Source organism: Dipodomys merriami, unplaced genomic scaffold (genome assembly GCF_024711535.1).
Source record: "Dipodomys merriami isolate MVZ:Mamm:240054 unplaced genomic scaffold, mDipMer1.0.p SCAF_11, whole genome shotgun sequence".
In the NCBI taxonomy this organism is placed as follows: Eukaryota; Metazoa; Chordata; class Mammalia; order Rodentia; family Heteromyidae; genus Dipodomys; species Dipodomys merriami.
In genome coordinates this window covers 17,405,059-17,477,147 of record NW_027202382.1, presented here as the reverse complement: position 1 = coordinate 17,477,147, position 72,089 = coordinate 17,405,059, and the positions used below count along the sequence as shown (strand labels likewise).

Sequence of the window (72,089 nt, the reverse complement as noted above, 5' to 3'; positions counted from 1 at the left end):
GAATACAATGCATTTTGTTCAAGGTGTCCCCTTTCCACCTTTCTTATCTACTTTTGGGTGTATTATTTAGTCTTCTTTTGCTTCACTTTCTTTTTTCCTTCACTGTCTCAATTCATTTTTGAGAATTTTATATATCCCCAGTCCTTAATAGTCTAATCATTATGTATTTGATTTTGCTATGATAGATATATATTTTACTATTTGAAAATCTTGTTGGCTTTAAATGTCTTATTTGTAGATTTTATATATATCTTATTTACTGGTAATTTTTTGTTCTCTTACAAGCTTCCTCCATTTATTTTTTACCCTTTCTCTCTCATAAATCATTGAAAATTAGATGTAGGTAAGCTCCAGGCACACAGCTCAACTTTATGTGGAAGTTGTTGAATTCATAATATAATACTGAAAGGAAGTTGGTTGGTGGACAATAGGTTTTACATCCATGATCAATTATCTCCTTCTAGACAGAATTTTTTAATCACCACTTACTAACAAGAATGCGGAGAAGGAATTCTTTTACACTGTTGATGAGTATATAACCAACTGCTTCCAATATAGAAGGCAGTTTGGAGATTCCTCAAGAAAGTTAAGCCAGAACTCCCTTGTTATTTAGCAATACAACTTTTTGGCAGTGTTACACAATATGCACATGTAGATAGAGTAAGGCACAACAGTGTCTGTTGCTGTACTATTTCCCCATAGACACATCATGGAAACAGAGCAGAAAAACATATTGGAGTTTTACACATCTATGCAAAAAGTTAATTATGTTATTTGTAGAGAAATGAATGGCTCTTGAAAAATTTTCCATAAGTAAGTCCAGGTCAGAGATTACAAAGATGATGTTTTCTCTGATATGTGGAAGTTAGATCCTAATTATAAATACATTAGTTCTATACATGCTAGTTTACATATACATATAAACATGTGAATGAAATCATGGTGTACACAGGAGTGGCATAATTCCTACAAAAACTAAGTTAAAGTTTAACAAACATAAGGCTAAAGCATTTGAATTTGGGTTCCAACTAGCTAGGATTACAAAAGTAAGCCACTGGCTCCCAGTTGAGATGTATGAAATTTAGACAGAGTCATACTGTGTATGTGTGTGTGGGTATATATTTATGTATATATATAATTGTTTTATGCTTCTGTCTTTTTTACAAAAATATACAAATTTAGGTATTGTTTTATGCTTCTTCTTTCTTACAAAAACATACAAATTTAGGAAGTGTGAATGTGTTACAATAGCATGTTGCTTTGTATTTTCATTGTGCTGATTTTATTTACTTTGGTTATATGCCAATGTAAATAGAAGGGAAATTTTCTTTTGCTCTTTTAGCATCCCATGCTGTGATCTACAGGGGAACTCTAATTTGCATTTACCACAATGGCATTTACACTGACCTAGACTTTGCATATTCACAAACACATTTTTGTGAGACTCCCTTTATTAATAGATTAAATTCCATTGTGATAAACAAGTTGTGTCAAACTTGTGAGTTCATAAAATCTTCAAATAATTTCATTGTTGACCTTTAAGGCCTTCCTCCTGCCCATTGATAAACACCAGAAATTGTCAATATTCTAATGTATTCTTCTATATTTTTATTCAAGGCTTTATAGTTTTCTTTTTAGAGGTCTTATAGATCTTGATTCCGCTTATCCCACAGTGATCTACATAATTTATATAATAGTAATAAACCAATTGTAACAATTCTAGCACATTAATGCAATATGTTAGTACTAGGAAAACTGTCAGGCACATAATGGTTCATGTGATTGTTGGGATCAGACATTTATATTTAGAAAGATAACAGAGGAATAGATACAATAAGATTTTTTTTTTTTTTTGTTGATCGTGGGGTCTGAACTCTGGGCCTGGGTGCTATCCCTCAGCCCTTCAGATCAAGAGTAGTACTCTACCACTTGAGCCACAGCACCACTTCCGGCTTTTTCTGCTTTCCTTGGACTCAGTCCGTCTTTCGTGGGACGGACAAAGACCCAACATCTGTCCAACGTGGGGCATGAAAGGAAAATATACCAGCCGAGGCTAAACGGTCTCTCAGGGTAAGTGAAACCCTTAGTACGGGTAATTCTATCTCACAGAAGGAGGACTTGGGAAGTGAGGAGGAAAAGGAATGGGCCAAATTTGACTGAGAACACACTGATCAGATAGAAGCATGCACAGTGGAAGTCAAAACTAGGTGAAGGTTACCCCCCCACTCGGGTGCCCCTGATGGTCCCCACCCTATTCCCCCGAAAGGGGGGAAGGTATGGCGCCCTACGCAGCCCTACAGAGGGACCTGTGAGATCTGGATCCCTATGACCGACCTTCCATGGAGGGGCTGAGTGCTGGGGAAGTAACCTACACAGAAGCTTACCCTATAAAGGAAGGGCCACCCAGAAGCCCGGACCCTGGGCCACAGGATTCACTTCCCCAAGCGTATCCGGTCAATCTGGCACCAGGAGCTAACAGACCCTTGGAATGGTATCCATGGGAAGCTAAGGATCTTAAAGAGCTCTGCAAGGTGGTGGCGGAGGATGGACTGAACTCTCCTTGGGCCCAGACCCTATTACAGGACATTGCTTATCACCTGTGTGTCCCTATGGACTGGCTGGATGTGGCCAAAGCCATCCTCACCAGTTCTCAGTTTATCAAGTGGTGTGCTTTCTTTAAGGAGGAATGCAGAGTTCGGGCACAGAATAACCAGCAGGCACAACCCACGATACCTATTACTTACACCATGTTAACAGGGATGGGGGGGAAGGGTACTCCACTGGCATCCAACAGGCTACAAATACCTGGTCCGTACTGTGATCAGGTGAGGCAGGCAGGACTTGCAGCGTGGTACAAACTGGATGAAGGGCCTACTGAGTCCCCCATAGCAGGAGTGAGACAAAAACCAGGTGAACCTCTACCTGGTTTTATAGACCGAGTCCAACAGAGTGTTTATCATAAGCTGCCAGCAGGGGACCTCCGAGATCAGTTTGTAAAGCTGCTGGTCTGGGAAGGGATGAATGCAGACCATCGCACGGCTTGTGCGAGATTGAGAGATAGTTCCCTGAGCAGATGGGTTGTGGCCTCGCAGGATGTGGGAACGCAACAGTACCAGTCCCAATCATTAGCTTTAGCTTTACAAGCTCGGACGTCTGCAATGACTGAGGCTATCACCCAGGCACTGGCAGGCCAGGGCCAAGGGACCCCAAGGCCATCAGGGAGAGGGACTTGTTTTAAATGCGGACAGGAGGAGCACGTTAAGGGGGACTGTCCACAACAATTACCCTCCCCCCCCCCCCCCCGCTAACCGGCCTGGGGGTCCAAACCGCCCCCTACACCCTGCCCCAGGTGCAAGAAGGGATACCATTGGAAAAAGGATTGTCGATTCAAATTTGATTTAGAGGGGAAGGCTTTAAACTAGGGAGGGGCGTCCTCCAGCCCCGTTAACTCAAGGAGGAACCCCCTCTGCTGTAAGGCCCAGGCAGCCTCATGGCAGGATGACCCAGGCCCATTGGACTGTCCCCTGGCAGAAGGACTCTGCCCTAAAATGAGTATTTTTATAGGCAGGAATCGGTTTCACTGCCTAATTGACATGAGGGGCTGATCGAACTGTACTCAGGGAGGAGAAAGTGCCCTCGGACTAGAAGCTTGCACACAGGCCCCCGATATTGGGGTAGGGGGCAACTCCCAGTCGAAAGAGATGGTCGCCCTTATGAAAAAGGATAAACTAACTAACAAGGAAAGAAAACGGCTATGGTGGTTGTGGCTTGTGTTTAAAAGAGGGAAAGCTAAAAGGATAACTATTAACCATCCCCAAGGCAACCAGCCCTTGAGAAGCTCTTATGTTCCCTAACAATTGCAGGTGGTGATACTCCATCTGTTGGCTGTCCTGACCCTCCCAGTCCCAGCAATGGCCCTACGGAATCCACATCAAGCTCAACGGGTAACCTGGGCAGTGATCAGCGCTGGCAATGGAGAAATCATCAATAGCACCACAAGAGAAGCTGTCTCTTTGACCTGGTGGCCTGACCTTCATTTTGACCTCTGTGACCTGGCTAGAGGATCCTGGGATGTTAAAGATTGAAACCCCCCCCCCAGTGTGGGGGCCCATGAGGATGTACCGTGCCTCATGTGTGGGACCCCCAATACCCAGGCTGCTCCCTGTTTTAAAGAACGCAACCTTATGAGATACTAACTTTTATATATGCTCCGGAAGTAATCGAACTGCTTTGGACATTTCTAACTGTGGTGGGGCTGATGTCTAGTACTGTGCTAAGTGGGGATGTGAGGTAATGAGGACGGGGTCTTGGATCACGCACAAAGGCCCTATCCTTGTCCAGCGAATCTAGCCCTCCAGACTTGCCTCGAACCCCCTGCGTGGCCCATCCTCTTCTTACCAATGTAATCCTGTTAAAATAACCTTTACAGAGGAGGGAAAAAGGATAACTAACTGGGAGGTGGGCAGGATGTGGGGGTTGCAGTTATATCATAAAGGATAGAGCCCAAGAGTTCCATCTCATGGCTCTCCGCATCCATTATGATAAGCTCAGTGCTGAAAATTACCCCCATCTTAGGTGAACCTTGGAAAGAGGAAGTGCCAATTGGGCAAACCTCATAAGAGGTACCCTAACCTGAACCTCAGCAAAGAGGTGGGTCTGCCACTAAAACAAAAAGGGGGAATCTATGGGGCACATGGGCAGCAAAGATGGGGCTGAGAGGAAGTTGAGTGGGCAGAGCCTGAGATGTTTACATTAAAATCTGATTGGATACCATGATCAGGTGAAGTGACATCAGTGCATGAACAACTCATGGACAGCAGGGAAAGTATAGAAAGCTTAGGTGCATGACAGGGTGACCTTTACAGTGATTGGTTGGTTTCTTTTCCTCCCCTTTTATGCTGTGCGGTTTTTTGGTTTAAAAAGAGCTTGCTGTGTGGTAATAAACGAGTTCCTGCTTGACTTGACTCCCTGCTGCCTCTGACTGTCTCCGAGGCTAAGGTAGGCTGGGGAATGGGTGAGCAGCGCACTTACCTTTCCTCAGACCCCGTGTCTTCTGCGGGATTGATGAAGACCCAACAATAGGTGGACTATAGGTTTCACCTCCATGATCTGTTATGTCTTTATACAATTGTTAATCACCACTCACTAATGTGAGTGTGGAAAAAAATGTCTTTACTCTATTGGTGGTTTAACCACTGTAGAAGGCAACTTGGAGATTGCTCAAAAAACTAAACATAGAATTTCCCTATTATTTAGCAATAGAACTCTTGGACATTTCCCCAAAGAATAGAAATCAGAATACATTGTCTCTTTGAGGATTTATCAGGGATTCATTTTTTTTTATTTCTAAGTATATTTTAGATATGAGGTCCTTGTCTGTTGTATGGCTAGTGAAGATCTCCAAGTCTGTGGGCTTTCTATTGATCTTGCTAGCTATGTCCTTTGGCATGCAGAAACTCTGCAGCTTTATGTGATCCCTTTTGTCCAACCTTTCTTTGATTTGTTGTGTGTCTGGGTCTTTCTTAAGAAAATTTCTTCCTGTGCCAAGGAGCTCTAGAGTTTCTCCTATTCCTTCCTGTAATGTATTCATGGTTTCTGCTTTGACTTTGAGTTATTTGATCCATTTGGAGTTGATTCTGGTCCAGGGTGATATATAAGGATTTAGCTTTAGTGTTCTACAGGGGTTTAACCAATTTTGCCAGAACCATTTACTGAAGAGGTTGTCTTTCTTCCATTGTATTGTTTTAGCTCCCTTATTGGAGTTTAGGTGACTATAGTTCTGTGGGTTCATTTCTGGGTCTTCACTTCTATTCCATTGTCCTCAGGTATAATTTTGTACCAGTAGCAAACAACTGCCCTATTAATAAGTGTGCTGAAGGCTTAAAGAGAGAGTTCTCTGAAGAGCAAATTAGAATGGCCAATAGACACATGAAGAAATACTCAGGTTTTCTAGCCATAAAGAAATGCAAATCAAACCAACATTGAGATTCCACCTCACCCCAGGCAGAATGGCAATAATCAAGAAATCTAACAGATGCAGGAGGGGATGTGACCAAAAGGGAATGATACTGCATTGTTGGTGGGAGTGTAAACATGTTCAACCCCTTTGGATGCAGTAAGGAGGTTCCTCAAAAGACTCAACATAGAATTCCCCAATGACCCAGCAATCCCACTTCTGGGCATTTACCCAAATGATCACAAACAAGGCCATTCTAAAGATACCAGCATTATTCATCATATGTTCATGGCAGCATTATTCATCATCACTAACATATAAAAAAAATTCAGATGCCCCTCACTAGATGAATGGATCAAGAGAATGTGATACACCCACACACCCACACCCACATACACCCACCCACCCACCCACACACACACACACACACACACATATAGGAATTTTATGCCTCCATCAGAAAGAATGTACCTACCATTTGTTAGGAAAGTTCCCAACAGAACAGCATTACGTAAAAGTGCTTCACTGCTTTGAAAAGTTTCTATGCCTCCATCAGAAAGAATGACATTGCCCCATTTGTTGGGAAATGGAAAGACTTGGGGAAAATTATATTAAGTGAATTAAGCCAGGCCCAAAGAAACATAGGTCCCATGGTTTCCCTTATTTGCAATAACTAGTATTTGTCTCACACAAGCAGAAACGGTCAGATAAGTAGATGGTAGGCAAAATGAACCCCAAGATAAGGACTCAAATGCTTTTTCTTTCTTGCTATTGTTTCTAACATATTTATAAGCTATTTCTTTGTTGCTTTGTATGTCCATCTCCCAGGGTATAACCCTGTTTTGGTATAATTAATGGAGGGGAAGGGAAAAAAAACAAATTGTTTAAATAGGGATACAAGTGGACCCATTGCTACAATGAGATGTACAAGTCGCTATGTCGAAAAAAGAACTTTACAACTTTGGCACAGAGAGGGGGGGACAGGTGAGGTGGGGGCCAGATGGGAAGGGATGGGAAGGGGAAACAAAGGAGGAGGAAACAATGTTTGATAAGAAATGTACTCATTACGTTGCTCATATAATTGGAAACCCTCTGTACGGTATTTTCACACACACAAAAAATCTCTATGTTCGTTGTGCAGAGAGTCTTCTGATGGCTCATGTGTGTGCAAACTATTTAGAGTGGTAAGAACTAGAGTTTCTTTTGTACTATTTTCTTTGTTTGGGGCACAGAGAAGGATTATTACACAAACTCATATTCAAATGGGTATGGATACCTGTATGGCTCATACCAGCAATGTTCTCTCACTGGCTTTAGCCATGGGTGTGGCAGGTTCCCCACCTTTGATTGTGGAGAGTGATGGTCAATGACTTGGATAGGGCCTTTATTTGAATAACACTTTCTGTCCACTTTCTCTTGCACCTCACATTACAACTTTGATTCAGAACTTTTACATGATCCCATGAGGCTTTATTTGCAAAGTTTCTCACTACTACCTCAGAGCCAATTCCAACAAATTTCCATCCATCTCTGGAGTCTTACACCCTTCGGTCTTGATGAAATTATAACACCTGGGAGTGGAGAAGGGAACCATCAAAATATTTTGCATCTCATGTTGACTTGGAGATAGGACCTCAGATGCAGAGCCCCAGGGGTGAAAGAACACAGCATTTGTCTGGGGAAAGAGAGCAGGTTATCGTGAAAGAAATGGGGGTGGGCCAGAGCAGAAATCCTAGGCAATAAAATCATATTCAAACATATTCTTATACATTCTTATATTCATGGCATATTTACTTACTTGCTGGTTATCATAAGATCCACATATGTTCATAAACAGGTCTTACATGCCATTCTATGATGTTTCCTTTGCTTTTTACATCAGTTATACTACAACTTCCATTTCTTGTCAGTTCCCTCAGTGAAGAGGAATGCTTACTCAACAAGAAGGAGACTGCATATATGAGTGGAGATGTGTCCATTACTGGGTTTTTCCCCCTCTCCTATGTAACAGCAAAACGTCGTCCTCCCAAAGCAGAGAGGTATACTGAGGAGGCGAGGTAAGTGACTTTTGAATTTTATACTTATTCTCTATTTGATTTTCAGTCTGAGTAGGCCATTGGTCAATTAATGCACTCTATAATTTCTACCATTTGCTACTATGCAACTTTTAACTAGAAATAGCCTTATATTTCTTTTTTGAAGTACTATTGAAAAGATGATATACAGAGGGCTTACCATTTCCTACTAAGTCAGGTAATGTGTACATTTCTTGTTATACATATTAGCTCTAATTTTCTTGGACTTAGCATTCCTTTCCAGGATTGAAAACTCTCCTCACTGTAATGCCTCTACCTTGTTTCTCATTGTGTCATTGCAAATCAAGCAATGGTACTTGAAAAAGCCATTGGCATGAGTTTTGAACTAAAAAGGTACAGGAACATCTATTTCACCATAATCAAGAAGCAGATACCTTCTTACATAATTATGATTTCTAATATCTGTTGATCAGCATATTGGTGCTCATCTGTATGAGAAATAATTCTTATTGGAAAGATACAGTTACTATTTCAAGGTCAGAACTTCACATCAGCGGTGATTCAGGTAGCAGAGTACATTCTGTCAATCCTGAAGAGAGGCATTGCCTAGAGTTTACCCTTAACACTTTGAATCTGGTTTAATTGTATACATATTCTCAGCATTTATATATCTCCACGAATTGTACCCCAGGAGATTACCTTTACAAGTCCACATGGCAGAATTTAGCAGAAATTAGCAGTCTAATTTCAGGCCTATTAGAATGAAAAATATGACTTGGAACATCTATTGTTTGCTTCCTTTTCTCAGTGTGGGAAGTCAAGCTTTCCCTGTGGTATCTGCTCATACTCCAGAACAGAGATGATCTCTTATCTGATTTACAGCATGTCTGAACTTTTCTGATGTGTTACACATAACTTGTTTGATATATTTCTTTGGACCAACAGAACTGTGTTTACCCATTTCCCAATGAATTAATAGTAAATATTTATATGCCTGTTTTACATTTATATTTGTGTAATGTCATTGATGTTGTGTCTTCTGCTGATGGATGTTTCATCTCTACTTTGAGATGTACAAGTTCTCTGTGTGGATGTCATTGGAGTCTGGTCTGACAACCAGGTATCCTAGAGTGAAATCTTTTGTCTGGAAGTGGCTAAAAATTATCTTTTCTACATGAAGGATTTCCCTTAACTATTTAGATGAATGTGATGAGGGTTAGCGTGAATAAAATGCATGTTCCTAAATTTTTAGCACAGCATGGCAAAAGGAACTTATATTAAGAATTCAGAATACCAGTTAATGGGTAGAAAGTTACTGGAAGAAAATGATGTCTGTCAGATAATGGCTGAAACATTTAATAGAGTTCTTATTCCAGGTACATGCTGTCATCTAATGTCACTTTACATCAGTACAGAATGAGCACTGTAGGATATCAAACATTATTATTTATTCAGTGTATCACAGCCCAGAGATGGTCTTCTAATAGACCAACAGAGAGATGCAGAATTGACAGGATCTTCCAGGGGAATCAGGTGAGCTATGGCAGCATTCTTTTCTAGACAAGGAGGTAGCTTCCTCTCATATGTGATGGCAGCCTATGAAATCCTCCATTCTGAGGGCTTAGAAGAAGCCAGGTGAGGCTGCTGGCCTTGGCTTTGTGCTGTCTTTTCTAAATTGCTCTATTCAGAGGGAATACTGGTGGCCTGAGAGGTGGCTCTGTACATAGTTTGGCTTGGGAAATCCTACTTGTACCTGATACAATACAGTTGTCGTACCTCAGATTTTCTCCTCTTTGCTAATTCATCCATTAGACAATGTTAGGAACTCGTCCAAACATTTATGTGCACAAATCAAATCAACAGCTGCAACAAACAACTTCATGACTTGGGAATATGCTTCCCCAAACACTTAGAATATTTTTTCTCTAGAAAACCTTCTGAACATTTTCCATATTAATGGTCCATTGAACATGGGACTTCATAGACACCTCAGGCCACAAATGTATGTCACAAATGTATGTAGAAATGTTTTTTAGAAGAAATTATTTGAGCCTTTCTTTTGTAAATATAATTTATTATCAGATATTCATAAAATATTTATCTTAACTGGCTTTATGTTTTATTATATGACTTCTCTTTAATAACCGCTCAATTTCTTCTCAGGTTCCCTACAATATCTGAAATATATCTGTTGATCTTACCTTTTTGTTTTTTCAGAAATTATTTGGCTTGCATTTTTCCTCCAAACAGTTCATTTTCTATTTGTCAATGCATCTAATTTTCCTTTGTTTCAGTAAGTAAGAATTTAGTTCTCCTGCCTACAACTTTTGCTACTGTTCTGGGAGGTGTTTTCTCATTAATTTGCTTTTTCTGAAAAGAGGATTATTCTCATGTGTGCTCTTGCTTTGCATAATTCTTTCTCACACAAAGTAAGACATTAATTGAGTAAGGTTATCCTCCAACAGAAGGAAAGAATATCAACTTTAGCATGATAATAGGATTTACTTTGCTTCTTGTTTTATTTACAAAAGCAACCTTCAGACATGGACTGGTTGGTTATTCATGAGAAAATGTCTCATGTTTCAAGAACAAGTACAAAAAAAACTGTGTTGACCATATTTGACAAAGGGGAAATGCAGGTTCTCTTATGAGAGTATAAATCTAATTCATGAAAAACACTTTCATGATCCACTCAAAATGAATTACCTACTTAAAACACATATTGTGCCAGGTGCTGGTGACTCACACCTGCATTCCTAGCTACTCAGGAGGCTGAGATAAGAGATTGCAATTCAAAGCCAGCCCTGGTAGGAATGTCTATGAAATTCTTATCTCCAAATAAACACCAGACAACCAGAAGTGGCTCTGTGGCTCAAGTGGTAGAGCACTTGCCTTGAGCTGAAGAGCTCATGGACAGGGCCCAGGCCAGAATACAAGCCACAAAGCTGACAAAAAAATCCCAAAACAATCATATCCTAATTCAACATGTTAGGGGTAAGTTTTCAATATATGCATGTTCTTTTCTAAACAAACATTTATTCCCTCAAGTCAATGCTTAAGATTGAAGATACTTCCTGCGCCCTCTCTACAGCTATAACTTCAACAACTACCAGTTTATTCTAGCTTTGGCTTTTGCTGTTGAAGAGATCAACAAAAATCCTCATCTTTTGCCTAACATCACTATGGGATTTTCTGCCCATTCACATGGAATAAGATACTATGTGCTGTATAGAAGTCTTGTCTTAAGCCTCTCTGGTAAAGATTTTATCCTGAATTATGACTGTAAGAGAGAAAGTCAGACTGTAGTAACACTGACTGGACCAGCAGGCCAAATCTCTTCCCAGTATGCAACAGTGTTGGACCTCTACAGATTTCCACAGGTGAGAACAGGAGGGCTGCTGAGGGATGAAAGCATGACTAGTTGATGCCATTCTCAGGTTTTTGATAAATTTGGAAAAAAGAATGCTGAATTATAAATGCTCCAAATGAACTACCTTTGGTGAGATGTCCGTATGGGCTTGCTTTAGTGTAAGAACAGCCTATAGCAGACCACAGGAATAGCTCCATCTCTTACCTGGTTCTTTCATTTTCTACATAGGCCTAAGGAATTGAAGATGCCACTAAAAGTGAGATAGAAAAGCAGTTTTATCATTTCAGGTGTTGCTTAATGCACATCATGACTGAGGATGTGGTTTATGTCAATCCAATTGCTCACTTTCACATTTTCTTTTCCTTCTAGCTGAACTTTGGGCGTTTTGATCCTGTCCTGAGTGACCATCGCCTGTTTCCTTCTGTCTATCAGATAGCCCCCAAGGACACATCTCTAGCTTTTGCCATGGTTTCCTTGATGGTTCATTTCGGATGGAAGTGGGTGGGTCTGTTGATCTCAGAAGATGAGAATGGTTTGTGGATGCTGCCCCAATTGAGAGAAGAGATGAGCAAGCAAAAAGTCTGTACAGCTTTTGAACACATACTACCACTTTCTTTCTTTCATGAAGGAACCGATTATGTATCCTTTCATCAGAAAATTAGAAATTCACTCACAAATGTGGTTCTCCTTTATGGTGACAATGAGTTCATGGTCAAGTTGTTAAATGTTCATTTCACAAGATTTTTAAGTCTAGGAACCGTCTGGGTCATAAACTCCCTTAGTACATTTCTGTATATGATGAAATATTTTTTGTTACATTCACTCCATGCACCTCTCATTTTCTCACACCACCATGGAGAGATTTCTGGTTTCAACAATTTTATCAAAACTGCTAACCCATCCAAATACCCAAAAGACTATTTCCTTGCTTTGGTGTGGATTCGCTTTTTTAAGTGCACATTTTCTGAGTCTAGCTGTGTCATTTGGAAGAACTGTCCAGCCAATGCGTCCTTGGAATGGTTGCCTAGGTACCTTTTTGACATGGGCATGATGGAAGAGAGTTACTATATATATAATGCTGTGTATGCTGTGGCTCAGGCCCTTCATGAGATGCTTATTGGTCAAGCAGAAGCACAGCCAGTGGGAAATGGAAGAAAACTTCAGTTTTCCCCTTTCCAGGTGAAGGATTTGCACTGGCAAGTAAATGCTATCAGCAAACGGACATTGTAAGAGGGATTCATTCAAACCAAACTAGGTAGTCAAGACAGATTTTTTTAACAGACAAAGTGAAGCCTGGTGCCAGTGGCTCACACCGGTAATCCTAACTACTCAGGAAACTGAGATATGAGGATGGAGATTCAAATCCACCCCTTGTAAGAAACTCCTTGAGACTCTTATCTCCAATAAACCACTCAGAAAACTGAGAGTGGAACTGTGGCTTAAGTGGTAAAGCTCTAGCCTTGAGATGAAAAGCTCAGGGAGATCACCCAGCCCAGATTTCCAGCCCGATGACCACCACCACCAACAACAAATAAAATAAAATATAATAAAATAGAATAAAATAGAGAGAGAAAGTGAAAAGCTTACTCAGCTTAGCTGTCTCTGATGGCTTTTGTTTTTTATTTTTTTGTGCCATCCCTTAGGCTTGAACTCAGGGCCTCGGCTTCTTCTGTTCAGTGTGAGTAGTTGACCATTTAAGCAAACACTCTACTCCTTGTTTTTCTTGGTAGGTAATTGGAGATAAGTGTCTCATGGTTGTTCATGTCCAGGCTGGCATCACACTGGTATCCTCAGATCTCTGCCTCCTAAGTAGTTTGCATCACAGTTGTGAGCCACCATCACCCAGTCTGCCTTTGAAATAGTTTTTAAAACATGTAGAATTTTACTTGATAAAACAGATTGGCAAGAGTGAATTTTTAATGAATTCGTTACTTATATTGTTTTCATTTGAGCTATCTGTTAACACGTCAGTACTCACACTTTCGATTTTGCACTTATTGATTTTGTATTTAAATTTGTAACAGGCATGCAATAATTCAAAATTTGTCTACTTCAAATATTTTGTGCACAATTGTTCATTTTTCATATAAGAAATACTTTATTTCTTTTTTTTGGGGGGGGGCCAGTCGTGGGGCCTGAACTCTGGGCCTGGGCGCTGTCCCTCAGCTCTTCAGCTCAAGACTAGTGCTCTACCACTTGAGCCACAGCGCTACTTCTGGCTTTTTTCTTTTTGCTTATTTGGTGCTGAGGAATTGAACCCAGGGCCTTGAGCATGCAAGGCAAGCGCTCTACAACTGAGCCACCTTCCCAGCCCGAAATACTTTATTTCTAATCGAGGTAGTTTTATAACTTTTTCATTGAATTAAACCGTTGAATTACTCATTAGAAAATCTCTGCCTGTGTAGCCAGGCAGTGGAATGTGTACGATTTGTGATTATTTCAGTGAACGTACTAGATTTTTTATCTTGAAATGTTATGTTGAACAGTTACTTGAGTCTTAGGAGTAATCAGCATTATTTTATATTATTCATCCATAGACCTTCAGTTGTTCTGCTTCATTACTCTGTTATATATGGATTCTGAAACAGAAATGAAAGTCAATGGATACATACTCTTTCTTCCCATTTTCTGTGTGAACTTTTTTTTTATATACGTATTTTTTTATTTTATTTTATTTGAGAACATACTGTACAGAGGGGTTACAATTACATGGGCAGGATAATGCATACATTTCTTACCAAGCATTGCAGCCTCCTCCTTTGTTTACCCTTCACCCCCACCCAATCATACCCCCCTCCCCCCCCACACCGACATTGTAAAGCTGGTTTTGACATGACATTTTGTACTTCTCATTGTTGCAACAGGTCCACCTGAATCCTTAAACGACTTGTTTGTCCCCATCTCCTCCACATGTTATACTGACATCAAATATAGTGAAAGCAGGGGTTACACTGTGGGGGAGGGACATACAAAGCAACAAAGAAATAATCTTATAAATGCGTTAGAAACACATGCATGAAAGAAACGAAAACATTAAAATACATATTTAAGGGTTCGTTTTCCTAACATCACATTATCTGACCTTTTCCGCTTGACTCAAACCTATACTAGATATTGCAAATAAGGGAAACCATGGGACCTATGTTTCTTTGGGCCTGGCTTACTTCACTTAATATAATTTTTCCCAAGCCTTTCCATTTCCTAACAAATGGGGAAATGTCATTCTTTCTGATGGAGGCACAGAATTCCATTGTGTATATATACCACATTTTCTTGATCCATTCATCTACTGAGGGGCATCTGGGTTGGTTCCATATCTTAGCTATGGTAAATAATGCTGCAATAAACATAGTTGTGCTGGTAGCTTTAGTGTGGTCTTGTTTGTAAACATTTGGGTAAATGCCCAAAAGTGGGATTGCTGGATCATAGGGGAGATCTATGTGAAGTCTTTTGAGGAACCTCCATACTGCTTTCCAAAGTGGTTGAACAAGTTTACATCCCCACCAACAATGAAGTAAGGTTCCTTTCTGTCCACATCCCCTCCAGCATCTGTTGTTGTTAGAGTTCTTGATTTTTGCTGTTCTAACTGGAGTGAGGTGATATCTCAATGTTGTTTTGATTTGCATTTCTTTTATGGCTAGGGATGTTGAACATTTCTTCATGTGTCTATTGGCCATCCTCCTTTCTTCTTCAGAGAAGCTTCTCTTTAAGTCTTTCGCCCACTTATTTATTGGGCAGTTGTTTCTTTGAGGATTTGTTGTTGGGGGGTTTAATTTTTTGAGTTCCAAGTATATTTTAGATATGAGACCCTTGTCCGTTGTATGGCTAGTAAAGATCTTCTCCCAATCGGTGGGCTTTCTATTGATCTTGCTAGCTATGTCATTTGCCTTGCAGAAGCTCTGCAACCTTATGCAATCCCATTTGTCCAACCTTTCTTTGATTTGTTGTGTTTCTGGGTCTCTATTCAGAAAATTTCGGCCTGAGCCAAGGAGACCTAGGGTTTCTCCTATTCCATCCTGTAATGTTTTCAGAGTGTCTGCTTTGAGTTCAAGGTCTTTGATCCATTCTGTGTGAACTTTTGATTAACTTCACCCTGGTCGATGTATATCTTCTAGCTCCACCCCTTTCTGAAGAACATCCATTTCAACAATCCTGCTGGTGACCAAGTGATTTTGGATGAGACAAAGAAATTGGTGGCAGAGTATGACATTGTGAACCTTTGCAATTTTCCAGAAGGTCTTAGGCAAGTGATGAAAGTGGGAAACTTTTCTCCATATGCACCACATGGGCATCAACTATCTCTATCCAATGATAACATAGAATGGCCCATTTCATTTACGGAGGTGTGTTGAATCAAACAATGATGATCTAAAGTAGGACTAAATGAACAAAATGTCTTGCTAGAATTTATTCCTCTTGTCTTCATCAATAATGCAAGAATGTAAATTACCAACTTCCCATATAGAAATGTTTTTATGAAGTAATTGATTAATGGGTTGATATGGAGCATATTTATTTGCCAATTTATTTCTTAATATTTTTCTCTTATGTATTCCAAATATAAATATTATCTATGTTACAAAGCTCCATATCACTGTAACACAGTAACTTTGAAAGTTAATTTATAATGTAGAATGTTTAGTTTTATTTGTTGTTCTATGTTTCAATTAATAGTCAATTGACCAGTTGTTTCTTATTTTAGAAGATTTCCCATCTTAACAAGAATGGTGGGCTGGGAAGGTGGCTCAGTGGTAGAGTGCTTGCCTTGCATGCATGAGGCCCTGGGTTCAATTCCTCAACACCACATAAGCAGAAAAAGGTGGAAATGGTGTTGTGGCTTAAGAGGGCTAGCATTGAGCTGAAGAGCTGAGGGACAGTGCCCAGGCCCATTTTTCAGCCCCCTGACCGACCAAAAAAATCAAAAAAACAAAAAAAGAAGAAAAATGGCTACTTGAAAGTTCCTGCTTTTTCCATTAAGAAGGGCATAGGAAGAATTTAAAACACTTTTCTTTGACTATGATATAATACCTGAAATAATATCATCTAATTGTTTATGTATATACATATTTATACATGCATCTTTATAGAAAATTTGATTCTGAGTGATCAAATATCTATCATGCTAGAATTTGAGGATATTAAGAATAAGTCACCTGTTTGTCACCAACACTAATCTCCTTTTTTAGACCCCGCAGTCTGTCTGCAGTGAGAGTTGTGGTCCTGGTTTCAGAAAATCCCCTCAGGAGGGAAAGTCTGTCTGTTGCTTTGATTGTATCCCTTGCCCTGAGAATGAGATTTCTAATGGTACAGGTAAGAGTGTAAGTATTGGAGACATTCTCCGTATCTCCATAGTGTTTCTCAATCAATAGTTGACAATAGGAACAATCCACAATAGATAGCATGTAGAGACAAAAGCCTTCCTATTATTAGGTAGCAATTTGCATGTTATAAAAGATAAAATCCTGCCAGAAAAGTCACAACACCTGCAGAGTGATAAAAGTTTTGGATAAGTTTTGTGGAACAGTATCCATGTACATGATATCCTTTCCACCACAAAACATGTTAAAACAATATCTGTAATATGGCAAAATGTATTATGTAGCAAAATTTAAACTCAAAAGGACCATTTGAGTGCTCGCTTCAGCAGCACATATACTAAAATTGGAAAGATACAGAGAAGATTAGCATGGTCCCTGTCCAAGGGTGACACGCAAATTCATAAAGCGCTCCATATTTTTAAACTCATGCTTTATTGTGTGATGTTAGTATAATTTGTGGAGGTGAAGGGAAAAAACAAGTGGTTTAATTAGGGATACAGCTGGACCCATTGCAACAATGAGATGTACAAGTTGTTATGTCAAAAAATGAACTTTACAAATTTAGTGGGGGGGGGTCGGTGCTGGGAGTGGGGAGGGACCGGTTGGGGTCGGGGGAGGAGTATGGGAAGGGATGGGAAGGGGAAACAAAGAGGAGGCAACAATGCTTGATAAGAAATGGACTCGTTATCTTGCCCATGTAATTGTAACTCCTCTGTAAGGCATTATCACAATAAAACTAAAAATAAAACTAAAAAAAACAATAGAGGACCACTTGAACTAAACTCTACGCTAAAGTCCAGAAAAATGCAGCATTGTGGGGGAAGCATACTGAAAGAACACATTAGTTTGTAAGAAAGGTATATGATTACAATTTTATTGTTATTAGAAAATTCTTGACATATTTGAATATATATTTCAATTTCTAGAGAATGAAGAGGAGAGTAAGGTTCAGAAATGATTTAATTCTACTTTGAAATCATAAGTCATAAGTGTATATTTTAGAAATGTGATTTAGTACCTGTTAAATGATAAAATAATAAGAGAAAATTATTGTTGATATTAGACTTTAGATGCAGTAGAACATAAGGTAAAAAATTCGGAGAGGACAGAAATAAGAGTAAATATGAAGCCTATATTGGATGAGAAGACTCACAATTAGGGTACTGAGTCAGGAAAATATCCATCAAACTCCACCATGTTTGCTTTGAAAAGTTCAACTGTAATTGAGGTGGGGAAATCTAGGGAAGATTATGAGGATTATTGATTATGTCTAATTCTCTGGAATTTACATATTCAGGTCCAAACCATAATGTGTACATTTCTCATGAATTATCTGAAGCAATAACACACATTATGACATATGGTATGTTAATTAGGTGGAGGAGATTTTTATTTCCATATTTGGATAATGGGAAATGCTTTCAAGAAATGCTGAATTGTAAGAAAACTTATGAGGATAACATGATTAGGATTCACATTGAATTGTATGCTTCTTAGAATTTGTACTTTAGTTTAGAAAGCAACAACACAGAACAATGGATTAAGCTCAACAAATTAACTTCTTGGGGCAGGGGCAGAGAAGCAAGGTAACTACTGACAAACTGATGGTAACTCCCACTCCTTGCCAGATTTGGAACAGTGTGTGAGGTGCTCAGATCATCAGTATGCCAACACAGAGAAAAACTTCTGCCTGCTGAAATCTGAGAGCTTCCTGGACTCTAGGGACCCTCTGGGGATGACTCTAGTCTGCTTAGCTCTCTGCCTCTCTGCACTAACCACTGCTGTTATTGGGATTTTTACCAAGCACAACAACACTCCCATTGTCAAGGCCAACAACAGGGCTCTCAGCTACATCTTGCTCATCTCCCTCAACTGCTGCTTTCTTTGCTCCTTGCTCTTCATTGGACATCCCAACACAGCCACGTGTGTCCTCCAGCAGACCACATTTGGAGTTGTGTTCACTGTGGCTGTTTCCACTGTCTTGGCCAAAACTGTTACTGTGGTTCTGGCCTTCTCTGTCACTTCTTCAGGGAGAAGGATGCGGTGGTTACTGGTGTCAGGAATGCCTAACTTCATCATTCCCATCTGTACGCTGATCCAGCTCATTCTGTCTGGAATCTGGTTGGGCACTTCTCCTCCATTTGTTGACACCGATGCACACTCAGAACATGGTCACATTATCATCCTGTGCAACAAAGGCTCAGCCACTGCCTTCTATTGTGTCCTGGGATACCTGGGCTCCTTGGCCCTGGTAAGCTTCACTGTGGCTTTCTTGGCTAGAAACCTTCCTGACACCTTCAATGAGGCCAAGTTCCTGACCTTCAGTATGTTGGTGTTCTGTAGTGTGTGGGTCACCTTCCTGCCTGTCTACCACAGCACGAAGGGGAAAACCATGGTGGCTGTGGAGGTCTTCTCCATCTTAGCTTCCAGTGCTGGCCTGTTAGGCTGCATCTTTGTCCCTAAGTGCTACATCATCTTGTTGAGGCCAGATAGAAATTCTCTGCATGGTATACGGGGCAAAACACATGCTAAGAGACATAATCCATTTTAATATTAAATGTATGTCTTTCTAAAAATCACAGAGCGTCTATTGCATGTCTATACTAGTTTTCTCTGTAAAATTTTGTTATATTTGTGAAAATATCTTAAAAAATAACAAGGATTTACTCATTTTCCTACTTTTATGATGATTATTGCAAGTTGACTCTGTGAGGGTCAACATTACAGAATTGTCATTAATGTACTCATTATCTTGCTCGTGTAATTGTAACCCCTCTGTACAGTATTTTCACAATAAAAAATAAAAATTAAAGAAAGAATTGTCATTATTTGATTTTCTCTGAGTGTATTCCATGTGACTCTGTAGTTATTTCTTTCCTATCTACTCTTTAATTGTTTTATTATCTTTTTAGTATATGTTTTTTATTGTAAAGATACTGTACAGATGGTTTACAGTTACATGATTTAAGTTATGGTTACATTTCCTGTCGATAATTGTTACCTCTTCCTTTGTTTTTCCTCTATTCTCCCATCCCTCCCCACCTTTCTATCTCCTCCCTCCCTCCAACCAAGTTCTAAAGTTCATTTTCAACATAGTGTCTTGTACATCCCATTGTTACAATAGGATAACCTGTATACTTATTTCAGTATTTTGTTATTTCCTTTCCCATCATCAAATTAGAAAAATGTATATACAAGATATAGGCACTGAAATCAAGTACAGTAAAAAGAGGTGTTTTACCATGAAGGAAGAACATACCAAAAAAAAAAATCACATGGTACATTGTAAATACATTGGAAACAACAGTGAGAAAGATAAAACTTTTGTGTCCCTACCTTGAGGTTGATTTTGCTTAAGATCAACTTATATGGTCATATGTACATAGTTTTTGACCTTTTCTGCTTGACCTAGACATATACTATTGCAAATAAGGGAAACCATAGGACCTATTTTTCTTTGGGCCTGGCTTACTTCATTTAATAGAAAATTTTCTAAGGCTTTCCATTTCCTGACAAATGGGGCAGTGTCATTCTTTCTGATGGAAGCATAGAATTCCATTGTGTATATATATGTATAAAAACCTCATTTTCTCTCTCTCCATATATATATATGTATATATATATGTATATGTATATATATATATATATATGTATGTATATATATATAAACGTACCACATTTTCTTGTTCCATTTATCTACTGACAGGCATCAGGTTTTCAGGTTTGGTTTCATATTTTTTTTTTTTGTCGGTCGTGGGGCTTAAACTTTGGGCCTGGGCGCTGTCCTTCAGCTCTTCAGCTCAAGGCGAGTGCTCTAACACTTGAGCTACAGCGCCACTTCCGGTTTTCTGGTGGTTTATTCGAGATAGGAGTCTCACGGTCTCTCCTGCCCGGGCTGGCTTTGAACCGCAATCCTCAGATCTCAGCCTCCTGAGTAGCTAGGATTACAGGCGTGATCCACCAGTGCCCGGCTTGGTTTCATATCTTATCTATGGTGAATGCTATGATAAACATAGGTGTGATGTTAGCTTTAGTATGGTCTTGTTTGTGATCATTTGGGTAAATGTCCAAAAGTGAGATTGCTGGGTCATAGGGGAGGTCTATGTTTATTCTTTTCAGGAACCTCCATGCTGCTTTCCAAAGTGGTTGAACAAGTTTACACTCTCACTAACATTCCCTCCAACATCTGTTGTTATTAGATTTGTTGTTTATACCTATTCTAATTTCTTTACATTTCTTTTATGACTAGAGAAGTTGAACATTTCTTCATGTGTCTATTGGCCATTCTTAGTTCCTCTTCAGAGAAGTGTCTCCTTAAGTCTTTAGCCCACTTATTAATCAGGCAGTTGTTTCTTTGAGGATTTGTTGTTGGGTAATTTAACTTTTTGAGTTCCAATATATTTTAGATATGAGACTCTTTTCTATTGTATGACTCCTGAATATTTTCTCTCAATCCCTGGGCTTTCTATTGATCTTGTTAGCTATGTCCTTTGCCATGCAGAAGCTCTGCAGCTTCATGCAATCCCATTTGTCAAGTCTTTTTTTGATTTTTGTGTTTCTGTTTTTGTGTTTGTTTTAGATGTTTTAAGCATTCCTTTTCCTCCTTGATTTGGTTTTCAGTGTTCATTCTCAAATCCCTTAGTTGATTGATTATAGTTTCATTGGACTCCTTTTCCTTCAGTTGGGCTCATTCAGCATTCCCTTTGTGGCCTCCATGGATTCCTCCAGCTTTCTGTTTGTGGATTCCATGAATGCCTCCACTATGGCTATTCCTGTATTAATTTTAGATTAGCTCCCAAGATTTCTGTATTAATTTTTGGTTAGTCGCATCACACTTGTGAAGTTCCTGTATTAATCTTTGGTTAACATCATCACGCTCACATGTTTACCTATCATGCTCACACAGAGACCTTTGCAGGTTTTCACTCTTTTAATTCAGCATGTTTAGCAGTAATGTTTGTAGAGCAGTTAGGGACTCTCCCCTGGATTATTCATTAACTGCTCTGTTGCCTGATTACCATGAGAGGAAGTTGAGATTCCTGGACTTGCCATTTTTCTTGTGTTTCTGCTTGTTCTGCCCATTTGTGTATGATAGCCAAACCAATTGCAAGCTAGAACACTATTTTGAGGCAATATCAACCAGAGTTCTGTAGTTGCACAGATTGTTTGACACAGTCAAAATGAGTACAGATGCAATCTCGTTCAACAGATACAATCAAGTTCAACAGCCAAAAAACTATGGATTATTGGACTAAGAAAATCAAAGAAGGAATCAGCAGAGCAAGAAATAATAGGCTTAGGGAGAATTATGAGTAGGAAATAAGATTAGAGGAATGTGGGGATGGAAAAGTAGAGAGGGAAGATAACTAAGACATAAATTCAGAGTTAGGTAAAGGATAAGGGAGGAAGAGAGATAAAGAAAAAAGGAAAAATGAGAAATAAAAATCTAGACACGATAAACAAAAATTATAGAAAAGGTGGGCACCAGTGGCTCATGCCAATAATCCTAACTACTCAGGAGGCTGAGATCTCAGGATTGTGGTTCAAAGCCAGCCTGGAAAGAAAGACCATGAGACACTTATCTCCCATAAACCATCAGAAAACTGGAAGGGGCGCTGTGGCTCAAGCAGTAGAGCATTCTCCTTGAACTGAAGAACTGAGGGACAGTGCCCAGGCCCAGAGTTCAAACCCCACTACTGACAAGAAAACAATTCTATAAGTATAAAGAAATAATACTACAATTAAAGGAGTTAAGGCTGAGAGTTTGTGAAATGAGTAATCGATATCTGAATTAAGTATGCACACAATGAAGGATAAAGTCTAATAATTGAAGATGAGTATATATCTGGGGTTGAACAGAACAGTAATTAGGTGACACAAAAAAAATATTAAAACTAAAGAGGGAGATGGAGGAGCAAGATGGCAATGGGACAGCAGGGAAACACCACAGTTCTCACCAACCAAAAAGAGTTCGAGTTCCAATGCTTAAATTCCCCCAAGAGACTGACAACAACAAAAAGATGAAAACCCACAGAAAACAGGAGGTGAAAAAAAACAAAAAAGAAAGAAGAAAATGAAGAATTTCAGAATAAAGAAGGGCAAAGGACCCTCCCCCAACCTTTACTGGCTGTGCAGCAACGTGCCAAGCCATGGGCAGTCCAGCTCAGAGGGGGCTGCCGCAGTCCCCAGAGACACAGGGGTTTATCTGAAGATCACCGGCGCAGAAGATGGCTGAGGTACCAGTGTCGGATGCATTGATCATGACAAACAGAACTCTCTGAGCCGGGAGCCTGCACAAAGATACCCCTCCACCCTCACTCTCTAAGCAGAGGGGCTCCGTCCCACCAAAGCCACTTGGCCCCATGATGGGAATCCCAGAACTACATGGGTCGCCCGCAGAACACCAGAGCAGAAGACCTGCAAAGTATTGGTGCTGATCCAGAGAGTGCAAACAGAGACAATCCCCAGCATTCAGAACCTGCATGGACACACCTTCCCCACACCTCCACCAGAGGCCTGTGGCTGGAAGCCCATCCCACAGCACCTACCTGAACAGCATCAACAGAAGCAGAGACAAAGGAGAAACATGCAGAGCCACCACCACCCAGCCCAGCCCACAAGCATCTCAACTGAACTTGATTGCAGTGGCAACCAACGACCTACATCACACTGAAAAAAAACTAGCTCCAGGGTGATAACCCCACAGGGGACAGCATATCCCTCAAGGGAGACCAGAGCTGGTGGGAACCCCAAGACCTTGACCCAGACCCCTGCCCCAACACCTGGACTACAAGACCCACTAAAACTGGAACTGTGAGAGCTCCACTAGCCTCTGGAGCACATCCATTCTGCCAGATAGAAAAATAGCGCCCTGGAGGGGAACTTAAACACCCAAGCCTGGAACAGCACCCATGGGTCACGACAGCCAACAGTGGGAGAAACTTGAACTGTGTACTCCAGTCTGTGTAACCCAGGCAGGATACACAGCAGCACAGGTCCAACTGGTGTGCCACAGGCTGGGGAATGGGAGCCAGGACCTGACCTGGGGATCTGGTGCCTGAACAACACAACCAACTCTTGCTGATTGAAGCCAGAAGATGATCATATGCCTCAGCAGAGGGGGGGAAACAGGGAACTGCACCCCCGGGAATCATGCCCGTGACAGCAAAAGACCTGGGTGTCCAGGACAAGAGAATCAGAAGCCCAAACCCCACCAGAACCTGACTCATGTATCCCAGGCCGGGAATTGGACAACTCAGGCCACCAGTACCTCAGGAGCTCAGGCTGGTAAGGTGGCTCAGCAATAGAGTGCTTGCCTTGTGTGCATGAGGCCCTGGATCAGATTTCTCAGCACCACATAAGCAGAAAGGGCCAGAATTGGTACTGTAGCTCAAAATGTAGGGCACCAGCCTTGAGCTGAAGAGCTGAGGACAGCACCCTGGCCCAGAGTTCAGGCACAGGACTGGCCAAAAACACAAAAAACATCAGCAGTCCATAGCAGACTTCAGCAACTGGGAGAGTACATCCAGCACATCCGAACTCACCAAGAACACCTGTTGGAGTAAACAGGAGCAGTCTAGGCTGCTCAGTCCTTCTAAAGGAGGGAACTGCCAGTGATCTACAGCAGAGAGCCAAGAGCCCTATGTGGGTCAGACTAGCAGCTGGAGGTTGGCCCCCAACAGAAATGAGACCAGGTACAGGCTCTCTCTGCCAACCTAGAAAAAGCAACTAAGTGAAGACAGACACCTATTGACCAAACAAAATTTCAGATTAGTCTCCAATAAGCCCTGAATCTCCATGAGAACATCAGAGAAAAATTACAAGGTTTATCAACAACCAGGATAGCAAGCTACCGCCAAAAGCCATCAGCCACCCAGGGGAGAGCCACAGTGGGAGCAAAGCAGGAATGGAAGACAAAAGCTACATCCAAGAGCTGCTGGAAGTAATGACTCAAGAATAAAAACAATAAATAGACCAGAAATTTAAAAAACACAGGAACAAACTATCAAAAGAGATACAGGGTCTCAAACAGGAGGTGTACACAAAAATAGAGGCAGTACACACCTCACTAAAGGTGAAATTAGTACAAAAATAAAGGCAGCAAACACCTCACTAAGAGGTGAGTTTACTACCAACATGGAATCCATAAATGAGTTCATTTCCTCCATGAAAACCACAATGGAAACCATACTTAACAGAGTGATTGAAATGGAATTAGGGTGTCACATACAGAAGACAGAATACACCAACTGGACCAAAAAGTCACAGATATGGAAAAATCACTTAAATTAGGCCAAAGGGAAATTGAAGAGCAAACAGATACTGCCAAAAATGAACGTTTGTATAATTGGAGTGGACGAAGGCAAGAAATATCAAAGTAAGGGAATGCCGCACCTATTCAACAAGATTATCAATGAAAATTTCCCACATCTTAAAAGAGAACAACTTACCTACATAACAGAAGCATATGGAACACCTAACATGCAGGAACTGGAGAAACACTTCTAGGCACATTATATAGTAAAATGATAGATCTGAATAATAAGGAAACAATCTTGTATGCAGCAAAAATGAAGAAGGAGCTATACTAAATGGGGAAAAAATAGAATCACTGCAGATCTCTCCACACAGACACTGATTGCAAGAAAGGCCTGGGAAAGTACCATCCGAGGCCTGAGAACCAATAACTGCCAACCCAGACTGATATACCCAGCAAAACTAACATTCACATTCGATGGAGAAACAAAATTTTAAATAGTAAAGAAAACCTAAATTAATTCATAAACAATAAGCTAGCATTACAAAGAATACTAGGAGGGGGAACACAACCTGAAGAAAGCAACAAGGAATGGAGTACTCAAACCAGACAGGTATTGTTAAAAGTCTAACTTAGTAAGCACAGGAGGAAAGGAAAGAAGAAAACCTTAGGAAAACAGGGGATGACAGGGACCATAATGCATCTCTCTATAATATCCTTAAATATTAAAGGTCGTAATTCACCAATCAAAAGAAAAAGAACTGCAGATTGGATCAGAAAATATGACCCATCCACCTGTTGCCTCCAGGAGATCCACCTCTCAGCCAAACATACAAACAAACTCAGGGTGAAGGGTTGGAAAAGGATCTACCAATCAAATGCCCCCAGTAAGAAAACAGGAGTAGCTATCCTGATATCTGACAAAATAAACTTCATTAAAATCAATACAAAAAGCCAAGGAAGGACACTACATAATACAGGAAATAACCCAAAAGGATGATATTACCATTATCAACTTATACTCCCCAAACATTGGAGCACCCAACTATGTTAAGCAAATACTCTCAAACTTAAAGAATAAAATAGATCCCAATACAATAATACTAGGAGACTTTAAAACCCTAATCTCACCAAAGGACAAGTCTACCAACCAGAGGATTAGCAAAGAAGCTACCAAATTAAGTGAAGCCATACTTCAAGGGGAATTAACTGATAGCTACCGAATATTTCACCCTAAAACAACACAGTACACATTCTTCTCAGCAGCTCATGGAACTTTAACCAAAATAGACAATATCATAATTCATGCAAGGAACTTAAGCAAATACAAGGGGATTGACATAATACCCTGTATCCTATCCAACCAGAGTGGAATCAAGCTAGTTCTGAATAGCAAAGCATACCACAGAAATTACTCAAATACATGGAAATCGAACAGCATACTTCTAAGCAATAGCTGTGTAACAGAAGAAATTGAAAAGTTCCTACAATTCAATGAAAATGAAGAAACATGACAAAGAAACTTGTGGGACACAGCAAATGAGTCCTGAGGGGCAAATTTATTGCCCTCAGTGCCCACATCAAGAAAATAGAGACAGACCAAGTAAATAATTTCATGTTGCAATTAAAACAGCTAAAAAAAACATGAAAAATATGGAACCTAAAGTTGCTAGACAGAGTCAGGTAATCAAATTAAGAGCAAATATTAATGAGAGAGAATAGGAAAATTATAAATAAAATTAATAAGACAAAAAGCTGGTTCTTTGAAAAAATAAATAAAATTGTAAGAATTTGGCAAGATTAATTTTGAGAAGAAGACAGGAAACCCAAATTAACAAAATCAGGGATGCCATGGGAAAAATCACAAGTATCCAAGATGGCCAAACACTTATAAAGGACTATTTGCAAAAGTTATACTCTCTAAAGAAAGGACACCTACCAGAAATGGATGCATTTTTAGAGAAATACAGTTGCCCAAACTGAGCAAAGAAGAAGTAAATTCATTAAATCAGCCAATATCTCACAATGAGATACAGGAAGCAATCAGAAGTCTTCCAACAAGGAAAGCCCAGGACCAGATGGATACACAACAGAATTCTATAAGACCTTTAAAGAAGAATTAATACCCATACTCCTCAAGCTCTTCAGAAAAGCAGAGAAGGAGGGAGCCATCCCAAACTCATTCTTCAATGCCAATATCACACTCATCCCCAAACCAGGCAAATACCCAACAAAAAGAACTACAGACCAATCTCCTTGATGAACACAGAAGCAAAGATCCTTAACATAATTCTGGCTAACAGAATCCAGAAACACATTAAAAAAAAGCATACACTATGACTAGGTAAGCTTCATCCCAGAGATGCAGGGATGGTTTAACATACGTAAATCAGTAAAGGTAATTCAACACATCAACAAAGCCAAGGTCAAAAATGACATGATTATCTCCACAGGTGCAGAAAAGGCTTTTGATAAAATACAACATTCATTCTTGTTTAAAAACTCTGGAAAAATAGGAATAGAAGGAACATTCCTTAAAACAATAAAAGCCATACACAACAGACCAATAGCCAATATTATAATTAATGGAGAAAAGCTACAACCAATTCTCCTAAAATCAGGAACAAGGCAAGGATACCCACTGTCTCCACTATTCTTCAATATAGTCCTGGAACCCTTAGCCGGGGCAATAAGGCAAGAAAAAGACATTAAAGGGATCCGCATAGGGAAAGAAGTTAAACTATCGCTTTTTGCAGATGACATGATACTATATCGTCATGATCCCAAACTCCATCCCCAAACTCTTAGAAATTATAAATCACTTCAGCAAAGTAGCAGGATATAAAATCAACCCACAAAAATCAGTTGCCTTCCTGTACACTGACAATGTACAAGCAGAGAGGGAAATAAAGGAAGCAACCCAATTCACAATAAACCACCCCAAATAAAATATTTAGGAATTAACCTAACCAATGATGGAAAAGAACTATTTAACGAAAACTATAAAAACTTAAAGAAATTTCAGAAGACACTAGGATATGGAAAGATCTTCATGTTCTTGAATAAGCAGACTTAATAAAGTGAAAATGGCAACACTGCCAAAATTAATATACAAATTCAATGCAATTCCTATTAAAATTCCAATGACATACATCTCTGAAATACAGAAAACAGTCCAAAAATTCATATGGAACAACAAAAGACCTAGAATAGCCAAAACAATTCTAGGCAAATCTCGATGCCAGACTTCAAACTCTACTATAGAGCCATAATAACAAAGACAGCATGGTCCTGGCACAAAAACAGATGCTAAGACCAATGGAATAAAAGAGAAGATCCAGAAATAAAACCACATGCCTAGAGTCAGCTGATATTTGACAAAGGAGCCAAAGACATACAGTGGAAGAAACACAGGCACTTCAACTACTGCTGCTGGGAAAACTTGGAGGCCAAGTGCAGAAGACTAAAAGTGGACCCCACCCTATCACCATGCACCAACATCAACTCAAAATGGATTAAAGACCTTAACATCAAACCTGAATCTCTAAAACTACTGCAGGACAGAGTAGGAGAGTCACAGAGTCACTTGAACTTATAGTCACAGGCAGGAACTTCCTGAACAGAGTCCCAGGGTCACAACAAATTGGAGAGAGGCCTGACAAATGGGACTACCTTGAAATAAAAAGAGTATGCACAGCTAAAGACATAGCAACCAAGATAGAAAGACAACCAACTAACTGGGAAAAAACATTTACCAACAATATATCCAGTATATACAGGGAACTCAAGAAACTAATCCCACCCAAACCTAACAAACCACTTACTAAATGGGCAAGGGAACTAAAGAGGGACTTCTCAAATGAAGAAATAAAAATGGCAAAGAAACACATGAGGAAATGTTCACCATGCCTGGTTGTGAAGGAAATGCAAATAAAGACAACCCTGAGCTACCACCTTACCCCAGTCAGAATGGCCCACATCCTCAAGTCAGCCAACGACAAATGCTGGAGGGGATGCAGAGAAAGAAGAACCCTATTACACTGCTGGTGGGAATGTACACTTATACAACCACTTTGGAAAGCAGTCTGGGGTCCTCAGAAAGCTAAATATTGGCCTCCCTTATGACCCAGTCATACCACTACTAGGCATCTATCCTGAACAAAAGGAACCAGTATACAAGGACACATGCACCTCCATGTTTATTGCAGCCCTGTTCACAATAGCCAGGAAATGGAAACAATCCAGATGTCTGACCACAGATGAATGGATCTAAAAATTGTGGTTTCTATACACAATGGAATATTATGCAGCCATTAGAAAGGACAAAATAAAGGCATTTGCAGGGAAATGGATGGAGCTAGTAAAATAATGTTGAGCAAGGTAAACCGAACGCAAAGAGACAAATGGCACATGGTCTCCCCGATAAGTCGATGTTAAATCCAAAATGTAAGGTGATACGACAAAATTAACCAGACTTAAGAAACAAAGGACTTCCACTCATCTGGTCGAATCACTACTAAATAATCCCATACTGCTGATCACATATATGGTATATATGTATACGTGGGAAGGAAACCAGGAGGACGACACAGAACTAGAGGGAATCAGGGAAAAACACACCACAGTAGGACCCATCAACTGCACTGGACATTGACCAAAATGAACTAAGCAACTCAATGGCAGCAATGGGAGGGAGGGAACAAGTGGGAAAGAGGGAACAGCTGATGTTATGCAAAAAAAAGAAGTGTATATATCACCCAATGTGGAAGAAATAACTGTATTGCAAAGCTCATAGAACTCACTAATGTTATAGACCATGATAGACAATGAATTCATGTTCAATTTTGTTAAATACTTTTTTAACAAGATGTTTAAGTCTAGGAAAAGTCTGGGTCATGAACTCCCTTGGTACATTTCTGTATGTGATGAACTATTTTTTGTTATACTCACTCCATGCACTTTTCTTTTTCTCACACCACCATGGAGAGATTTCTGGTTTCAACAATTTTATCAAAACTGCTAACCCATCCAAATACCCAGAAGACTGTATCCTTGCTTTGGTGTGGAATCGCTTTTTTAAGTGCACATTTTCTGAGTCTAGCTGTGTCACTTGGAAGAACTGTCCAGCCAATGCGTCTTTGGAATGGTTGCCTAGGTATCTTTTTGACACGGACATGTTGAAAAAGAGTTACTATATATCTATATCTATATCTATAGATATATATGTGTGTGTGTATATATATGCATATATATATTATATATACTATATGTGTATATATACATATATATATACATATATAAATATATGATATTGTGTATGCTGTGGCTCAGGCCCTTCATGAGATGCTTATTGATCAAGCAGAAGCACAGCCAGTGGGAAATGGAAGCAAACTTCAGTTTTCCCCTTCTCAGCTGAAGGATTTGCACTGGCAAGTAAATGCTATCTGCAAAGTGACATAAGAGGGATTTGTTCAAATCAATCTAGGTAGTAAAGACAGATTTTTCAAAAGACAAAGTGAAAAGTTGTAGTAAGGTTAACTGTCTGTAATGATTTTTGTTTTTTATTTTTTCATGCCAGCCCTTAGACTGGAACTCCTTTTCCTCAAAGTGAGTTGTGAACCATTTAAACAAAAACTCTACTTCTTGGTTTTTTTCAGTAGGTAATTGGTGATGTCTCATGATTCTTCATGTCCAGTCTGGCTTCAAACTGTGATCCTCCGATCTCTGCCTCCTATGTAGTTTGGATTACAGATGTGAGCTACCATCACCCAGTTTGTTTTTGAAATAGTTTTTAAACCATGTAGAATTTTACTTGAAAAAAACAGTGGCAAGAATAAATTTTAATTAATTCTGTATTTATTCTTTTCATTCTAGCTATCTGTAACACCTCAGTGCTCAAGCTTTCAATTTTGCACTTAGTGGTTTTCTGTTTGAACAGGCCAGCAGTAATGAAAAATTTGTTCACCTCAATATTTTATGCCAATTGTTCATATTTCATAAGTGAAATGATTTAATTCTAAATCAGGTAGTTTATTTAATAGCCATTTAACTGATTTACAGAGTGGAGTTACTCATAAAAGAAATCTCTCTGCCTGTGTATCCAGGCAGGCATGTGTAAGATTTGTGATTATTTCAGTGAACCTAGTTCATTTTTAATCTTGAAGTGTTATCTTAGTTACTTGAGTCTTAGGACTTAACAGCATTATTTTATATTAGTTCTCCATACACTTTCAGTTGTTCTGCTACATTATTCTGTTATAGATGGATTCTTAAACAGATTTCTTCCAGTTTTCTGTGTGAACTTTTGACTAACTTCACCCTGGTCGATGTATATCTTCTAGCTCCATCCCTTTCTGAAGAACATCCATTTCAACAATCCTGCTGGTGACCAAGTGATTTTGGATGACACAAAGAAATTGGTGGCAGAGTATGACATTGTGAACCTTTGCAATTTTCCAGAAGGTCTTGGGCAAGTGGTGAAAGTGGGAAACTTTTCTCCATATGCACCACATGGTCATCAATTATCTCTATCCAAAGATATGATAGAATGGTCCATGTCATTTACAGAGGTTCGTGGAATGAAACAATGATGATCTGAAATAGGAATAAATGAACATATGTCTTGCTAGAATTTATTCCTCTTGTCTTCATTAATAATGCAGTAAAGTAAGCAATCAACTTCCTTTTTAGAACATTTTTTTTTCGGTCGTGGGGTTGGAAGTCTGGGCCTGGGCGCTATCCCTCAGCTCTTCAGCTCAAGGCTATCGCTCTACCATTTGAGCCACTTGCACTTCCGGTTTTCTTGTGATTTATTGGAGATAAGAATCTCACAGACTTTCTTACTCGGTCAGGCTCTGAGCCATAATCCTCATATCTCTGCTTCCTGATTAGCTAGGATTACAGGAATAAGCCATAGCTGCCCGCCCCATTTAAAACATTTTTTAATGAAGTAATTGATTAATGAATTCATATGGAACAAATTTATTTGCCAATTGTTTCTTAATATTTTTTATGTCTCCCAAATATAAATATCATCTACATTGCAAAGCTATGTATCACTATAACATAATAACTTTTAAAGTCAATTTATAATGTAGAATGTTTAATTTTATTCATGTTCTATGTTTCAATCAACAGTCAATTGGCCAGTTGTTTGTTATTTTAGATGATTTCCCATCTTTAGAGAATGGTTACTTAACAGTGCCTACTTTTTCCATTAAGAAGGGCAGAACAATGATTTAAAACACTTTTCTTTGAGTATGTTATAATAACTAGAATAATATCATCCAGATAAATATATATACATATATATATTCTACATCCATGTATACAGAAATTTTGATTCTGAATGATCAAACTGCCTACAATACTCAAATTTGAGTGTATTGAATATAACTAACCTTTGTGTCATCAACACAAATCTCCTTTTTTTTAGACTCCGAAGTCTGTCTGCAGTGAGAACTGTGGTCCTTGATTCAGAAAATCCCCTCAGGAGGGAAAGTTGGCCTGTTGCTTTGATTGTATCCCTTGCCCTGAGAATGAGATTTCTAACAGTACAGGTAAGTGTGTAATTATTGGATACATTCTCCACATCTTCTTAGGGTTTCTCAATCAATAGTAGGCTTTAGGAACAATCCACAATAGATAACATACAAAGACAAAAGCCTTTCTTCTATTACATAGGAATTTACATGTTATAAAAATTAAACTGAAGAGGGCCGCTTTAACTAAACTCTATTCTACAATGCTGGAAAATGTGGTATTTTGGATTAAGCAACTTGAAAGAGCACATTAATTAGAAAGAAAGGTATATACTAATAATTTTTGTTATTAGAACATTCTACACATATTTGAATATACATTTCAATTTCTAGAGAATGAAAACTGTAAGGTTCAGAAATGATTTATTTCTACTTCAAAATCATCAGTCATTAAGGGTATTTTTTAGAAATGTTATTTAGTACCTGATAAACTATAAAATATTAAGACAATATTATTGTTGTGATAGACTTTAGATATTGTAGAAAATGAGGTAAAAATTAAAAGAGAATAGATAAAAGAGTAAATAGGAAGCCTATATTGGATGAGAAGACTCATAATTTAAAATGTCACTGTTACCAAAATTGGTTAGTGAGTCAATGAAATATCCATCAAATTCCACCATGCTTGCTTCTTTTTTTAATTGTGAAAATACCATACCGAGGGGTTACAATTACATGAGCAAGGTAATGAATACGTTTCCTATCAAGCCTTTATTGCCTCCTCCTTTGTTTCCCCTTCCCATCCCTTCCCATCTCCCCGACCCCACCTCCCCTGCCAAAGTTGTAAAGCTCGTTTTTCGACATAACCACTTGTACATCTCATTGTTGCAATGGGTCCACCTGTATCCCTATTTAAACAGCTTGTTTTTGCCCTTCCCCTCCACAAATTATACCAACATCAAATACAATGAAAGCAGGGGATATACAGTGGGGGATGGACATACATGTCTCAATGTTGAGACACAAAAATCTGCATTATTAGTATTCCTCATGGCATTTCATCCCTGCTTTAGGATCCAGATATAACACAAAAGCCTAATGAATTACAATAAGTGGAACATAACAGAGAAGTAGCATACAATGTTTGCTGCTTAATACAGATATCTAAGTCACCTTGAAATGAAAACACTGCTATCTTCAACTCAAATAAACACAAATCAAACATATTTCAATTTTGTAGACAGAGTTAACCACAAAGGTTTTTTTTGGCATGCATCTTTGACATAGGTATGCCAAAGGATTAATAACATAACTATATTGGAATAAATAATATCATTTATTTTAAGTATAAAAACAGTCTTCAGATCGTATGTTTAGCCTATGAGATATGTAATTCACATAGAAAGAATGAAGTAATAATACTGCAAGTTTATCTATAGGAATGTTGAAATCATTTGTAACGCAAACCACTGATAAGATAGTTTATGTTATAAACTGTAGGTGAGAATGTAAATTAGAACCTCACTTGTGGATAATAGCATGGAATATAAAGAGATATATTCTTCTATCCACATTGCCCTGTATTCAATATAAATGAAATCAGCACACTGAAAATAGAACAGTGCACCTTTGCTGATTAGAGGGCCGTCACAATAGCTACAAATGTAACTTATCTACCTGACTAAGCAAAAATAGGTGAAATTCCTTCACCTCATTCATGTTAGCAAGTGGTGATTAAACAATTATGTCTAGAAGGATGTGAATCCTTGGTCCACCGACCAACTTCCATTAAATATTATCTCAAGAAGTCAACAAGTTCCACATGAAGTTGAGCTGTGTGCCTGGAGCATAACTATATCTAATTTCCAATGACTTATGATAGAGAAAGGGTGAAAACTAAATGGAGGAAGCTTGTAAGAGCTAGGGGAAAATAGAAAAAACACAAGTAAATAAGATATATATATATATATATGCATATATATGTAATCTACAAATAAAACATTTAAAGCCAACAAAATTTTCAAATAGTGAAACATATATCTATTACAGGAAACTGAAATACATAATGATTAGACTATTAAGGATTGGTGATACATAAAATTCTCAAAAATGATTTGACACAGTGAAGGAAAAAAGAAACTGAAGTAAAAGAAGACTAAATAATACACTCAAAAGTGGAAAGGGGTCACATTAATCAAAATGCATTGTATTCAGAACTTCTTTGAATCTGGCAACTCCTTTGTACAATTATTTCAAGATAATAAAACAGTTAAAATAGAGAAGATAGGGAAAAATAAGTCCAGAATACTTTGGAATACATTCAGGGTAATTGGAATAACAAGAATAATTCAATATTCATAAATAATAGTCAACTTACAATGAACATCATAGAACTGGGAGAATGAGTAAAAAAATACTCTCATTATTTAAAGTATTTTCCTAAACCTAAACTAGGCTCTGATTAGAAAATTAGTAGAGACGTGCTACAGAGGCTCTATGATTTTAGAAGGACTTATATTTAACATTAGGAAGGATTTTTTCTCCAAGAACGTGTTTTGCCCCATATACCATGCAGAGAATTTTTTTTCTGGCCTCAACAAGATGATGTAGCACTTAGGGACAAAGATGCAACCTAACAGGCCAGCACTGGAAGCCAAGATAGAGAAGACCTCCACAGCTATCATGGTTTTTCTCTTGGTGCTGTGGTAGACAGGCAGGAAGGTGACCCACACACTACAGAACACCAACATACTGAAGGTCAGGAACTTGGCCTCATTGAAGGTGTCAGGCAGTTTCCTGGCGAAGAAAGCCACAGTGAAGCTTGCGAGGGCCAGGGAGCCCAGGTATCCCAGGACACAATAGAAGGCAGTGGCTGAGCCTTTGTTGCACAGGATGATAATGTGGCCATGTTCTGAGTGTGCATCACTGTCAACAAATGGAGGAGAAGTGCCCAACCAGATTCCAGGCAGAATGAGCTTGAGATGGTACAGGAAAAACCAAGGAGGAGGTAGCAATGCTTGATAGGAAATGTACTCATTACCTTACTCACGTAACTGTGAACCCTCTGTACATTATCTTTACAATAAAAAATATACTAAAAAAGCAAGAGAAAACAAAAAAACATTTAGTAATACAACAATTGGCCATACCAGATCTTAAATTCACCATTCACTCCCAGTATAATTTAGAAATAGACTAGTAGAAGTCAGGGACATGTGCATCTTCCTCAAGGCTAGACTCCTTACAATTGAAGATGCTGAGCTGTGAGAAGTGTGATTCAGATACAGCCTTGGCAGAAAATAATTGCATGACCATTTTATCTAAAGACTATGAAAATTTCAACATGTCTATTCATAGGCAGAGAAAACTGCAAAATACAAAAGAAAGCCCAATAAAAATCCATGTAGTTGTAACTATGTGACTATTGAACACAGCTTCTTTTACTGAAAAATGGCCTCTATAACCTGTGGTTGCTCTGAAAATACAGACATGAACATGTAAAACACTGAAATCTCACTGCACTCTTTCATCACATAAAGGATTTATTCAACATTGTTTACACATCTTAATAGGAGACTTGAAAATTTGTAAACAGTAGAGAAACACAGAGGAGAAATCTTTCAAGAAGTAGGAACAGAGAATGAGTTCCTGGCTAGGATTCCAATAACAGGGGAACAGTATAAAACCCTGACACTTTGGAGAGAGAGATGTGGTGCTTTTGGACTGTTACCTATCTGTTTCCAAAGCTCTGTATTAGTACACATAAAAATACACTTTTCTCAATAGCAACAATAAGAACATATATACATTTCTACAAAAGGGATTTTTATACTCATTGCAAACATTTGACAGTTTCTGGAAGCATGTCAATTTTAGGAAAATAATTCAGAATGATAAGGAAAAATATAATGATTGTGAAAAATACTTCGATGTGGTGAAATGACAGCACAATCGATAGATACATATCTATGATATCATAAAAAATGAAGAAAAACCCTTGGTTCATATCTGAAAGTTGTATCCATCAGATGGATACTTTGGAAAATTGCATAGAAATAGTGAATTATTCAATTTCCCAAATACAGTAAACAACATAATCTATTTTACAATATACAGAGCTTTATTATATTTATTTGGAGGAGAAATTGCAAGCCAAATCATTTCTGAAAAGAAATAAATGTAAGAAGCAAGTATATTTTAGATATTGTAGAGAGCCTGAGGAAAAAATCAAGTGGTTGTTAAAGAGAAGTCATATAATAAAACAAAATCAGTTAAAGTAAGTATTTCATAAATGTCTGCTAATAAAATATATTTAGAAGAGATAAGCTTGAAAAGATTTCTTTTAAAAATCATTTCTATTTCTCAGTGATAAAATAGCATACAGGATAGGAATATTGACATACATTTGTGGCCTGAGGTATCTATGAAGTCACATGTTCAATGGACCATTAAAATGGGAAAGGGTTCAGAAGGTTTTCTAGAGAAAGAAATATTCTAAGTGTGTGTGGAATCACGTTCCCAAGTCATGAAGCTGGTTATTGCAACTGTTGATTTGATTAGTGAACTGAAATGTTTGGGCCAGTTCCTAACATTGTCTAATGAATGAATTAGCAAACAGGAGAAAATCTGAGGTACTACGATTGTATTGTGTCAGGTAAAAGTATGATTTCCCAAGCCAAACTATGTACAGAGCCACCTCTCAGGCCTCCAGTGTTCCCTCTGAATAGAGCAATTTATAAAAGACAGCACAAAGCCAAGGCCAGCAGCCTCACCTGGCCTCTTCTAAGCCCTCAGAATACAGGATTTCATAGGCTGCCATCACATATGAGTGGAAGTTACTGCCTTGTCTAGAAAAGAATGCTGCCATAGCTCACCTGATTCCCCTGGAAGATCCTGTCAATTCTGCATCTCTCTGTTGGACTATTAGAAGATCATTTCTGGCTTGTGATAAATTGAATAAGTGATAATGTTTGATATCCTGCAGTCCTCATTCTGTACTGATGTAGAGTGAGATTAGATGACAGTATGTGCCTGGAATATGAACTCTATTAAATATTCCAACCAATAGCAGAGACGCATCATTTTCTTCCAGTAACTTTCCATCCATCAACTGGTATCCTGAACTTTTAATATCAGTTCCTTTTGGCCATGCTGTGCTAAAGATTTAGCTCCATGGATTTCATTCATTGCTAAGCCTCATCACATTCATCCAAATAATTAAGGGAAAGCCTTCATGGATAAAAAGTAATTGATAATTTTTAGCCACTACCAGACAAAAGGTTTTACTCTAGGATACCTGATTGTCAGACCAGTCTCCAGTGACATCCACCCACAGAACTTGCATATCTGAAAGAAGCTATGACAAACCCATCAGCAGAAAACATAACATCAATGATATTAATAAATACTTCTGTGAAACATGCAAATAAATACTTACTATTAATACATGGGAAAATGAATAAGCACAATTCCTGTTGATCCAATGAACTATAAGCAAAAGTTATGTGTTACACATGAGAATAGTTCAGAAGAGGCCATCACTGTTCCTGAATATGAACAGATACCATAGGGAAAGCTTGATTTACCACACTTGAGAAAGGATGCAAGCACTCAAAGTTCCAAGTAATATTTTACCTTCTAATAGGACTAAAATTAGAATGCTGACTTATGCTAAATTCTGTCATGTGACCTTGAAAATGTAATCTCCTGTGTTAGAACTCATGTGGTTATGTAAGCACTGAGAATGTGTGTATACAAGTACCAGAATCAAAGAGGTGGGTGTAAACTCTCTATACTGCCTCCCTGCTTCAGGTTTCACAGAATGTTCTCTCATACATGAAAGCACCACTGACATGAAGTTCTGACCCACAATGAATCTGAAATAGTAACTGCATCCTTTCAATAAGAATTATTTCTCAAACAGATGGACATCAATATGCTGACCAACAGATATTAGAAATCATGTTTATGTAAGAAAGTATCTGCCATTTGATTATGGGGAAATACATGTTCCTGTAACGTGTTAGTTCAAAACTCATGTCAATGGCTTTTTAAAGTAGCATTGTGTGATTCTTGCAATGAGAAAGTGACAGACAATGTAGAGGCTTCACGATGCAGCGCGTTTTCAATCCTGGGAAGGAAAGCCAAGTGAAAGGAAAGTAGTGGTAACACTTTTCGAAAAGAAATGTACTCATTACCTGTCTTAGGAAATGGTAAGATCTCTGTATATCATCTTTACAATAACACTTTAAAAACAGAAAAAGAAAATTGTACCCTCCCTTTGGAAAACAGGATGGTATTCATCTGAGAAACACAAACAAACACAGGGCTGTTTCTAGTCAAATGTTGCATAGTAGCAAATGGTAGAGAATATAGAGAGCATTAATTGACAAATGATCTTCTCAGACTGAAAATCAAGCAGAGAATAAAAGATTATGCACTCATTTTACCTGCATCCCTTTCCGAAGAAAGTTTATTTTAATAACACTGTTGGAGATCAGCTAATTTTTAATGAGAAAAGGAAATTGGAGGCAGATTATGACATTGTGACACTGAATAGAAGTACAATATTCAGAAATAATTTCTTCTATATTGAAATCATAAGTCATCAGAGAGTGTATTTCTTAAACTATTACATCTGAAATTACAAAATGCTTAGAAATAGAATGATTGTTACAAAAGATGGTATTGGGAGACAACAAAAATTGTGTGACAGGAATATGTACATTTAAAGTATGTTTTCAGGCCAGGTGCTGGTGGCTCACGCCTGTAATCCGATGTACTCAGGAGGCTGAGATCTGACAAATGCAGTTCAAAAGTCAGCCTGTGCAGGAAAGTCCATGAGACTCTTATCTCCAATAAACCACTAGAAAACCAGAAGTGGAGTTGTGGCTCAAGCACTAGAGCGTTCGTCTTGAGCTGAAGAGTGCAGAGACAGCGACCAGGCCCACAGTTCAAGCCCCACGACCGACTTTAAAATATAGTATGTTTTCATCTGTAAACAGCTGCATTAAGATATTAGTTATTCATATAGTTATTCACTGTATTTATCAGTGTAGATCATTCAATCACAGCATTTTTTCTTTCTTTCTTTAGTCATGGGGCTTTAACTCTGGGCCTGGGCGCTGTCCCTGAGCTCTTCAGTTCAAGGCAAGCACTTTACCAATTGAGCCATAGCGCTACTTCTGATTTTCTACTGGCTTATTGGATATAAGAGTCTAACAGACTTTCCTGGCCAGGCTGGCTTTGAACCATGATCCTCAGATCTCAGCCTCCTGATAGCTAGGATTCCAAGTGTGAGCCATTGGCACCTGCAGTTATTTGTATTTCTTTTTTTAGTTTTTTTGTGCCCTTTTTCTTGTATATAAGTTTTTTTTATGATTCATAGAGGAGAAAGGGAATCACAAAATAACATGACAAAGTATGAAATACAAAAATGATACTCCCTTGACACTGTGGTGGAAATGAACTATATACAACTTGTGGGGGAGTTAGGAGGGATGAGTAACTGGGAGAGAATGAGAGAGGGCGTAACAGTGTTTAAAACGAAATGAAATGTACTCATTACCTTATTTATGTAACTGTAACTCCCATTCATCACTTTTTCAATAAAGATATAAAATCTTTCTTGTTGAAATTTCTTGGAGTTTATGGGCATAAGAATAATTTTATATGCTCATGTGCACAAACAATTGAGTCTTTGAGATCATCTAAGAATGTCCTCCTTTGGTCTCATGTGTGACTATTTAGAGTCCCATTTAATTTTTTTTAACATCTTATTATGTACAGGTATAATATTTCATCTTTTACTACTATAGCATTTGGTTGTAGATTTATAGGCACATCCTAATCATTACAAATGAGGGAAACTATGCAAGCTATATGACTTTGGTCTGCCTTCAATTCATATAATTTTTTCCTAATCTTTCCAAATGAAGCTATACCATTGTTTCTGATGGAAGCATAGAATTCCATTGTGTACATATACCACATTTTCCTCATCTATTCTTCCACTGAGGGGAATCTGGGTTGACTCTCTATCTTGGGTATAGTAAACAGTGCTATAAGGAACATGGTGGTGATGGTAGCTTTAGTGAGGCCTGGTTTGTGGTCAATTGCATAAATGCCCAGGAGTGGGAATGCTGGGTAGCAAAGGTATTTACTAAGGTAGTATATGAAGGGAGAAACTGCAATACTGTAGCCCTGCAAAACAACTAACTGTCTAATGATAATCCCAGAAAACATAAACAGTTTTCAATAGCAATGATTTAAGAAATATTCATGTTTGCTCATCTTGCATTTTATTTACAAATGAATTTTTGTTCCAGTCTGTGTCATCTCTCTGTCCATTAGAGTCCAGTGTGTGTGACTCCTGGCTGTATTCTTTTTTGTTTTATTTTTTAATTTTTTTTGGATTCGGTCGTGGGGCCTGAACACTGGGCCTGGGCTCTGTCCCTCAACTCTTCAGCTCAAGACTAGCGCTCTACCACTTGAGCCACAGCATCACTTCAGGCTTTTTCTTTTTTGCTTATGTGGTGCCAAGGTATCGAACTCAGGGCCTCATGCATGCAAGGCAAGTGCTCTACCACTGAGCCACCTTCCCAGCCCTCTTTTTTTTTTTTGGAAACTCCATTTATTTTTATTTTCTGGTATAATCATTAATGAATTTTCAGTTGCTCAAAATGGGGCCCAGTTTGTAAGGTAAACTTTTCTTTTTAATTTTTTATTTTAGTGTTAAGATGTTGTATGGAGGGACTACAGTTACATGAGTAAGGCAATGAGTTACATTACTTGTCGATCATTGTTACCCCTTCTATGAGTTCTATGAGCTTTGCAATACAGTTATTTCTTCCACATTGGGTGATATGTACATTTCTTTTGTTATGCATATCATCAGTTGTTCCCTCTTTCCCAATTGTTCCCTCCCTCCCATCCCTGCCATTGTTGACATTTTTTCAGTTTAATTTCCCTCCTATTAGAAGGGTAGCATGTCATTTGGAACACTGCCTTTTTGCAGCCCTTTTTATATGTGGAAAGACAACCTTTGGCTTTGCTATCTGCTCAGATTTGGGAGCACAGATGGCAATGTTAGGAGTTACAACCTCTTTCATGTCTTAGATGATGCCTGTTCCGTTCTCATGTTATTCTTAGACATTTACTTATCTTTTTTATTACTAACATTTGCATATCTCTTTTATTAACAACTTTTTCTAGGTTTATTTTCCCATAACTATACATACTGTATACATACTGTGTTTTTGTTCATATGCTTTTGTGACACTTTGAGGAATGTCGTTAGTGCTAGCAACAGTTTCTTTGTTCCTTCCAGATGTGGAAGATTTGTGTGTGGTTATGAGTTATATTCTCCGACTCTCCTTAGAAATCAAGGAAGAAGAAAAGTATGTCTGGTACTTGTTAAAGTTTGTCAGTGACATTTTCCCCTCAACGCTCTCTAAGATACATTTGGACAAGTATGATGAGAAAAGTGGGGCTCAGCCTTGAGGATAGCCTGGCCCCAACAAAGTTACAGTCAAGGATGGAAATTTCTAAGAAGAAACCTGTGGCTGTCCGAAGATTCTACAGAGACTGAGCAATTAGTATTCTTGTTCAATGCAGGTTGTGTGACCAAATATCTTTCCTGGCTTGTACAGGATGAATCTTGAATGATAAGCTTTGCCTGTGACAGCTGTACAGATTTGAGAACACCTGCAGAAGTTCTAGAAACTACAGTGTTTTCCCTGCTGTAGGAGATAATCTATATCTTTTTCACATGCCATCCGTAGACCTTTTTATTAACACTTACTTTATTAACACTTCTTATGTTATTAACACGTATCTTCTTATTAATACTTTCCTGTTTCCTTTTCCATTAAAATCCAAGTGGTATTGGGCTATTTTGTAGATGTGTTTCTATTTTCTCCTTGATGTCTGTGCTTGCTGGTGGTGGTTCTTTCTTATCTATTATCAGATATGCAGGCTTTGTGAGTGGGTGCCATGGAAATCTGACCCAACTCTCCTCAGACTCTCTGTAGTAAAATTCATACCTAGTAGGTCCTGAAGTTTATCAGTACCATTTTCCCCATGAAGGCTTTCTCATAGATATTTGTGAAGAGGTTTGGCAGTAGATGAAAAGATTGTACTCTACCTTGAACATGTTCAAAATAAATTGTATTAAATGCTCAGGAGAGAATCTGTGAAACAGAAAAAATTACTGAGATGACATTGTGAGTCTCAAAGCACTCTGGCTAAATTGATTTAATCGTAATCATATTCAATTTGTATATGTGTGATCTAACATCATCGATTAATGATCATATACCAGAGCTGTTTGAAGTATGTATTGAATAGACAAGACAAGAGTGACAGGACTGACAGAGATTTCATGGGATACTCAGGTTAGCTCAGGATGCAGTCTTTGCCAGATGTGATGGGAACTTTGCCTCACATGGTCTTCATCCTAGCAGAGTCTGTACTCTGAGAACTTCCTAGAAGCAAGGTGAGGCTGCTGGAAGAGCTCTTGTGCTCCGTTATCCATGAGATGGCTCAGGAAGTGGCCCTGTACAGACCCTTGTACTCACAGCCCTATGTGCCTCTGACAAAAATACACTTGTTGTTACCTGAGATTTTTATATCCATGCCAATTCATTCAGTAGACAAATGTTAGGGGCTCCGTGGAATGTCTTGATTCATGATCAGATCCATAGGTGCAGAAAGTAACAGTAGGGTTTCAGAATGTATTGCTTTACAATACATTAATCTTTTAGTCATAGTTTGCTTTTTCATAACATCAGTGGTCCATTGGGTCAGATAATTTATACACAGCACGGGGACACAAATTTATATCAATATCCTTCTCATATGCTATACATTATTGTTTACAATACACTTTAAGAGAAATTATTCTCTATCTCACCTTTGGGATTTTTCACCCTTTGGAGGAACCATGGCCAGTTTATATCTGTCTATCCAAGAGCCCCTAAAGACATATCTCTAGCCTTTCACACAGTTTTCTTGATGGTTGACTTCAGCTGGAGCTTGGTGGGTCTGGTGATCTCAGAAGGTGAGAATGGTTTGTGGATTTGTTCACAATATAATTATTATAACTATGAACTAGTATGTGTGTATGTAATATAAAAGGGTATCATTGCGATCTCTCCAGACATTGATATAATGAACTCTGACCCAATTCAAATATCTTTATATGTTCTTCTTTATTTTCTCTCTGATTTTACTTTTTCAAACAGTATTTGTTGGGATACTTTTTTTTTGTATTTCTATGTGTACCTTACATACATGTATACATTGTTCAAGTGTGTGTATTTACTATACACATACCCATTCCAAATACAATTTACTAAGACATACAGAAAAAGACCATAGGTCTCTCATCCTGGACTTACAGCAAATTGTTGGATGTAGTCTTGTGTTTTTTGTTTGATTATGCTGGGAGCATTTCATGTGCATTCTATGCTCTACGATACGGTAAGCATTGAGAACACTAATGGAAAGGGATTAGCAAACTTACCTGTATGATCGAACCTGTGGTTAGTTTAAAAACTAATTCAATGGCAAGATCCAAACAACTAATGTAGCAGGAATCTACAATAAATCTATTGCCTATATGCTAAGTTTATGCAGTTCTCCTGGTTGAGTGTAAATTCTATATAGATGAAAATTTTATGTCATAATTTGCCTTGTGTGGGTGTCTCATATCTATATTCAAAGTACTCAGAATGCTGAAATCTATGTATACCATAAGTAAGGGAGACAATGGAGAGGCGATCTTTAATGGAGGGATATTATTTGTACTTGCCTTCAAATAAGGCATGTTACAGGAAACAATACTGAACTATGCTTAAAGCTAAACAGACAGAGGATGAGGCTCCAGCAATACTCCCTGGGCATGTGCATCAGCATGTTATTTGGAAGTTTCAGAGCAAGCCAATTGAACAAGGTGAATAATGGCACAAAGTGGGATTTCTCAATCAGAAGAGGACAGTTGAAAGCCACTGTGCTTTGTGACAAGAAATTCATATAGAAATCCTCTCTATTAAACAGTCCCTCTCTCTTTCTCTGTTTGCCTCTTTCACTTACTTCTCTTTACCTCTCACTTTTCTTTTCTCTTCCCTCTACCTGTAGCTCTACCTTTAAAATACTCAATAATGTTGGAAGGGCAGAGGCTGCCAGAGAGAAGGAATGTTTATCTCAATACAAGTAATTTCTCTTCTTAGGCTGCAGTTAAGTTTAGAGAAAACTTGAGCCAAAAATGCACAATTCAATTGGAAACATTCTCAAAACCCAAATCAGTTTCTTGTATTGGCAAGATACAAGAGCCAGCTTCAATATCTCATCATGTAGGAAAGGCATTACTTAAATCATGATTCCCATTGTCACTTGCATATGGTAAAATGATCGGCAACCGTACAACACAAGTTGCCAAAAGAACAGCATTACGTAAAAGTGATTCACTGCTTTGAAAAGTTTCTATGCCTTCATCAGAAAGAATGACATTGCCCCATTTGTTGGGAAATGGAAAGACTTGGGAAAAATTATATTAAGTGAAGTAAGCCAGGCTCAAAGAAACATAGGTCCCATGGTTTCCCTTATTTGCAATAACTAGTATATGTCTTAGACAAGCAGAAACGGTCAGATAAGTAGATGGTAGGCAAAATGAACCCCAAGATAAGGACTCAAATGCTTTTTCTTTCTTGCTATTGTTTCTAATATATTTATAAGATATTTCTTTGTTGCTTTGTATGTCTATCTCCCAGGGTATAACCCAGGGTTTTTGATGTTGGTAAAATTAATGGAGGGGAAGGGAAAAAAAATTGTTTAAATAGGGATACAAGTGGACCCATTGCAACAATGAGATGTACAAGTCGCTATGTCGAAAAAAGAACTTTACAACTTTGGCCCGGGGGGGGGGGTACATGTGTGGTGGCGCCCAGATGGGAAGGGATGGGAAGGGGAAACAAAGGGGGAGGAAACAATGTTTGATAAGAAATTTACTCATTACCTTGCTAATGTACTTGGAAACCCTCTGTACGGTATTTTCACAAAAAAATATCTCTATGTTCTTTGTGCATAGAGTCTTCTGATGGCTCATGTGTGTGCAAACTATTTAGAGTGATATGAGGTAGAGTTTCTTTTGTACTATTTTCTTTGTTTGGGGCACAGAGAAGGATTATTACACAAACTCATATTCAAATGGGTACAGATACCTGTATGGCTCAACCAGCAATGTTCCTTCACTGGCTTTAGCCATGGGTATGTGATGTGTTCCCCATATTTGATTGTGGTCAATGACTTGCATAGGGCCTTTATTTGAATAACACTTTCTGTCCACTTTCTCTTTTTTTTTTTTTTTTTTTGCTCCGGTCCTGGGGCCTGAAATCTGGGCCTGGGCGCTGTCCCTCAGCTCTTCAGCTCAAGCTAGCGCTCTACCACTTGAGCCACAGTGCCACTTCTGGATTTTTTCTTTTTGCTTATATGGTGCTGAGGAATCGAACCCAGGGCCTCGAGCATGTAAGGTAAGCGCTCTACCACTGAGCCACCTTCCCAGCCCCTCTGTCCACTTTCTCTTGCACCTCACATTACAACTTTGATTCAGAACTTTTACATGATCTCATGAGGCTTTATTTGCAAAGTTTCTCACTACTACCTCAGGGCCAATTCCAACAAATTTGCATCCATCTCTGGAGTCTTACACCTTCGGTCTTGATGAAATTATAACACCAGGGAGTGGAGAAGGGAACCATCAAAATATTTTGCATCTCATGTTGACTTGGAGATAGGACCTCAGATGCAGAGCCCCAGGGGTGAAAGAACACAGCATTTGTCTGGGGAAAGAGAGCAGGTTATGGTGAAAGAAATGGGGTGGGCCAGAGTGGAAATCCTAGGCAATAAAATCACACTCAAATATATTCTTATACATTCTTACATTCATGATATATTTACTTACTTGCTGGTTATCATAAGATCCACATATGTTCATAAACAGGTCTTACATGCCATTCTATGATGTTTCCTTTGCTTTTTACATCAGCTGTACTACAACTTCCATTTCTTGTCAGTTCCCTCAGTGAAGAGGAATGCTTACTCAACAAGAAGCAGACTGCATATGTGAGTGGAGATGTGTCCATTACTGGGTTTTTCCCCCTCTCCTATGTAACAGCAAAACGTCGTCCTCCCAACGCAGAGAGGTATACTGAGGAGGCGAGGTAAGTGACTTTTGAGTTTTATACTTATTCTCTATTTGATTTTCAGTCTGAGCAGACCATTGGTCAATTAAGGCACGCTATAATCTCTACCATTTGCTACGGTGAAACTTTTAACTAGAGATAGCTATATATTTCTTTTTTTGAAGTGCTATTGAAAAGACGATATACACAGGGCTTACCATTTCCTACTAAGTGAGGTAATGTGTACATTTCTTGGCATGCTTCCAGAAACTTTCAAATGTTAACAATGAGCATACAACCATTTTATAGCAATGCATACATGTTTTCCTTTTTTTGAGAAAAGTTTATTTTTATGTGTGCTAATCCACAACTTTGAAAATGAACAGGTAACAGTCCAAACGTATCACATCCCACTCTCCAAAATATCAGGTGTATGTATTGTTCCCATGTTATGGAATCCTAGGCAGAAAGTCATTACCTGTGCCTACTTTCTGAAACATTTCTCATCTGTGCTTCTCTACTGTTTTCAAATTTTCAAGTCTCCTATTAAGATCTGTAAACAATGTTGAATAAATCCTTTCTTTGGTGAAAGAGTGCAGTGAGATTTCAGTGTTTTGCAGGTGGATGTCTGTATTTTCAGAGGAACCACAGGTCATAGAGGCCATTTTTCAGTAACAGAAGCTGTGTTCAATATTCACTTTTGCAACTATGTGGTTTTTTATTGGACTTTTTATTGTATTTTGCTGTTTGTTCTGCCTATGACATGACACATTTTAATTTTCATAGTTTTTAGATGAAATAGTCATGAAATTATTTTCTGCCAAGGCTATATATCTGAGTCACACTTCTCACAGTTCAGTGTCTTCTGTTGTTAGGAGTCTAGGCCTGAGCAAGACACATATGTGCATGACTTCTACTAGTCTATTTTAAAATTGTACTAGGAGTCAATGGTAAAGTTAAGATTGGGCGTTGCCAAACATTGTATTACTACTTGTTTATTCCACATAGCTGTGGTCATTCAAGGATTTTTTTAGTTAGAAGTTTTTCATTGTTTTTCTACTCCCTTATTAAATGATCCCAGCATTTTGGCATGGTCTTCGTAAATATGTAGATAATTTTCACTACTGTGAATATTTTAACAATATTCATTTTTCCAATCTATTCATTGAGAGATATGTTCAGGGACTTAAGTTTTGCTGTTGATTTTACTCTTTGATTTAATAAATGGTTGTTCTTTCATTTCCATTTTTTTAAGTTAGAATCTTATTGAGTTGGTAAGTTGAACAAGCTTAATTCTTCTCTTTCTTCTGTTCATCTACTAAGAGGTAGCCTTTTCTGGGTCCAACTTATTGTGATTTCTTCATCATCTTTGGTTAGGACTCCTATAAACCTCTTCTGTGGTGAAGAATAAAAGGATCATCAATAGAATTTTTCATGTTTTTGAAGGTCTGTCTTTCACCTTTAATATTTAAAAATGATGCGTCTGCATAAAATCCACATGTTTACAAATATGAAGCCAAAAAAGAAACATAGCACCTTATGGAGCTGTTATGTTTTCTCTTTAAGGGATTGCCATAGATCAAATTAACTTGCTGATGTACGATAATATATTAGAAAATTGAATTCTTCCCTAGAATTTTTTTCATTTTCTTAATTTTCTTTAATATGATTTAGAAAAGACGTATTTTCCAATGCAAATCGTTCCTGCTGATTTTAATACTTTTAGTTTGGTTAATTTTTCTAAAGTCAGTGGTACTGGAAAAGGGTTACGAGAAATAACACTGAATTATTTTCATGCCTTCCTCCTCAGGAAATTGACTGCAAATTCTCATGTTCTATTCACCGTTGCCAAGGATTTAAGGAGATACTTTGGAATCCTCTAACCTACTAACAATTTAGGCACTCATTCTAATGTTATTTGTCTGGCAGAAGTAACATGGGGCATTTCCTAATACGGACAGCTCCAAGTTTGGCTTGTATCCTGGCTTGTACTCAAAGGCCTGGATTTAATTTTCTTTCTATATCATAAGTAGGGGAACATAAATTTGGATGCAGAATAAAGGGAAGTTAGTTCGTTTTCTATTTGTCAATGCATCTAATTTTCCATTGTTTCAGTAAGTAAAAATTTAGTTCTTCTGCCTACAACTTTTGCTACTGTTCTGGGAGGTGTTTTCTGATTAATTTGCATTTTCTGAGAAGGGGATTATTCTCATGTGTGCTCTTGCTTTCCATGATTCGCTCTCACACAAAGTAAGACATTAATTGAGTAAGATTATCCTCCAACAGAAGGAAAGAATAACAACTTTAGCATGATAATAGGATTTACTTTGCTTCTTGTACTATTTACAAGAGCAACCTTCAGACATGGACTGATTGGTTATTCATGAGAAAATGTCTCATGTTTCAAGAACAAGTTACTTGACAAAGGGGAAATGCAAGTTCTCTTTGTTCTCTTCTAAGAGTATAAATCTAATTCATGAGAAACACTTTCATGATCCACTCAAAATGAATTACCTACCTAAAACTCATATTGAGCCAGGTGCCGGTGACTCACACCTGCAAACCTAGCTACTCAGAAGGCTGAGATAAGAGATTGCCATTCAAAGCCAGCCCTGGCAGGAATGCCCATGATACTCTTATCTCCAAATAAACACCAGACAACCAGAAGTGGCTCTGTGGCTCAAGTGGTAGAGCACTTACCCTGAGCTGAAGAGCTCATGGACAGGGCCCAGGTCAGAATACAAGCCACAAAGCTGACAAAAAAATTCCAAAACAGTCATATCCTAATTCAACATATTAGGGATAAGTTTTAAATATATGCATGTTCTTTTGTTTTTTGGTTTGTTTTTTTTGGGGTCCGGTCGTGGGGCCTGAACTCTGGGCCTGGGCGCTGTCCCTCAGCTCGTCAACTCAAGGCTAGCGCTCTACCACTTGAGCAACAGTGCCACTTCCGGCTTTTTTTCTTTTTGCTTATGTGGTGCTGAGGAATCGAACCCAGGGCCTCATGCATGCAAGGCAAGCACTCTACCACTGAGCCACCTTCCTCGCCCTATGCATGTTCTTTTCTAAACATACATTTATTCCCTCAAGTCAATGCTTAAGATTGAAGATACTTCCTGTGCCATTTCTACAGCTATAACTTCAACAACTACCAGTTTATTCTAGCCTTGGCTTTTGCTGTTGAAGAGATCAACAAAAATCCTCATCTTTTGCCTAACATCACTATGGGATTTTCTGCCCATTCACGTGGAATAAGATACTATTTGCTGTATAGAAGTCTTGTCTTAAGCCTCTCTGGGAAAGATTTTATCCTGAATTATGACTGTAAGAGAGAAAGTCAGACTGTAGTAACACTGACTGGACCAGAAGGCCAAATCTCTTCCCAGTATGCAACAGTGTTGGACCTCTACAGATTTCCACAGGTGAGAACAGGAGGGCTGCTGAGGGATGAAAGCATGACTAGTTGATGCCATTCTCAGGTTTTTGATGCATTTAGAAGAAGAATGTTGAATTATAAATGCTCCAAATGAACTACCTTTGGTGAGATGTCCGTATGGGCTTGCTTTAGTGTAAGAACAGCCTATAGCAGACCACAGGAATAGCTCCATCTCTTACCTGGTTCTTTCATTTTCTACCTAGGCCTCAGGAATGGAAGCAGTACTAAACATGGGATAAACAAGGCTTTTTATCATTTCAGGTGTTGCTTAATGCACATCAGGACTGAGGATGTGGATTATGTCAATCCAATTGCTTACTTTCACATTTTCTTTTCCTTCTAGCTGAACTTTGGGCGTTTTGATCCTGTCCTGAGTGACCATCGCCTGTTCCCTTCTGTCTATCAGATAGCCCCCAAGGATACATCTCTAGCTTTTGCCATGGTTTCCTTGATGGTTCATTTTGGATGGAAGTGGGTGGGTCTGTTGATCTCAGAAGATGAGAATGGTTTGTGGATGCTGCCCCAATTGAGAGAAGAGATGAGCAAGCAAAAAGTCTGTACAGCTTTTGAACACATACTACCACTTTCTTTCATTCGTGAAGTAACCAATTATGTATCTTTTCATCAGAAAATTCGAAATTCATTCGCAAATGTAGTTGTCATTTATGGTGACAATGAATTCATGTTAAATTTGTTAAACACTTATTTGAGAAGATATTTAAGTCTAGGAACCGTCTGGGTCATAAACTCCCTTGGTACATTTCTGTATGCGATGAAATATTTTTTGTTACATTCACTCCATGCACCTCTCATTTTCTCACACCACCATGGAGAGATTTCTGGTTTCAACAATTTTATCAAAACTGCTAACCCATCCAAATACCCAAAAGACTATTTCCTTGCTTTGGTGTGGATTCGCTTTTTTAAGTGCACATTTTCTGAGTCTAGCTGTATCACTTGGAAGAACTGTCCAGCCAATGCGTCCTTGGAATGGTTGCCTAGGTACCTTTTTGACATGGGCATGATGGAAGAGAGTTACTATATATATAATGCTGTGTATGCTGTGGCTCAGGCCCTTCATGAGATGCTTATTGGTCAAGCAGAAGCACAGCCAGTGGGAAATGGAAGAAAACTTCAGTTTTCCCCTTCTCAGGTGAAGGATTTGCACTGGCAAGTAAATGCTATCAGCAAACTGACATTGTAAGAGGAATTCATTCAAACCAAACTAGGTGGTCATGACAGATTTTTTTAACAGACAAAGTGAAGCCTGGTGCAAGTGGCTCACACCGATAATCCTAACTACTCAGGAAACTGAGATATGAGAATGGAGATTCAAATCCAGCCCTAGCAGGAAAGTCCTTAAGACTCTTATCTCCAATAAACCACTCAGAAAACCAGGAGTGGAACTGTGGCTCAAGTGGTAAAGCTCTAGCCTTGAGATGAAAAGCTCAAGGAGAGCACCCAGGCCCAGATTTCCAGCCCCATGACCAACAACAACAACAAATAAAATAAAATAAAATAAAATAAAATAAAATAAAATAAAATAAAATAAAGGAGAGAGAGAGAAAGTGAAAAGCTTACTCAGCTTAGCTGTCTCTAATGGTTTTTGTTTTTTATTTTTTTGTGCCATCCCTTAGGCTTGAACTCAGGGCCTCGGCTTCTTTTGCTCAATGTGAGTAGTTGACCATTTAACCAAACACTGTACTTCTTGTTTTTCTCGGTAGGTAATTGGAGATAAGTGTCTCATGGTTGTTCATGTCCAGGCTGGCTTCAAACTGGGATCCTTAGATCTCTGCCTCCTATGTAGTTTGCATTACAGTTGTGAGCCACCACCATCCAGTCTGCTTTTGAAACAGTTTTTAAAACATGTAGAATTTTACCTGATAAAACAGATTGGCAAGAGTGAATTTTTAATGAATTCGTTACTTATTGTTTTCATTCGATCTATCTGTAACACGTCAGTACTCACACTTCGATTTTGTACTTATTGATTTTGTATTTGAATTTGAAACAGGCAAGCAATAATTCAAAATTTGTCTACTTCAAATATTTTGTGCACAATTTTTCATTTTTCATATAAGAAATACTTTATTTCTAATTGAGTTAGTTTTATAACTTTTTCATTGAATTACACAGTTGAGTTACTCATTAGAAAATCTCTGCCTGTGTAGCCAGACAGTGGAATGTGTATGATTTGTGATTATTTCAGTGAACGTACTAGATTTTTTATCTTGAAATGTTATGTTGAACAGTTACTTGAGTCTTAGGATTTATCAGCATTATTTTATATTATTCATCCATAGACCTTCAGTTGTTCTGCTTCATTACTCTGTTATAAATGGATTCTGAAACAGAAATGAAAGTCAATGGATACATACTCTTTCTTCCCATTTTCTGTGTGAACTTTTGACTAACTTCACCCTGGTCGATGTATATCTTCTAGCTCCACCCCTTTCTGAAGAACATCCATTTCAACAATCCTGCTGGTGACCAAGTGATTTTGGATGAGACAAAGAAATTGGTGGCAGAGTATGACATTGTGAACCTTTGCAATTTTCCAGAAGGTCTTAGGCAAGTGATGAAAGTGGGAAACTTTTCTCCATATGCACCACATGGGCATCAATTATCTCTATCCAAGGATAACATAGAATGGCCCATCTCATTTACGGAGGTGTGTTGAATCAAAAAATGATGATCTAAAGTAGGACTAAATGAACAAAATATCTTGCTAGAATTTATTCCTCTTGTCTTCATCAATAATGCAAGAATGTAAATTACCAACTTCCCATGTAGAAATGTTTTTATGAAGTAATTGATTAATGGGTTGATATGGAGCATATTTATTTGCCAATTTATTTCTTAATATTTTTCTCTTATGTATTCCAAATATAAATATCATGTTACAAAGCTCCATATCACTGTAACACAGTAACTTTGAAAGTTAATTTATAATGTAGAATGTTTAATTTTATTCATTGTTTTATGTTTCAATTAATAATCAATTGACCAGTTGTTTCTTATTTTAGATGATTTCCCATCTTAAAAAGAATGGTGGGCTGGGAAGGTGGCTCAGTGGTAGAGTGCTTGCCTTGAATGCATGAGGCCCTGGGTTCAATTCCTCAACACCACAGAAGCAGAAAAAGGTGGAAGTGGTGTTTTGGCTTAAGAGTGCTAGCCTTGAGCTGAAGAGCTGAGGGACAGTGCCCAAGCCCATTTTTCAGGCCCTTGACCGACCAAAAAAAACAAAATCAAAAAAGAAGAAAAATGGCTACTTGAAAGTTCCTGCTTTTTCCATTAAGAAGGGCATAGGAAGAATTTAAAACACTTTTCTTTGACTATGTTATAATACCTGAAATAATATCACCCAATTGTTTATGTATATACATATTTATACATGCATCTCTATAGAAATTTTGATTCTGAATGATCAAATATCTATCATACTAGAATTTGAGGATATTAAGAATAAGTAACTTGTTTGTCATCAACACTAATCTCCCTTTTTAGACTCCGCAGTCTGTCTGCAGTGAGAGTTGTGGTCCTGGTTTCAGAAAATCCCCTCAGGAGGGAAAGTCTGTCTGTTGCTTTGATTGTATCCCTTGCCCTGAGAATGAGATTTCTAATGGTACAGGTAAGAGTGTAAGTATTGGAGACATTCTCCATATCTCCATAGTGTTTCTCAATCAATAGTAGACAATAGGAACAATCCACAATAGATAGTATATAGAGACAAAAGCCTTCCTATTATTAGGTAGGAATTTGCATGTTATAAAAGATAAAATCCTGCCAGAAAAGTCACAACACCTGCAGAGTGATAAAAGATTTGGATAAGTTTTGTGGACCAGTATCCATGTACATGATATCCTTTCTACCACAAAACATGTTAAATCATTATCTGTAATATGGCAAAATATATTATTATGTAGCAAAATTTAAACTCAAAAGGACCATTTGAGTGCTCGCTTTGACAGCACATTTACTAAAATTGGAATAATACAGAGAATATTAGCATGGCCCCTGCATAAGGATGACACGCAAATTTATAAAGTGTTCCATATTTTTTTTTGGGGGGGGGCGTTCGGTTGTGGGGCCTGAACTCTGGGCCTGGGCGCTGTCCCTCAGCTCTTCAGCTCAAGGCTAGCACTCTACTATTTGAGCCACAACACCACTTCTAGCTTTTTTCTTTCTGCTTATGTGGTGCTGGGGAATCGAACCCAGGGCCTCAGGCATGCAACCCAAGCGCTCTACCACTGAGTCACCTTCCCAGCACAAGGGTTCCATATTTTTTAACCCATGCTTTCACTGTATTTGATGTTGGTATAATTTGTGGAGGGGAAGGGAAAAAACAAGTTGTTTAACTAGTGATACAGGTGGACCCACTGCAAGAGTGAGATGTAAACTTGTTTTGTCAAAAAATGAACTTTATAACGTTGGTGTTGGGGGGGACCGGGTGGGGGAGGGGAGGAAGGGGAAACAAAGAGGAGGCAGCAATGCTTGATAAGAAATGTACTCGTTATCTTGCCCATGTAATTGTAACTCCTCTGTACGGTATTCTCACAATAAAAAACTAAAACTAAAACTAAAACTAAAAAAGAAAAGAGGACCACTTGAACTAAACTCTATGCTAAAGTCCAGAAAAATGCAGCATTTTGGGTGAAGCATACTGAAAGAACACATTAATTTGTAAGAAAGGTATATGATTATAATTTTTATTGTTATTAGAATATTCTGGACATATTTGAATATATATTTCAATTTCTAGAGAATGAAGAGTGTAAGGTTCAGAAATGATTTAATTCTACTTTGAAATCATGTCATAAGTGTATTTTTTAGAAATGTGATTAGTACTTGATAAATTATAAAATAATAAGAGAAAATTATTTTTGATATAGACGTTAGATACAGTAGACCATAAGGTAAAAAATTCAGAGAGGACAGAAATAAGAGTAAATATGAAGCCTATATTGGATGAGAAGACTCACAATTAGGGAACTGAGTCAGGAAAATATCCATCAAACTCCACCATGTTTGCTTTGAAAAGTTCAAGTGTAATTGAGGTGGGGAAATCTAGGGAAGATTATGAGGATTATTGATTATATCTAATTCTCTGGAATTTACATATTTAGGTCCAAACCATAATGTGTACATTTCTCATGAATTATCTGGTTTCTGAAGCAATAGCACAGATTATGACATATGGTATGTTAATTAGGTGGAGGAGATTTTTAGTTCCATATTTGGATAATGGGAAATGCTTTCAAGAAAATGCTGAAATGTAGGAAAACTTATGAGGAAAACATGATTAGGACTCACATTGAATTGTATGCTTCTTAGAATTTGTACTTTAGTTTAGAAAGCAACAACACAGAACAATGGATTAAGCTCAACAAATTAACTTCTTGGGGCAGGGGCAGAGAAGCAAGGTAACTACTGACATACTGATGGTAACTCCCACTCCTTGCCAGATTTGGAACAGTGTGTGAGGTGCCCAGATCATCAGTATGCCAACACAGAGAAAAACCTCTGCCTGCTGAAATCTGAGAGCTTCCTGGACTCTAGGGACCCTCTGGGGATGACTCTAGTCTGCTTAGCTCTCTGCCTCTCTGCACTAACCACTGCTGTTATTGGGATTTTTACCAAGCACAACAACACTCCCATTGTCAAGGCCAACAACAGGGCTCTCAGCTACATCTTGCTCATTTCCCTCAACTGCTGCTTTCTTTGCTCCTTCCTCTTCATTGGACATCCCAATACAGCCACGTGTGTCCTCCAGCAGACCACATTTGGAGTTGTGTTCACTGTGGCTGTTTCCACTGTCTTGGCCAAAACTGTTACTGTGGTTCTGGCCTTCTCTGTCACTTCTTCAGGGAGAAGGATGCGGTGGTTGCTGGTGTCAGGAATGCCTAACTTCATCATTCCCATCTGTACGCTGATCCAGCTCATTCTGTCTGGAATCTGGTTGGGCACTTCTCCTCCATTTGTTGACACCGATGCACACTCAGAACATGGCCACATTATCATCCTGTGCAACAAAGGCTCAGCCACTGCCTTCTATTGTGTCCTGGGATACCTGGGCTCCCTGGCCCTGGCAAGCTTCACTGTGGCTTTCTTGGCCAGGAACCTGCCTGACACCTTCAATGAGGCCAAGTTCCTGACCTTCAGTATGTTGGTGTTCTGTAGTGTATGGGTCACCTTCTTGCCTGTCTACCAAAGCACGAAGGGGAAAACCATGGTGGCCGTGGAGGTCTTCTCCATCTTATCTTCCAGTGCTGGCCTGTTAGGCTGCATCTTTGTCCCTAAGTGCTACATCATCTTGTTGAGGCCAGAGAGAAATTCTCTGCATGGTATACGGGGCAAAACACATGCTGAGAGAAATAATCCATTTTAATATTAAATGTATATCTTTCTAAAAATCACAGAGCCTCTATTGCTTGTCTATACTAGTTTTCTCAGTAAAATTTTGTTATATTTGTGAAAATATCTTAAAAAATAACAAGGATTTACTCATTTTCCTATTTTTATGATGATTATTGCAAGTTGACTCTGTGAGGGTCAACATTACAGAATTGTCATTAATGTACTCATTATCTTGCTCGTGTAATTGTAACCCCTCTGTACAGTATTTTCACAATAAAAAAAATAAAAATTAAAAAAAGAATTGTCATTATTTGATTTTCTCTTAGTGTATTCCATGTGACTCTGTAGTTATTTCTTTCCTATCTACTCTTTAATTGTTTTATTATCTTTTTAGTATATGTTTTTTATTGTAAAGATACCGTACAGATGGTTTACAGTTACATGAGTAAGGTTATGATTACATTTCCTGTTGATCCTTGTTACCTCTTTCTTTGTTTTTCCTCTACTCTTCCTTCCCTCCCCACCTTTCTATCTCCTCCCTCCCTCCAACCAAGTTCTAAAGTTCATTTTCAACATAGTGTCTTGTACATCTCATTGTTACAATGGGATAACCTGTACACTTATTTCAGTATTTTGCTATTTCCTTTCCCATCATCAAATTAGAAAAATGTATATACAAGATATAGGCACTGAAATCAAGTACAGTAAAAACAGGTGTTTTACCATGAGGGAAGAACATACAAAAGAAACCCCAAAAAATCACATGGTACATTGTAAATACATTGGAAACAACAGCGAGAAAGATAAAACTTTTGTGTCCCTACCTTGAGGTTGATTTTGCTTAACATCAACTTATATGGTCATATGTACGTAGTTTTTGACCTTTTCTGCTTGACCTAGACATACTATTGCAAATAAGGGAAACCATAGGACCTATGTTTCTTTGGGCCTGGCTTACTTCATTTAATAGAAAATTTTCTAAGGCTTTCCATTTCCTAACAAATGGGGCAGTGTCATTCTTTCTGATGGAAGCATAGAATTCCATTGTGTATATATATATATATATATATATATATATATATATACGTATAAAAACCACATTTTCTCTCTCTCTCCATATATATGCATATATATATATATATATATATATATATATATATATATATATATATAAACATACCACATTTTCTTGATCCATTTATCTACTGAGAGGCATCAGGTTTTCAGGTTTGGTTTCACATCTTATCTATGGTGAATAATGCTATGATAAACATAGGTGTGCTGCTCGCTTTAGTTTGGCCTTGTTTGTGATCATTTTGCTAAATGCCCCAAAGTGAGATTGCTGGGTCATAGGAGAGGTCTATGTTTATTCTTTTCAGGAACCTCCATGCTGCTTTCCAAAGTGGTTGAACAAGTTTACACTCTCACTAACAATGAGGTAGGGTTCCCTTTTGGCTACATTCCCTCCAACATCTGTTATTAGATTTGTTATGTATAGCTATTCTAATTTCTTTACATTTCTTTTATGACTAGAGAAGTTGAACATTTCTTCATGTGTCTATTGGCCAGAGAAGTGTCTCCTTAAGTCTTTAGCCCACTTATTAATCAGGCAGTTGTTTCTTTGAAGATTTGTTGTTGGGTAATTTAACTTTTTGAGTTCCAATATATTTTAGATATGAGACCCTTGTCCATTGTATGACTCCTGAAGATTTTCTCCCAATCCCTGGGCTTTCTATAGATCTTGTTAGCTATGTCCTTTGCCATACAGAAGCTCTGCAGCTTCATGCAATCCCATTTGTCCAGTCTTTTTTTTTGATTTTTGTGTTTCTCGGTCTTTATTAAGGAAATTCTGCCCTGTGCCAAGGAGACCTAGGGTTTCTCTTATTTCTTCCTGTAATGTTTTCAGTATATCTGCTTTGTCTTTGGGGTCTTTGATCCTTTTGGAGTTGATTCTGGTGTTGGGGGATATAGAAGCATCTAGCTTTAGTTCTCTACAGATGTTTAACCAATTTTGCCAGCACCATTTATTGAAGAGGCTGTCTTTCTTCCATTATTTTTTTAGCTTCCTTACCAAAGATTAAGTGGCTATAGGTCTATGGGTTCATTTCTGGGTCCTCAGTTCTATTATATTGGTCCTCAGGTTTGTTCTTGTGCCAGTACCAAGCCGTTTTGATTACTATGGCTCTGTAGTAGAGTTTGAAATTTGGTATTCATATACGTCCAGCACTCTTCTTTCTGTTAAGGATTGTTCTTGCTACTCGGGATCTTTTCTTGTTCCATAGGAAGTTTTGAGCTGCTTCCTCTATTTCATTGAATAATGAGTTTGGGATAATCATAGGTATTGTATTGATTTTTAGATAGCCTTTGGCAGTATTGCCATTTTCATGATCTTAATCCTCCCAATCCAGGAGCTTGGGAGGTTTTTCCTTAGTTCTGCTTTCATTTCCTTTTTTAGGTTTTCTTTTGTACAATTTTTATTGTAAAAATGCTGGACAGAGGGGTTACATTTACACGAGCATGGTAATGAGTACTTTTCCTATTGAGCATTGTTGCCTCTCATTTGTTTTCCCCTACCATCACTTCATTCCGCACCTTCCCAACTCCTCCCTCCCTGATTCCTCCATCCCCCCTCGCTCCCATAATTTGCAAAGTTCATTTTAAAAAGAGTGGTTTGTACATCTCATTGTTACAATGGGTCCACCTGTATCCTTATTTAAGGATTTTGTTTTTTTTTCCCCTTCCCCTCCCCAAATTAAAGAAGTATATATAGAAGATGCAGGTCATCAACTTCAAATACGGTGAAAATAGGGGTTCTACCGTGAGGGAGGAATATACAAAGCAACAAAAATCACATGGTGCATTATAAATATGTTAGAAGGAATAACAAGAAAGAAAAACGGTATTTGTGTCCCTATCTTGGGGTTCATTTTGCTTAACATCATCTTATATGGTCATATGGCTTTGGGCCTTTTCTGTTTGTCCTACACATGTACTAGTTATTGCAAATAAGGGAAACCATGGGACCTATGTTTCTTTGGGCCTGGCTTACTTCACTTAATATAATTTTTTCCAAGTTCCCTACTAGGATCCTGTTAAATCAATTTCTTAGACCTTTAACTTCTGTTCCTAGGCCCTCCTCTACACCCATTAGCCTTAAATTAGGCCTTCTAATGGTGTCTCCTAAATATTGAATCTATCATATTTCTTGGATTTGTCTTGAATAGTTGTCTGTTCTTCCTCTATAAGGTCTAGGCTGTCTTCAATCCCAGAGATTTGATCTTCTGCATGGTCTAACCTACCGTCAAAATTTTCTACTTTAGTTTTTATTTCCTTTCCATCCTAATTGGTCAGATTTGATGGCTTCAAATTCTTTGTTGGGCTTTGTTTTAGATCTTGTAAGCACTCATTTTCCTCCTTGATTTGGTTTTCAGTGTTCATTCTCAAATCTCTTAGTTGATTGATTATAGTTTCATTGGACTCCCTTTCCTTCAGTTGGGCTCATTCAGCATTCCCTTTGTGGCCTCCATGGATTCCTCCAGCTTTCTGTTTGTGGATTCCATGAATGCCTCCACTATGGCTATTCCTGTATTAATTTTAGATTAGCTCCCAAAATTTCTGTATTAATTTTTGGTTAGTCTCATCACACTTGTGAAGTTCCTGTATTAATCTTTGGTAAACTGCATCACGCTCACATGTTTCCTTATCATTCTCACACTGAGACGTTTGCAGGCTTTTATTCTTTTAGTTCAACATGTTTAGCAGTAGTGTTTGTAGAGCATTTAGGGACTCTCCCCTGGATTATTCATTAACTGCTCTGTTGCCTGATTACCATGAGAGGAAGTTGAGATTCCTGGACTTGCCATTTTTCTTGTGTTTCTGCTTGTTCTGCCCATTTGTGTATGATAGCCAAACCAATTCCAAGCTAGAACACTATTTTGAGGCAATATCAACCAGAGTTCTGTAGTTGCACAGATTGTTTGACACAGCCAAAATGAGTACAGATGCAATCTTGTTCAATGGATACAATCAAGTTCAACAGCAAAAAAACTATGGATCATTGGACTAAGAAAATCAAAGAAGCAGAGCAAAAATTAATAGGCTTAGGGAGAATTATGAGGAGGAAATAAGATTAGAGGAATGTGGGGATGGAAAAGTAGAGAGGGAAGATAACTAAGACATAAATTCAGAGAGAGGTAAAGGATAGAAGGAGAGGAGAAGAGAGATAAAGAAAAAAGGAAAAATGAGAAATAAAAAATCTATACACGATAAACAAATATTATAGAAAAGGTGGGCACCAATGGCTCATGCCAATAATCCTAACTACTCAGGAGGCTGAGATCTCAGGATTGTGGTTCAAAGCCAGCCTGGAAAGAAAGTCCATGAGACACTTATCTCCAATAAATCATCAGAAAACTGGAAGGGGCGCTGTGGCTCAAGCAGTAGAGCATTCTCCTTGAACTGAAGAGCTGAGGGACAGTGCCCAGGCCCAGAGTTCAAGCCCCATGACTGACAAGAAAACAATTCTATAAGTATAAAGAAATAATACTACAATTAAAGGACTCAAGGCTGAGAGTTTGTGAAATGAGTAATTGATATCTGAATTAATTATGCACACAATGAAGGATAAGGTCTAATAATTAAAGATGAGTATATATCTGGGGTTGAACAGAACAGTAATTAGGTGACACAAAAAAATATTAAAACTAAAAAGGGAGATGGAGGAGCAAGATGGCGATGGGACAGCAGGGAAACACCACAGCTCTCGCCAACCAAAAAGAGTTTGAGTTCCAATGCTTAAATTCCCCCAAGAGACAGATAAAAACAAAAAGATGAAAACCCACAGAAAACAGGAGGTGAAAAAAAAAAGAAAGAAGAAAAGGAAGAATTTCAGAATAAAGAAGTGCAAAGAACCCTTCCCCTACCTTTACTGGCTGCGAGGCAACATGCCAAGCCATGGGCAGTCCAGCCCAGAGGGGGCTGCCGCAGTCCCCAGAGACACAGGGGTTTATCTGAAGATCACCGGCGCAGAAGATGGCTGAGGTACCAGTGTCTCACCCACTGATCATGACAAACAGAACTCTCTGAGCCGGGAGCCTGCACAAAGATACCCCTCCACCCTCACTCTCTAAGCAGAGGGGCTCCATCCCACCAAAGCCACTTGGCCCCATGATGGGAACCCCAGAACTACACGGGTCAGCGCAGAACACCAGAGCAGAAGACCTGCAAAGTACTGGTGCTGATCTGGAGAGCGCAAACAGAGATAATCCCCAGCATTCAGAACCTGCACGGACACACCTTCCCCACACCTCCACCAGAGGCCTGTGGCTGGAGGCCCATCCCACAGCACCTACCTGAACAGCATCAACAGAAGTAGAGACAAAGGAGAAACATGCAGAGCCACCACCACCCAGCCCAGCCCACAAGCATCTCAACTGAACTCGATTGCAGTGGCAACCAATGACCTACATCACACTGAAAAAAACTAGCTTCAGGGTGAGATCCCCGCAGGGGACAGCATATCCCTCAAGGGAGACCAGAGCTGGTGGGAACCCCAAGACCTTGACCCAGACCCCTACCCCAACACCTGGACTACAAGACCCACTAAAACTGGAACTGTGAGAGCTCCACTAGCCTCTGGAGCACATCCATTCTGCCAGGCTAGAAAAGTAGTGCCCCTGGAGGGGAACTTAAACACCCAAGCCTGGAACAGCACCCATGGGTCACGACAGCCAACAGTGGGAGAAACTTGAACTGTGTACTCCAGTCTGTGTAATCCAGGCAGGATACATAGCAGCACAGGTCCAACTGGTGTGCCACAGGCTGGGGAATGGGAGCCAGGACGTGACCTGGGCATCCGGTGTCTGAACAACACAACCAACTCTTGCTGATTGAAGCCAGAAGATGATCATATGCCTCAGCAGAGGGGGGAAAACAGGGAACTGCACCCCTGGGAGTCATGTCCGTGACAGCAAAAGACCTGGGTGTCCAGGACAAGAGAATCAGAAGCCCAAACCCCACCAGAACCTGACCCATGTATCCCAGGCCGGGAATTGGACAACTCAGGCCACCAGTACCTGATAAGTACCTGATAATAGTCAGGAGCTCAGGCTGGTAAGGTGGCTCAGCAATAGAGTGCTTGCCTTGTGTGCATGAGGCCCTGGATCAGATTTCTCAGCACCACATAAGCAGAAAGGGCCAGAATTGGTACTGTAGCTCAAAATGTAGGGCACCAGCCTTGAGCTGAAGAGCTGAGGACAGCACCCCAGCCCAGAGTTCAGGCACAGAACCAGCCAAAACCACAAAAAACATCAACAGTCCATAGCAGACTCCAGCAACTGGGAGAGTACATCCAGCACATCCTAACTCGCCAAGAGCACCTGTTGGAGTAAACAGGAGCAGTCTAGGCTGCTCAGTCCTTCTAAAGGAGGGAACTGCCAGTGATCTACAGCAGAGAGCAAGGAGCCCTATGTGGGTCAGACCAGCAGCTGGAGGTCAGCCCCCAACAGAAATGAGACCAGGTACAGGCTCTCTCTGCCAACCTAGAAAAAGCAACCAAGCAAAGACAGACACCTATTGTTGACACCTGTTGATTTTCCATTCTCATCTCTGAATTTATTTATTTGGGTGTGTTCTCTTCTTTTTCTCATAAGATTTCCTAAGTGTCTGTCAATTTTGTTAATTTTTTCGAGGAACCAACTCTTTGTTTTGTTGATTCTTTCTATGGTTTTTTTATTCTAATTTGTTTAATTCTGATTTAATTTTAATTATTTCTTTCTGTCTACTGGATTGGGTTTATCATGCTGCTCTTCTTAAAGGAGGTTCAGATGTCTCATTAAATTGAGTTCCTACATTAACAAATTGGAGAAACCTGTTGGTTTCAGATCTCTCCAATTTGTTGATGTAAGAACTCAGAGCTATAAAGTTACCCCTGAATACTGCCTTTGCTGTGTCCCAGAGGAGCTGGTAATTTGTGTGTTCATTTTTGTTGAATAGCATGAATATTTGAATTTCCTTTCTAATCTCTTCCATGACCTACTGGTGAGTCAAGAGTGTGTTGTTCAGCCTGCATGTGTTTCAGGACTTTCTTCGGTGGCTTTTGGTGTTGAGTTCTACTTTTATTCCCTTGTGGTCTGAGAGAATACGAGGTATAACTTCAAAGTTTCTGAATTTGGACAAGTTTGCTTTGTGGCCTAAAATGTGGTCTATTTTGGAAAATGTTCCATGTGCTGCTGAGAAAAACGTATATTCTGTTGCTGGTGGGTGAAATATTCAGTAAATGTCTGTTAAATCTAGTTGATCTATAAATTGTTTAGATCTGTGGTTTCTCTGTTGAGTTTTGCCAAGTTGATCTATCTAGTGGGGATAGTGGTGTGTTAAAGTCCCCAACAAGGGAGTTCTGGGAAGATGGCGGAGGAGAAGCTGGAATCTGAACAAGCTCTCGCATAGAAAGCAGTTTTAGAGTTCCAGTGAACAGTCCTAAGCCAGAGAATCACACCAAGTGTGCCATCACAGGACAGAGAGTTAGACAAGAGAGGGGAAGCCAAGGAAACACATCAGCTGCCGCTGCGGCGGCAGGGTTGCTGCGGCGACCACTGCCGCAGGGTCATACCTGAGACACAGAGTGTCCGGGACGAAGGAGCCAGACGCAGCGGACGAGCGGATTCTACTCAACACCAACAAGAACCGACAAGGAGCGGAAATCTTCATCCTGCTGTTTGCAGACCAGAGACGACCCAGGATCCAAGAATCGGCGTGAGTACAAGCCCAACGTCCTCACTCCTTCTCAGGGAGCAGAGGAGGGAAGGCCACCCCTCCCCCCACCAGCACCGGTGATCTCCATCTTGGATACCGACAAAGCTCGGAGGAGCTTCTAGCTCCAGCTCAGGCCTTGGAATAAAATGAGTCATTTAGCAGGTCACAAGAACTTAACGGCGAAGTGACCTGCCAGACTCAGCTCCATCCAGGGAAAAGTCACCCAGCTCAGGCGCCAGCCATTGGAGTGCCTTGCCTCACTGGGTAACCAGAGCCAGAGGCTGCCCCTCCCTCTAGCAGCCACCACAATCAATTGAAAAACAGAAACCCTGAGAATGGCTCCAGGCTGGGAGCTGTGAGCTTTATCACAAAATAGCCCCAGGGAAAAGCTACTGTTTGTTGAAAGGCCTCAACTCTACCCAGAACCTAGCCTCATCACCACATCCCCCTCTTTTGTGATTCTCAAAGCAGATCACCCTCCCAGAAAACTAACCTGGGAGGGGGATCTCAAAATCTTGGGTAAAGCAGAGCATTTTTCTGCCTCTTCCAACCAACTGACTTAAGAAACCAATCAAGCCACAGGACCTCAAGCTGACCAGAGACCCCAACAAGAGACTGGTTACAGACAAAAGGGAGATACAGGATTCTTCCCACTCCTCCCCCCCCCGAAAAAAAATCAAAAGACTTTTTTTTCTTTTTTCTTCTTCTTCTTTTCTTTTTTTTGCTTGTTTTTTGTTTTTTGTTACCATATATATATATATATATATATATATATAAATTTTTTTCCCTTGTAAAACTTTTATTAATCTTTAATTTTTGCCTCTTCAAAAAAATAATTGTTTTCCAGTAACTTTTTTTTTTCTTCTCATCTTATAATTTTTATTTTAGGAATATGTGAATGAGTGTTTTCCTTTCTTTCCTTGTCTTCTTTCTCTTTTTCTTTCTTTCTTAATTATCTTTTTGTTTTTTGTCTAGCTCTACTGAACTTCTGATCTTTTCTTCTCCCTCTCCCATCCTTAAAGATTTTCACATCTCCTCTATGTCCCTCCCCTTCTCTGAACATATTCACATTCCTCTATAAATAGATGGTCTTTTAACCTCTATAATAACATTAATTTTTACGTTTCTATTCTTTTTCTGGTCTCTCTTCACTCCCCTTTCCGTCTCTTCTTTTTCTCTCTCTCTCTACTTGCATCCTACCCAACCCATTTCCTGCATTGTGATTAGGACATAGTTAACTCTCCCTGTGCCTCCCCACACCAATCTATTCCTATTTTTTACCCACATCTCTCCCTAATCCTAATAATTTCTGGTTTTCCAAATTCTTTTCTGCGGTTCGAAGTCCTTTAACATATAGTTGTTTGATGTTGAATAGATGTATCTGTTGAACTAGATTGTATCTGTAGACTATTGACTGTACAAACGCAAACTTTGGTTGATGGTTGCCTTAAGATAGTGTTCTAGCACAAAACTGGTGCAATCTTCATCTCAAATGGGCCGAGTAAGCCGGAAAAACACAAGAAAAATGGCAAATTCGGGTATCTCAATTCCCAATCTTGATAATCAGGGATTAGAACAGATAAAGAATAATCCAGAGGAGAGTTCCCAAATAGCTCTACAAACACTAATAGCAAACATGATAAATGAGAAGTTTGACAATGTACAAAGGACTCTGTATGAGCGTGATAGGGAGAGAGAGGAGGCATCCCAGAAGTTTATACAGGAATATCATAAGCGTGAGGAAGCTACTCAAAAACTGATACAGGATTTGCGTGAACAACTTGAGAATACTCAAAGAGAAAGGGAGGAATGGCGTGAGCAGGCAGAGAACACTCAAAGAGAACTGCAGGAATCCCACGAACGGGAAGAAAGAGAACTGCAGGAATCCCACAGACGGGAGGAAGCTAATCAAAGAGTAATTCAGGAATTGAGAGACCAGGTAGAGAATACACAAAGATCACTAAAGGCATTCATGGAATCCATTAATAAAGAGCTGAAGGAAGTAAGGGAGACCACAAAGGGAATGCTGAATGGAACCCAACAGAAGGAATGGGAGTCCAAAGAAACCATAACCAATCAACTAAGTGATTTGAGAACAAACACTGAACACCAAATTAAGGAAGTAAAGAAATTCATACAAGACCTAAAACAGAGCTTCAACAAAGAACTTGAAGCCATCAAAGCTGACCAATTAGAAGGAAAAGAGATAAAAAACAAAGTAGAGAGTCTTGACAACAGGTTAGACCATGCAGAAGATCAAATCTCAGGGATTGAAGACAGCCTAGATATTATAGAGAAAGAACATACAACCATCCAAGACAAGTCCAAGAAATATGATAGGTCTATCCAACACCTGGAAGACACCATCAGAAGGCCCAATCTAAGGATAATGGGTGTAGAGGAGCACCTAGAAACAGAAGTTAATGGTCTAGGAAATTTGTTTAACAGGATCCTAGCAGAGAACTTCCCAAACATACAAAAAGATAGGCCTATTCAGATACAAGAAGCTTTTAGAACCCCAAATAGACCAGACCAGAATAGGACATCCCACCGTCACATTATAATCCACACAGGATCAACCCAGACCAAGGAAAAGATCCTTAAAGCTGTCAAGGAGAAAAGGGTAATCACGTATAAAGGGAAACCAATTAGAATTACCTCAGATTTCTCAGCAGAGACAATCAAAGCAAGAAGAGCCTGGAATGACGTATGCCATGCCCTAAAAACAAACAACTATCAACCAAGAATACTGTACCCAGCTAAACTCTCCTTTATAACTGAAGGCCAAATAAAAACCTTCCACAGCAAAGAAAAATTGAAACAATACATCTCCACCAAACCAGCCCTACAAAAGATTCTTAAAGATGTCCTACACATAGAAAACCAACAAGACCGCAACAAAGGCCAAGAAACTGTACCCAAACTGAGAATCCAAGAACCTTAGGAAGAACCCAGTTTTCACAGCCCACAAGAAGGTGGATAACATGGCAGGAACTCCCAAATACCTCTCAGTCCTATCTCTTAACGTTAACGGACTGAACTCTCCAATTAAGCGACATAGACTGTCTAGTTGGATTAAAAAACAAGACCCTTCTATCTGCTGCCTGCAGGAGTCACATCTTGCCCGTAAAAACAAACACATTTTCAATGTTAAAGGCTGGAACAAAATCTACCAAGCAAACAGGCGGGAGTTGCAATCCTAATATCAGATAAAATAGACTTCAAATTAAAATTCGTGAGAAGAGATAAAGAAAGTCGCTACATACTAATTAAAGGATCTCTCCTTCAGGAGGATATTACAATTCTAAATATCTATTCGCCAAACAATGGAGCACCCAAATTTATCAAAGAAACACTACTTTCCCTCAAATCCCATATAGATCCAAAGACATTAATTGTTGGGGATTTTAACACACCACTCTCCCCACTAGATAGATCAACTCGGCAAAAACTCAACAGAGAAACCGCAGATCTAAACAGCTGCATAGATCAACTAGACTTAACAGACATTTACCGAACATTTCACCCAGCAGCATCAGAATACACGTTCTTCTCAGCAGCACATGGAACGTTTTCTAAAATAGACCACATTTTAGGCCACAAAGCAAACTTGTCTAAATTCAGAAACATTGAAGTTATACCTTGCATTCTCTCTGATAACAAGGGAATAAAATTAGAACTCAACACCAAAAGCCACCAAAGAAAGTCCGGTATCACATGGAGGCTGAACAACACACTGCTGAATCATGAGTGGGTCATGGAAGAGATTAGAAAGGAAATTCAAATATTCATGCTATTCAACAAAAATGAACACACAAATTACCAGCTCCTCTGGGACACAGCAAAGGCAGTACTCAGAGGCAAGTTTATAGCTCTGAGCTCCTACATCAACAAATTGGAGAGATCTGAAACTAACAATTTAATGACACATTTAAACCTCCTTGAAAAAGAGCAGCAAGATAAACCCCAATCCAGTAGACGGAAAGAAATAATCAAAATTAAATCAGAATTAAATGAATTAGAATCCAAAAAAACTATAGAAAGAATCAACAAAACAAAGAGTTGGTTCTTCGAAAAACTTAACAAAATTGACAGACCCTTAGCAAACCTTATCAGAAAAAGGAGAGAACACACCCAAATTAATAAACTCAGAGATGAGAATGGAAACATCACCACGGAAACAACCAAGATTCAGAACATTATAAGGGGATACTTCTCAAAACTTTATGCTAATAAGTTTGAGAACTTGACAGAAATGGACCTTTTCCTAGCAAATATTGACATGCCAAAACTAAACCAAGATGAGTTAAACCAGCTTAACAGGCCCATATCAAGCATTGAAATAGAAACAGCAATAAGAGACCTCCCAGCTAAGAAAAGTCCAGGACCAGATGGTTTTACAGCGGAATTTTACAAGGCCTTCAAAGCAGAGCTCACACCAATACTCCTCCAACTCTTCAATGAAATTGAAAGAGAAAGCTCACTACCGAACACATTCTATGAAGGCATCATAACCCTCATCCCAAAACCAGGCAGGGACTCATCAAAGAAAGAGAACTATAGACCCATTTCTTTGATGAACATTGATGTAAAACTTCTCAACAAAATTTTGGCCAATCGACTTCAACAATTCATCCAAAAAATCATACACCAGGATCAAACAGGATTCATTTCAGGGATGCAAAGCTGGTTCAATATATGCAAATCAATTAATATTATTCATCACATCAACAGGAGAAGAATAAGAACCACATGGTTATCTCAATAGATGCAGAAAAAGCATTTGACAAGATCCAACACCCCTTTATGATGAAGGTTTTGGAAAAATTAGGAATCATGGATTATTCCTCAATACAATAAAGGCTGTATATGACAAACCTACAGCCAGCATTATACTCAATGGTGAAAAACTAAAGCCATTTCCTCTTAACTCAGGAACAAGACAAGGATGCCCACTCTCTCCACTCCTCTTCAATCTAGTATTAGAATGCCTAGCTACAGCAATAAGACAAGATGCAGACATAAAGGGGATCCAAATAGGGAAAGAAGAAATAAAACTCTCCCTCTTTTCAGATGACATGATCTTGTATTTAAAGAATCCCATAGACTCCACTCCCAAATTACTCAAGCTGATTCAAAACTTTGGCAAAGTAGCAGGTTATAAAATTAACCCCCAAAAATCAATGGCTTTTCTATATGCCAACAATGAAAAAAGTGTGGCTGAAATTAGGAAAGCAACTCCATTTGTAATAGCCCCACAAAATATAAAATACCTAGGAATTAACTTAACCAAAGAAGTGAAGGACCTCTATGATGAAAACTTTAAAATCTTGAAAAAGGAAATCAACACAGAACTTAAAAAATGGCAAAACCTCCCATGCTCCTGGATTGGCAAGATTAACATCGTGAAAATGGCAATACTTCCCAAGGCTATCTACAAATTCAACGCGATACCTATCAAAATTCCACCCTCATTCTTCAAGGAAATAGAGGAGGCAATCCAAAAATTCATATGGAACAATAAAAGACCCCGAATAGCAAAAACGCTCCTCAACGGAAAGAACACTGCTGGAGGAATATCAATACCAAATTTCAAATTCTACTATAAAGCCATAGTAATCAAAACAGCTTGGTATTGGCATAAGAACAGACCTCAGGACCAATGGAATAGAATTGAAAACCCAGAAATGAACCTACAGACCTATAGCCACCTAATCTTCGATAAGGAAGCTAAAACAATAGAATGGAAGAAAGACAGCCTCTTCAGTAAATGGTGCTGGCAAAATTGGTTAACTACATGTAGAAAACTAAAGCTAGATCCTTATATATCACCCTGCACCAGAATCAACTCCAAATGGATCAAAGACCTTGAACTCAAAGCAGACACTCTGAAAACATTACAGGATGGAATAGGAGAAACCCTAGGTCTCCTTGGCTCAGGTCGAAATTTTCTGAATAGAGACCCGGAAGCACAACAAATCAAAGAAAGGTTGGACAAATGGGATTGCATAAGATTGCAGAGCTTCTGCAGGGCAAATGACATAGCTGGCAAGATCAATAGAAAACCCACCGATTGGGAGAAGATCTTTACTAGCCATACAACGGACAAGGGTCTCATATCTAAAATATACTTGGAACTCAAAAAATTAAACCACCCAACAACAAATCCTCAAAGAAACAACTGCCCAATAAATAAGTGGGCGAAAGACTTAAAGAGAAGCTTCTCTGAAGAAGAAAGAAGGATGGCCAATAGACACATGAAGAAATGTTCAACATCCCTAGCCATAAAAGAAATGCAAATCAAAACAACATTGAGATATCACCTCACTCCAGTTAGAACAGCAAAAATCAAGAACTCCAATAACAACAGATGCTGGAGGGGATGTGGACAGAAAGGAACCCTACTTCATTGTTGGTGGGAATGTAAACTTGTTCAACCACTTTGGAAAGCAGTATGGAGGTTCCTCAAAAGACTTCACATAGATCTCCCCTATGATCCAGCAATCCCACTTTTGGGCATTTACCCAAATGTTTACAAACAAGACCACACTAAAGCTACCAGCACAACTATGTTTATTGCAGCATTACTTACCATAGCTAAGATATGGAACCAACCCAGATGCCCCTCAGTAGATGAATGGATCAAGAAAATGTGGTATATATACACAATGGAATTCTATGCCTCCATCAGAAAGAATGACATTTCCCCATTTGTTAGGAAATGGAAAGGTTTGGAAAAAATTATATTAAGTGAAGTAAGCCAGGCCCAAAGAAGCATAGGTCCCATGGTTTCCCTTATTTGCAATATCTAGTATAGGTATGAGTCAAGCGGAAAAGGTCAGATAATGTGATGCTAGGAAAATGAACCCTTAAATATGTATTTTAATGTTTTCGTTTCTTTCATGCATGTATTTCTAATGCATTTATAAGATTATTTCTTTGTTGCTTTGTATGTCCCTCCCCCACAGTGTAACCCCCGTTTTCACTATATTTGATGTCAGTATAACATGTGGAGTAGATGGGGACAAACAAGTCGTTTAAGGATTCAGGTGGACCTGTTGCAACAATGAGAAGTACAAAATGTCATGTCAAAACCAGCTTTACAATGCCGGTGTGGGGGGGGGGGAGGGGGGTATAATTGGGTGGGGGGAGGGGGGTAAAATTGGGTGGGGGGAGGGGGGAGGCGGGGAAGGGAAGTGAAGGGTAAACAAAGGAGGAGGCTGCAATGCTTGGTAAGAAATGTATCCATTATCCTGCCCATGTAATTGTAGCCCCTTTGTACAGTATGTTCTCAAATAAAATAAAATACAATTTAAAAAAAAAAAAAAAAAAAAAAAAAAAAATAAAATATACTTGGAACTCAAAAACTTAAACCACCCAACAACAAATCCTCAAAGAAACAACTGCCCAATAAATAAGTGGGCGAAAGACTTAAAGAGAAGCTTCTCTGAAGAAGAAAGAAGGATGGCCAATAGACACATGAAGAAATGTTCAACATCCCTAGCCATAAAAGAAATGCAAATCAAAACAACATTGAGATATCACCTCACTCCAGTTAGAACAGCAAAAATCAAGAACTCTAACAACAACAGATGCTGGAGGGGATGTGGACAGAAAGGAACCTTACTTCATTGTTGGTGGGAATGTAAACTTGTTCAACCACTTTGGAAAGCAGTATGGAGGTTCCTCAAAAGACTTCACATAGATCTCCCCTATGACCCAGCAATCCCACTTTTGGGCATTTACCCAAATGTTTACAAACAAGACCACACTAAAGCTACCAGCACAACTATGTTTATTGCAGCATTATTTACCATAGCTAAGATATGGAACCAACCCAGATGCCCCTCAGTAGATGAATGGATCAAGAAAATGTGGTATATATACACAATGGAATTCTATGCCTCCATCAGAAAGAATGACATTTCCCCATTTGTTAGGAAATG

The 72,089-nt window shown here is 38.8% G+C and overlaps 2 protein-coding genes and 2 non-coding genes across 4 annotated transcripts; all 4 read left to right on the top strand.

The window, feature by feature from the left end:
* Window positions 1-6,892: 6,892 nt before the first annotated feature.
* LOC138817175 (vomeronasal type-2 receptor 116-like) lies at window positions 6,893-19,231 on the top strand. Its single transcript, XM_070007569.1, has 7 exons — window positions 6,893-6,945; window positions 7,867-8,013; window positions 11,084-11,372; window positions 11,732-12,541; window positions 15,478-15,705; window positions 16,549-16,672; window positions 18,309-19,231. Exons 1-7 carry the CDS (start codon window positions 6,893-6,895, stop codon window positions 19,229-19,231), a joined length of 2,574 nt encoding a protein of 857 aa, XP_069863670.1.
* Window positions 16,994-17,100, top strand: LOC138822394 (U6 spliceosomal RNA). The gene has a single exon (XR_011370428.1). It is a non-coding gene; the product is annotated as a U6 spliceosomal RNA (small nuclear RNA).
* Window positions 19,232-46,437: 27,206 nt separating the features above from the next.
* On the top strand, window positions 46,438-56,422 carry LOC138817167 (vomeronasal type-2 receptor 116-like). The gene is made up of 6 exons (XM_070007559.1): window positions 46,438-46,637; window positions 49,708-50,020; window positions 50,378-51,187; window positions 52,478-52,705; window positions 53,542-53,665; window positions 55,500-56,422. Exons 1-6 carry the CDS (start codon window positions 46,438-46,440, stop codon window positions 56,420-56,422), a joined length of 2,598 nt encoding a protein of 865 aa, XP_069863660.1.
* Window positions 53,990-54,096, top strand: LOC138822392 (U6 spliceosomal RNA). Its single transcript, XR_011370426.1, has one exon. It is a non-coding gene; the product is annotated as a U6 spliceosomal RNA (small nuclear RNA).
* Window positions 56,423-72,089: the final 15,667 nt, after the last annotated feature.

Coding starts and splice junctions, on each gene's coding strand:
- LOC138817175 (XM_070007569.1), top strand. CDS start 6,893: ATGTCGAAAAAAGAACTTTACAACTTTGGCACAGAGAGGGGGGGACAG. Junction 8,014..11,083: donor AGGTATACTGAGGAGGCGAG/GTAAGTGACTTT, acceptor CCCTCTCTACAG/CTATAACTTCAACAACTACC. Junction 11,373..11,731: donor ACCTCTACAGATTTCCACAG/GTGAGAACAGGA, acceptor TTTTCCTTCTAG/CTGAACTTTGGGCGTTTTGA.
- LOC138817167 (XM_070007559.1), top strand. CDS start 46,438: ATGTTTCCTTTGCTTTTTACATCAGCTGTACTACAACTTCCATTTCTT. Junction 50,021..50,377: donor ACCTCTACAGATTTCCACAG/GTGAGAACAGGA, acceptor TTTTCCTTCTAG/CTGAACTTTGGGCGTTTTGA. Junction 51,188..52,477: donor TTCAGTTTTCCCCTTCTCAG/GTGAAGGATTTG, acceptor TATATCTTCTAG/CTCCACCCCTTTCTGAAGAA.